Source organism: Scylla paramamosain, chromosome 20 (assembly GCF_035594125.1).
Source record: "Scylla paramamosain isolate STU-SP2022 chromosome 20, ASM3559412v1, whole genome shotgun sequence".
NCBI lineage: Eukaryota > Metazoa > Arthropoda > Malacostraca > Decapoda > Portunidae > Scylla > Scylla paramamosain.
Genome location: NC_087170.1, coordinates 2,630,945 through 2,703,033, shown reverse-complemented (window position 1 = coordinate 2,703,033; position 72,089 = coordinate 2,630,945). Strand labels below are relative to the sequence as shown.

Below are 72,089 nucleotides of genomic sequence, written 5' to 3'. Positions count from 1 at the left end.
TGAAATATAAGCAAATTCTTCTAAATATGAAATTTTTTTTGTTAGATCTGATCATTTCAAGAATGATCTTATTGAAATAAAAAAAATAGAAAATCTATATTCTTTTTCATTGTTTTAACTTATTTTCAACATTGCAAAAAAAAAATAAATAAGCAAGTGAGATTTTGCAAAGGTCTTTACCTGACATGAAATCCAATAGTAACCCATACCCAATAAAATAAGACAAAACTGTTCTAACACAAAAAAAAAAAAAAAAAATAGCATCAAAATTACTTCTTTTTAATTTTGTTGAGATAGAAATAAGTGAAAAATTACGGTTTGGGGCCAAGGACAAGACAAAAGTGAAATTGTGTTACATAGTGCTATATTTCTTAAAAATGAGGTTAGTGTAAATTGTTTCCCAGTTTAATTAATATTATTGGAGTTTGGAAAGTTGAGAGGATGCAGGCTGAATATAAGTGCACAACAAGAACCAATTTACTCTTGTATAGTGTTTTGCACCTTGAGAGATATTCAAGGAACTCACCTCATACATAACTGATTGATAAATTAGCTACTATATTTGAAAACTTAAAAAAAACAGTGTAGGTGTTTGAAGAGTATGTGAACATAGGACATTGAGAGTAAATGATATATACATAGCGTGTGCTAGCATGGTAGATGGCAGAATGATGAATGTGCACTGCTTGAATGTAAAATTACTTTATTAGATAAATTATTTCAAGTGTCCCGGATCCCATGTTTAGTTTATAATGAATGGGGAAAGAAAGGTGTAAACAGGGATGAACAGCTCGAGTTTGTATAAATTAATGTAGAGTTCATAATGAATATTGGTGGATAAGTGTCTTGAAACCTCCCTCTTGAAGGAATTCAAGTCATAGGAAGGTGGAAATACAGAAGCAGGCAAGGAGTTCCAGAGTTTACCAGAGAAAGGGATGAATGATTGAGAATACTGGTTAACTCTTGCGTTAGAGAGGTGGACAGAATAGGAGTGAGAGAAAGAAGAAAGTCTTGTGCAGCGAGGCCGCGGAAGGAGGGGAGGCATGCAGTTAGCAAGATCAGAAGAGCAGTTAGCATGAAAATAGCGGTAGAAGACAGCTAGAGATGCAACATTGCGGCGGTGAGAGAGAGGCTGAAGACAGTCAGTTAGAGGAGAGGAGTTGATGAGACGAAAAGCTTTTGATTCCACCCTGTCTAGAACAGCAGTAAGAGTGGAACCCCCCCAGACATGTGAAGCATACTCCATACATGGACGGATAAGGCCCTTGTACAGAGTTAGCAGCTGCGGGGGTGAGAAAAACTGGCGGAGACGTCTCAGAACACCTAACTTCATGGAAGCTGTTTTAGCTAGAGATGAGATGTGAAGTTTCCAGTTCAGATTATAAGTAAAGGACAGACCGAGGATGTTCAGTGTAGAAGAGGGGGATAGTTGAGTGTCATTGAAGAAGAGGGGATAGTTGTCTGGAAGATTGTGTCGAGTTGATAGATGGAGGAATTGAGTTTTTGAGGCATTGAACAATACCAAGTTTGCTCTGCCCCAATCAGAAATTTTAGAAAGATCAGAAGTCAGGCGTTCTGCGTGATATGTTTACCTCCTGAAGGGTTGGACGTCTATGAAAAGACGTGGAAAAGTGCAGGGTGGTATCATCAGCATAGGAGTGGATAGGACAAGAAGTTTGTTTTAGAAGATCATTAATGAATAATAAGAAGAGAGTGGGTGACAGGACAGAACCCTGAGGAACACCACTGTTAATAGATTTAGGAGAAGAACAGTGACCGTCTACCACAGCAGCAATAGAACGGTCAGAAAGGAAACTTGAGATGAAGTTAGAGAGAGAAGGATAGAAACCGTAGGAGGGTAGTTTGGAAATCAAAGCTTTGTGCCAGACTCTATCAAAGGCTTTTGATATGTCCAAGGCAACAGCAAAAGTTTCACCAAAGTCTCTAAAAGAGGATGACCAAGACTCAGTAAGGAAAGCCAGAAGATCACCAGTCGGCAGATGGCAGAATGATGAATGTGCACTGCTTGAATGTAAAATTACTTTATTAGATAAATTATTTCAAGTGTCCCGGATCCCATGTTTAGTTCATAATGAATGGGGAAAGAAAGGTGTAAACAGGGATGAACAGCTCGAGTTTGTATAAATTAATGTAGAGTTCATAATGAATAAAGCAAGAAATGTGAGGACAGGAATGAACAGAAAGTTGAGTTGTTGGTCACGTGAAGGCAGTACATAGAAGCTGGGTGCGAGTGCAGTGGTGCTGACAACATTGTGAGGGGCTGAAATATGGAGCAAAAGAGCAGACAGAAAAGAAGAAAATGAATGTAATGGAAATGAGCTACCTAGGAGAACACGTGGAGGAACACATATGGGTAGAGTGATGAATGAAGAAGTGTAGAGGAAAACTTGTGGTAAAAGTTGGCTAAGCAGAGCAGCATGTGTTGCAATGGTTTGATTTTGATTAATTTCTTTTATCATATATATGAAAGGGTTTTGACTAGTACAGGGATAAACCAGTTATGTTGTTGGTCTCCGGTGCAGGAAGAACTGGTTATAATTACTTACTTGATGTGCCTGATGGGGTGGTCAGTGAGGATCTGCTGTTTCTGCCTGTATTGTCCCATGGGTTGAGGAGAGTTAAGTAACTATGCGTGTGTGTGTGTGTGTGTGTGTGTGTGTGTGTGTGTGTGTGTGTGTGTGTGTGTGTGTGTGTGTGTGTGTGTGTGTGTGTGTGTGTGTCTTTTACCTGTTCTCCAATATAAGTTATTAACCTAATGCATAGATAATGAGAGAGCTTTTGGTAATTTTTTTTTTTCTAGCAGGAAAAGCAGTAAAGCTTGTGTACAATTAAGTTCATAGGCTGTGGGACAAAATTAACAAAATGAAAAGGGACCTGGTGCAAACGACACAACAATTAATAACCAAAACGTCACAATATTTGTGGAACTGTTAAAGCTTTGTTTGCAGTGCAGATTATGCATGGTGTAAAAAGAAAGACAGGCATAAGGTATTGGGAGGAGGTTTGCAAGAAAGACAGACATAAGGTATTGGGTGGAAGAGGAGAGGTTTGCTTTAGCCATGTACCATTACACTCCTAAAGCTTATAGATTTCTTCCTTCAGTTTTCAATTTTCCTTCTCCTTCAACTTTATATGCATGGCTATGTAAAATTCCTCCGAGTACTGGTTGCAGCAAATTTACTCTAGCAGTCCTGAAGAAGAAAGTGAAGACTTTGCCAAAAGAAGAGACTCTTTGAGGCATTGTATTTGATGCATTGAGTATCAAAGAGTCCCTCCATTTTTACAAGGCCTCCTCTCACTCTGTTATGGAAAGGGAGGATCTTTCAGTACATGACAAGAGTCTCAAATTGGCGAACTATGCACTTATTTTTACACTCAAGATGCTTGTTAAGTTGTTAAATGGTTTTGGGATACTTCTTTTATTGAGCGACTAACACTTCTAAAATTAAGGAATTATATGAAGCTTCTATTAAGAAAGTTCAGGAATCGGGGATGAAAATAATTTTCACCATATGTGTCCAAGAAGGTGCACGCCGTTCTCTGTTTCAGACTCTTGGCATGACACAAGAAAATCCTTCTTTTCTAGTCAATGATGAGAGGGTACTTTTTTTTTTTTATTCTTCCCATTTTTTTTGAAAAAAAAGTGTAAATATATAAAGATTGGAGGGATTATATCAAATAGTTTTTTGGGGGGAAAGATTATACATTAGAAATTAGACTTGCTCCAAAATTTACTAAATTGCACATCTGTAAAGAAGGTTTTTCAAAAATGCAGGTCAGTCTTGCTGCCCAGTTGATGAGTGGAACTGTGGCAGCAGGCATTTACATGCATTCCATTGTTAGCTTACTGCCACAGTAAGCAATTCTTATCATATAGAATTCATCGAGAAAATTACTAAATACATAAAGTCATTTGAAGTTTGTGCATCACCTCATGTACTCGCCCACAATAGATGGCTGAATTATTAACTTGGCATCACTCCAAGCTCTCTGGCAAGATCTCCAGGGTTATGAAGTGAAGTACTTTCTCACACGTAGATTGAAGCAGGACTGTCTGGAAAATCTGTTTGGCAAAATGAGGCTTAAATTTGGGAATTGTGATCATCCAAGTGCATATAATTTCATGAAAGCTCTAAAATCATTCATAAATAATGATCTTCAAACTTCCTTTTCTGGTAATTGTGAAATAGATGAGCCACATTTTCAAGACGTAACCTCAAATTTCAATTCAGATTTCCCTTCATCCTCTTTAGATTTAGACTCTGACATGGAGGATTCCTTTGTGGATAATTTGTCAGAGGTAATTGTAGAGGTGAATGGTCTGGTGTACTCGTATATAGTTAGTTGGACCTGCAAGAAATTTTTGAGAACATATGAGTGTGAAATTTGCAGGGGACATTTGCTAGATAGCAAACAGGATCTGAGTAATGGTAAAATGTTTTGCTATATCAAAGCAGAGAATAACTCGAAGTCCCCATTTGGGGGATTATCAATTTCAGTATAACTTACAGTATATGTAAGGTAAAACAAAAATAAAATAAAATAAATAAATAAAATAAAAAAAAAACAGAGCCAGGGAAAAAAATAGAAAAAAAGTTGAAAACTTCTGAAGATGTTACATTAGTTTTTCATTTGATTATTTATTTATTTATTTTATTTTATTTATTTATTAACTTATTGAATTTTATTGATATTTTCCTTGTGGAGGTGGCAGAAGCAACTAATCTGTTCCATTTAATTTATTCTCTGATTCCATTCCTTTAAGGGGATGAGCACAGCAGAATAACCTCTATCTCTCCATATTTAAATGTTTCCTGTTTCTTGAAATGTTCCATCTCTACAACAATAAAGGTTGGTATATGTTTTAATTTCCCTGCTGTGCTGTAACATAATGGCTATGGTGTTGGGCATGCTTTTGACATATGGGTATGCAGCATAGCTTTTGAAAGCTCAGTTCAAATGTCTTGAATCATAATGTCATAATGTAAACGTATTGCTTCTATCAAGAAAGTATGACCGTATTGTGGGATCTCTATATTGTTTTTTCTTTGTGCCGTTAAATTTACTAAGAAATGTTATTACTTTTATTTTTAACTATCCTACTTTTTATAGTGTATGAAAAATATTTTTCTTTTGGCCATTGCTACATTATTTTCTTTCATAAAAAACAAATAAATAAATCATCAAATTTCAAGGAATGATATAGTTGAAATAATGCATAATCTGTCCTCTGAAATGGAAAACTATGTGTGGAACTTGTGTACCCAAAGCGTGACGATTAGCACTTGCCTTTTTTTTCTGTCTCATATATGGCTTAGTAGCATGTCACATGGATTTTTTTTTTTTATAGGAGGGGCACTGACCAAGGCCAACAAAAATCCAATAAAAAAAAAGGCCCAATGAGATGCCGGTCCTCGAATAGAGTACAAAGCGGTAGCCAAAAACTAAAGGATAAGTGTCTTAAAACCTCCCTTTTCAAGGAGTTCAAGTCACAAGAAGGTGGAAATATAAAAGCAGGCACGGACTTCCTTAATTTACCAGAAAAGGTATGAATGATTGAGAGTACATAAGAGAGGTGGACAGAATTGGGGTGAGAGAAAGAAGAAAGTTGTGTGCAGCGAGCCCGTGGAAGGAGGGAAGGCATGTTGTTAACAACATCAGAAGAGCAGTTAGCATGAAAGTAACGATAGAAGGTAGCAAGAGATGCAACATTGTAACGATGAGAAAGAGGCTGAAGACAGTCAGTTAAAGGAGAGGAGTTGATGGGACGAAAAACTTTTGACACCACACTGTCTAAAATAGTGGTATGAGTGGAATCCCAGACATATGAAACATACTCTATACATGGACGGATAAGCCCCCTGTACAGAGTTAGCAGCTGGAGGGGTGAGAAAAACTGGCGGAGACGTCTCATAACACCTAACTTCATAGAAGCTCTTTTAGTAAGAGATGAAATGTGAGGTTTCTAGTTCAGAATATAAGTAAAGGACAGACCGAGGATGTTCAGTGTAGAAAAGTGGGACAGTTAAGTGTCATTGAAGAAAAGGAGATAGTTGTCTGGAAGGTTGGGTCGAGTTAATATATGGAGTAATTGAGTTTTTGAGGCACTGAACAATACTAAATTTGCTTTGGTCCAATCAGAAAGTTTAGAGAGATTAGAAGTCAGGCATTCTATGGGTTCCCTGCGTGAAATGTTTACTTCCTGAAGGGTTGGACGTCTAAGAAAGGACGTGGAAAACTACAGTGTGGTATCATCAGCGCAGGAGTGGATGGGACAAGAAGTTTGGTTTAGAAGATCATTGATGAATAATTCGAAGAGAGTGGATGACAGGACAGAACCCTGAGGAACACCACTGTTAATAGATTTGGGAGAAGAACAGAGACCGTCTACCACAGCAGCAATAGAACGGTCAGAAAGGAAATTTGAGATGAAGTTAAAGAAAGAAGGGAAGAAGCCATAGGAGGGTAGTTTGGAAATCAAAGCTTTATGCTAGACTCTATTAACAGCTTTTGATATGTCTAAGGCAACAGCAAAACTTTCACCAAAATCTCTAAAAGAGGATGACCAAGACTCAGTAAGGAAAGCCAGAAGATCACCAGTATAGCGGCCTTGACGGAGCCCATACTCGCGATCAGATAAAAGGTTGTGGAGTGCTAGATGTTTAAGAATCTTCCTGTTGAAAATGGATTGAAAAAAAAAAAAATTAGATAGGCAGGAAATTAAAGCAATAGTTTACTATTGTACATAATCCCTTAAACAATGTACTGCCATTTCCATTTATCATTACAGGAAACCTACTTTACAGATATGAATTGAATGTTGTGCTTGTATACTTAGTGACATGGCCTTACAAAGTGCTATACATGTCTGCATAGTATCGGTGTATAAAGATTGTCTTGGGAAATTTCTTTTTCTTTCCTTTTATTTTAAATTTTGCTGCATACATATGTTATTACGTGTTTGACTGGTACTGTCTTATATTAAAAAAAAAAAAAAATATATATATATATATATATATATATATATATATATATATATATATATATATATATATATATATATATATATATATATATATATATATATATATATATATATATATATATATATATATATAAGTTTGTAACAGCGAGAGAGAGAGAGAGAGAGAGAGAGAGAGAGAGAGAGAGAGAGAGAGAGAGAGAGAGAGAGAGAGGAGGGTTGGAAGAAATCTACGTAAATTACCTCTTAAAGCCACCGCCGCTGCTCTCCAAACTTTAACCGCACACCACTACTTCCTTCTTATACGTTTTTTTGGAACAAACAACAAATGGGCTGAGATCAGTTGACTTCTTGGCATCTCTAGTGCACCTTTTCTCCTCATTCACGCCCTTAGCATCAATTACCATAGCACTAATTACCAGTGTCAGCATTCATTGTGCCTTTGGTGACGCTACAGGCGGTGCAGGTGAGTCGACTGCTGTAGCTACTACAGGCAGTCGCCAGCAGGTCTTCCAAGTGAGGCGGCCCTGCGAGGCTTACGGCTTTCGTAGATCTATTAGGGCCCATTTAACAAACAAACACACACACACACACACACACACACACACACACACACACAAGACTTCCTCCCCCATCTCCCCCACACATAAACTGTACAAGGATACACTTTATTTATTTCCTTTACTCAGCACACAGTGCCAGCAGCTTGTGCCAAGCGCAAGCCGTAGAATGATTCTCTCTCTCTCTCTCTCTCTCTCTCTCTCCAATAAGCATAAGGTCTTAGCACTTGTATAAGTGTTTAACATTTATATAAATACCAGCCCAGGCATTTTACGCCAAGTTATTATACAAGAGACATGATGCTTATTGGAGAGAGAGAGAGAGAGAGAGAGAGAGAGAGAGAGAGAGAGAGAGAGAGAGAGAGAGAGAGAGAGAGAGAGAGAGAGAGAGAGAGAGAGCAGGTGTGGCGATAAGGAAGTAGGCTTCTGGGCTGGTATTTCTTAAAGTGATAAGCATGGTCTTAGCTCGAAAAAATGCTAAGGCATCACTAAGCATGTGTTATGAAATGTCTCAAACTCGTCAGATCTGATGAGCGCTACTTGGCCTTGCCTTAGCATACGACAAGATTTAACCCAAAACTCGAGGTAGCTAAGGTAGCACTCAGGCAACAACAACAAATATGGCTGACAGGTTTGGGTCCAAGTACAGTTACTTTGTTATGTATCTCATTCCAGGTACATGTCATTGTACTTAAGTACAAGTACTTTATGTGAAAAATAAAAGAATTGTCACAGATTCGTAAAGCACGGAAGTAAGTAGTTTTATATACACATTAATGAGTACACTGTTAAAAAAAAAGGGGATTCGATATAGAAAAGTAAATGAATATTCTATCTTCATTTTATTTTAGCGTGACAGGAATAAGCGCGTTCGCGCTTGTTGAGTAATATGGTGCTATACTGGCCCTGTCTACTGTAGCATGTTACCGTTGAGAAAAAGAGTACTTAATTATGTTCCGTTATCCTATATTATACTACAGTATCATAACACTCAATGTACGTATTTACCCAATAGTATCAATAGTATCATTACAACTTCGCTAGAATCTGTAAACAGTATATATATATATATATATATATATATATATATATATATATATATATATATATATATATATATATATATATATATATATATATATATATATATATATATATATATATATATATATATATATATATATATATATATATATATATATATATATATATATATATATATATATATATATATATATATATATATATATATATATATATATATATATATATATATATATATATATATATATATATATATATATATATATATATATATATATATATATATATATATATATGAGCACTGTTCACGGGGTGCTGTGAACTTATCATTAAACCCACCTGTGACCTGACTGAACGTTTCCCTTTGTGTCTCACAACACAAGGGGGCAGTCATAGCCTGCCCTCTAAAAACAACTCTCTTCCTCCACACAAAACTACAAGCACCTAATAACACACACACCCTTCACTCAAAAATTTCAAAATCATCATGGCGACTCCTACACCATCCTCGGAGTCCCCATCTGAGGAGGGGACCATAAATGTCCCCAGGTCGGACTGCCTTTCTGTCGACCCTAAGTGTCTTGACACCCCCCTCAACTTTTTCTTCATTAACTTTTCCAACATTCGCGGTCTAAGATCTAATTTTCAATCTATAGAACATCACCTCTCCTCTTCTAAACCTCATCTTCTTTTCCCCACTGAAACTCAGGTGTCTGAGGCAACTGACAATAGCCCCTTTTCTGTTCCCTCCTACTTTCTCTATCCTCATTTTCGATCCAAAGCTGGATGCTGCGTTTATGTGCGCAATGACTTAACCTGCTCTCGTGCCCACGCTCTTGAATCTTCCGAGTTTTCCACCATCTGGCTACGACTACAGAGTCACTCTCAAACTAAATTTATATGTGCTGTATACTGCTCACCTAACTCCTCTGACTATAAGAAATTCTTTGACTACTTAACTTCCAAAGTGGAGCACATTCTGACCATCTGTCATTTTGCAGAGATCTCCATTCTTGAAGACTTCAATGTTCACCACCAGCTTTGTCTTTCCTCTCCCTTCACTGACCTTCTTGGTGAACTAGCCTACAACTTTACTATCCTCCACGACCTAGAGCAATTGGTGCAACACCCTACTCGTATTCCTGACCGTCTTGGAGATACGCCCAACATTCTTGACCTTTTCCTGACCTCTAATCCTTCTGCTTATGCTGTCACCCTTTTTTCTCTGTTGGGCTCCTCTGATCACAATCTCATATCTGTATCTTGTCATATCACTCCAATCCCTCCTCAGGATCCCCCTAAGCGAAGGTGCCTCTGGCGTTTTGCCTCTGCTAGTTGGGGAGACCTGCGGAGGTTTTTTTGCTGATTCTCTTTGGAATGACTACTGCTTCCGTGTCAGGGACCCGCCTTTGTGTGCTGAGCGCATAACAGACGTGATAGTGTCTGGCATGGAGGCGTACATTCCTCACTCTTTTTCTCGTCCTAAACCTTCTAAACCTTGGTTTAACACAGCTTGTTCTCGTGCTATACATGATAGAGAGGTGGCCCACAAAAAGTACTTGAGCCTTCCATCATCAAAATCTTATGCACTTTATATTTCTGCCCGGAACCATGCCAAGTCTGTTCTCCAACTAGCCAAAAACTCCTTCATTAACAGAAAATGTCAAAACCTTTCAAGATCTAACTCCCCTTGTGACTTCTGGCATCTAGCCAAAAATATCTCCAATAACTTTGCTTCTTCTTCTTCCCTTCCTCTATTTCAACCAGATGGCACCACTGCTATCAAATCTATTTCTAAAGCTGAAGTCTTCGCTCAAACTTGGCATTGTTCAATGCCTCAAAAACTCAATTCCTTCATCTATCAACTCGACACAACCTTCCAAATAACTATCCCCTCTTCTTCAGTGACATTCCAACCAACTGTTCCTCTCTTCTACATTGAACATCCTTGGTCGGTCCTTTACTTGTAATCTGAACTGGAAACTTCACATCTCATCTTTAGCTAAAACAGTTTCTATGAGACGTCTCCGCCAGTTTTTCTCACTCTCCCAGCTGCTAACTCTGTACAAGGGCCTTATCCGTTCATGTATGGAGTATGCTTCACATGCCTGGGGGGTTCCACTCATACTGCTCTTCTAGACAGAGTGGAATCAAAAGCTTTTTGTCTCATCAACTCCTCTCCTCTAACTGACTGTCTTCAGCTTCTCTCTCACCGCCGCCATGTTGCATCTCTAGCTGTCTTTTACCGCTATTTTCATGCTAACTGCTCTGATCTTGCTAACTGAATGCCTCCCCTCCTCCCACAGCCTCACTGTACAAGACTTTCTCTAACGCAAGAGTTAACCAGTATTCCCTATCATTCATCCCTTTCTCTGGTAAAATCTGAAACTCCCTGCCTGCTTCTGTATTTCTACCTTCCTATGATTTGAATTCCTTCAAGAGGGAGGTTTCAAGACACTTATTCATCAGTTTTTGACTACTGCTTTGACCCTTTTATGGGACTGGTATTTCAGTGGGCATTTTTTTTTTTATTGGATTTTTGTTTTCCTTCGCCAGTGTCCTTCCTACATAAAAAAAAAATAATAATATGTATATATATATATATATATATATATATATATATATATATATATATATATATATATATATATATATATATATATATATATATATATATATATTATTAAATACTTGTACTTGTACTTGTACTTGTACTTGTACAATGTACTTGTTTGTGCTTGGTATTTCCCAAGTACTTTGGGTCCAAGTACAAGTATCATTGAATTTTTAAGCTCCAAGTACAAGTACACAAAAATCTGTAAGACCAAGTACATATACATGGCGCTGACCCTAATGGATGAATATCAAAAAATACGAAGACTGCGTCCAAGGACTTTCCGTGAACGCAAAAACATTTCCTCAGATGTATGATGACGCTGAGCTTATCAAGAGATAAAAACTGAATCGTGATGTAATAGTTTTTGTTACGGATTTAGTGAGAGGGAAGCTACAAAGTCATACTAAGTGCAACCATGCTGTCACCCCTGAAATGAAAGTAATGATCACTCAGATATTTGGTAACTGGAAAACTGTAGTTATGCAATGGTGATGACTTCGGCCTGTCACAGCCTATAATTAGCAAGGTTGTAAGCCAAACTCTGGATGCCTTAGCTGCTCCAAACATCTTTGCCCAATTACTTGAATTTCCAACAGATCCAGCAGACATTCAAAGAAAGCAAAGATAATTAATGGATATTGCGAATTTCACAGGAGTAGTTGGGGTAATAGATGAAACTCATATGAAAATTGTTATCCCTTATGAGTATGACAATCAGTTTGTGAACAGAAAGAACATCATAGTGTCAATATTCAAACTGTATTCCATACAATAGATTTTTTAAATCTATTTTTTTTGTGTAAGGTCACTGGGCAAGAAAAAAAAAAAGAGGAAGAAATCCCACTGAGGTGAGTTAAAAAAATAATAAATAAAAAAAAAAAGAAATCAAGAGAATCATAAAAAAATGAAGGATAATTATCTTGAAACCTCACTCTTAACTTACAAGTGTTCAGGTCATAGGAAGGAAGAAATATAGAAGCAGGCAGGGAGTTCCAGAGCTTACCAGAGAAAGGCATGGATTATTAAATATACCGGTTAACTCTTGCATTAGATAGGTAGGTAGAGAGGATAGGCATGACAGAAAGAAGAAAGTCTTGTGCAGCGAAGCCAAGGGAGGAGGGGAGGTATGCAGTTAGAAAGATCAGAAGAACTGTTAGCATGGAAATAGCCGAAGATAGCAAGTGATGCAATATTGCAGCGATGAGAAAGAGGCTGAAGACAGTCAGTTAGAGGAGAGGAGTTGATAAGACGAAAATCTTTTGATTTCACCCTGTCTAAAATAGCGGTATGAGTGGAACCCTCCATACATGTGAAGTATATTCCATAACCGGATGATTAAAGCCTCTGTACAGTCTTAGCAGCTGAAGGAAGGGGGGTGGTGGAGAAAAAAAACTGGCGGAGACGACTCAGAACGCTTAACTTCATAGAAACTGTTTTAGCTAGAAATGAGATGTGAAGTTTCAATTTAGATTATAAGTAAATGATAGGCTAAGGATGTTCAACGTAGAAGAGGTGAACAGTTCAGTGTCATTGAAGAAGAGGGGATAGTTGTCTGGAAGATTGTGTCGACTTCATATATGGAGGAAATGAGTTTTTGAGGTACTGAATAATACTAAGTTTGCTCTGCCCTAATCAGAAAGTTTAAAGAGATAAGAAGTCAGGCGTTCTGTTGCTTCCCTGCGTTTACTTTTTGAAGGGCTGAACATCTACGAAAAGACGTGGAAAAGTGCAAGGTGGCGTCATCAGCGTAGTAGTGAATGACAAGAAGTTTGATTTAGAAGATAGCTAATGATCAATAGGAAGAGAATGAGTGATACAACAGAACCCTGAGGAAGACCATTGTTAATAGATGTAGAAGAACAGTGACCGTCTACCACAACAGCAATAGAACGGTCATAAAAGGAAACTTGAGATGAAGTTATAAAGAGAAGGATAAAAGCCATATGAGAGTAGTTTGGAAATGAAAGCTTTGTGACACACTCTACAAAAACTTTTTGATATGGGTAAGGCAAGAGCAAAATTTCACCAAAATCTCTAAAAGAGGATAACCAAGACTCAGAAAAGCCAGAAGATCACCAGTAAAGCGGTCTTGACGGAATTCATACCGGCGATCAGATACAAGGTTGTGAAGTGATAGATATTTAAGAATCTTCCTCTTGAGGATAGATTAAAAAACTTTAGATAGGCAGGAAATTAAAGCAGTAAGACGGTAGATTTGATTAGAACATTTTCCCTTTTCAGGAACAGGCAGAATGTAGGCAAACGTCTAACAAGAAGGAAAGGTGGATATTGACAGACAGAGTTTAAAGAATATGACTAGGGAAGGTGCAAGCACTAAGGCACAGTTTCGGAGAATAATAGGAGGGGCCCCATCAGGTCCATAAGTCTTCCGAGGCTTATGGACCAGCGAGGTCATGGTCATCACTGTAAAGGATTTTAATAGCTAGCATGAAGTAGTTAGAAGGTGGAAGAATGGGAGGAACAAGCCCTGAACCATCCAAAGTAGTGTGTTTAGCAAAGGTTTAAGCGAAGGGTTCAGCTTTAGGAATAGATGAGATGGCAATGGTGTCATCAGTTTGAAATAAAGGAGAGAAAGATGAAGAAGCAAAGTTATTGGGGATACTTTTGGCAAAGTGCCAGAAATTACGAGGGGAGTTAGATCTTAAAAGTTTTGATTGCAATAATAATAATAATATTATTATTATTATTATATAATAATAATAATAATTATATTAATAATAATAATAATAATAATATTTTATTATTATTATTATTATTATTATTATTATTATCATTATGATTATTAAACCAAAGATTTCTATTTAAAGAGAAAGCAAACAACATCGCTCATTGCTGAGAGCAGGAGAGCCTTCCCAAGAAGACGAGCAAAATCAGAATGCGGGTCGCTACTCTCGGGAATAGCAGGAAGAAGGGTGTTGAGTAAAGTTGGTGCCGGGGCGGAAATGACGCGCTGCGCAGGAATGTCATATACGCTCCGCCTCACTGGCAGATCCATTTGAGAGACCTTGGACCACTCAGGCTGCCTCGCTACTCCGCCCATCAGTAGGTGAATATAGACACAACCGTCAGCTTTACTATCGTCCCAGAGAAAGGTTTCGCTCTTACAACACCACGGATTACATAGTTGATCACGTTACACGCGTATTGTGTACAAGCCTTTGTGTTTCACCTTACACCCTGTTGAAATGATCGTGTGAAAGTTGCCAGACTCCCCATGCTGCACCCCAGATCACGGTGAGCTGCTGTCTCTCTCTGTGTGTGTGTGTGTGTGTGTGTGTGTGTGTGTGTGTAATAAAATTTAGAACACACACACACACACACACACACACACACAAAGAGAGAGAGAGAGAGAGAGAGAGAGAGAGAAAGAGAGAGAGAGAGAGAGTGAGTGTGTTATTTTCTCCCCACCTCTCTCTCTCTCTCTCTCTCTCTCTCTCTCTCTGTTAGTAATAACAACAACAGAAAAGAAATACTTCCTTGGTGCCTCAGTTTCCAATATGTACAAGAGCCAGGTCATCGTGCACTTGGCAGCAGTGAGTGGCTGTTGTTTCTCAAAGCGTCTGACTATATTTAGACCTTAGTCACACCAATCATGTTATCATCCTTGGCTTCACACACTCGCACAGCAACGTGAATTCGTAGAGAGAGGATGGATTGTGGATTACATCAGAGAGAGAGAGAGAGAGAGAGTGCGTATGTGAGTGTGTCCATTGATCACTTGTAGGTACAACAATTAATCCCGTCATTGCCCTTTCTAGCCTTTTGAAGGCCTTGAGCGAAGTGTTGTTTGGTGCCCCTGTGTTTTGAAACTATGATGGGTGGATTCCCAGCCTTCCAAGGCAGGGAACATATGATCCCTATAAGATCATCGCAGCCCAACGACATCAAACCTTCGAAAGTGGTATGCATCACTCCTTTCACACTTAAATATATCAATCTGGTGAACTTTAAGAGGAAAAACCTAAATTCGTAAATATGTTGCTTGTTAGCCTAGCCTACGTTCTTTAACATGATTACGCACATGATACAGTAGGGGTATCACTTGGAGACATTCACCCCATTTTCGAAATAAAAAAAAAAAGTAAACAAACATAACGGATAAAAATTAAAATGTGTACATTTTGCGAGACCAACCGACCCAAGGCGAGATACCATAGTCTGCCCAAGAGAGAGAACGACAGGAAGACATAGCTAGCTGACATCGTGAGAGAGAATGAAAGGTAAAGGGCACAAACTTAAAAATTATCCTCAAAATTAGCAAGTGAAATATACTTTCCATATTACATTTCACAGGAGGAGGCAGTAGGCACCTGCAGAAACAATAATTACTCCCAGTGAGGTCTAAACCACTGGATCAAGGGGTGCTGTGATCTTTTCATTAAACCCAGCTGTGACCTCACTGAACGTTTCCTTTTCTTTCTTACAATACAAAGGGGGCAGTCACAACCTGCCCTCTAAAGAAAACTCTTTTCCTTCACACAAAACTAAATGCACTTAACTAAACACACACCTTTCACTCAAAATTCAAAATTATCATAGCGACTCCTATACCAGCCTCGGAGTCCCCATATGGGGAGAGGACCACAAATATCCCTAGGCCGGACTGCCCTTCTGGTATCTACCTTGAGTGTCCTGACACCCCCTCAACTTTTCTTCATTAACTTCTGCTTCACATGTCTGGGAAGGTTTCACTCATATTGCTCTTCTAGACAGGGTGGAATCAAAAGCTTTTCGTTTCATCAAATCCTCTCCTCTAACTTACTATCTTCAGCCTCTCTCTCACCGCCGCAATGTTGTATATCTAGATGTCTTCTACCGCTACTTTCATGCTAACTGCTCTTCTGATCTTGCTAATTGCATGCCTCCCCTCCTTCCGCGGCCTCGCTGCACAAGACTTTCTTCTTTCTCTCACATCTATTCTGTCAACCTCTCTAACGCAAGAATTAACCAGTATTCTCAATCATTCATCCCTTTCTCTGGTAAACTCTGGAACTCCCTGCCTGCTTCTGTATTTCCACCTTCCTATGACTTAAATTCCTTCAAGAGGGAGGTTTCAAGACACTTATTCATCAATTTTTGACCACTGCTTTGACCCTTTTGTGGGACTGGCATTTCAGTGGGCATTTTTTTTTTATTGCATTTTTGTTGCCCTTGGCCAGTGTCCTTCCTACATAAAAAAAAAAAAAAAACATTCGCGGTCTTAGATATAATTTTCAATCTAGAACACCACCTCTCCTCTACTAAACCTCATCTTCTTTTCGTCACTGAAACACAGGTGTCTGAAGCAGCTGACAGTAGTTCCTTTTTTTCTGTTACTTAACTTCCAAAGTTTTTTTTTTTTTCATGTAGGAAGGATACTGGTCAAGGGCAACAAAAATCTAATAAAAAAAAAATGCCCACTGAAATGCCAGTCCCATAAAAGAGTCAAAGCAGTGGTCAAAAATTGGTGGATAAGTGTCTTGAAACCTCCCTCTTGAAGGAATTCAAGTCGTAGGAAGGTGGAAATACAGAAGCAGGCAGGGAGTTCCAGAGTTTACCAGAGAAAGGGATGAATGATTGAGAATACTGGTTAACTCTTGCGTTAAAGAGGTGGACAGAATAGGGGTGAGAGAAAGAAGAAAGTCTTGTGCAGCGAGGCCGCGGAAGGAGGGGAGGCATGCAGTTAGCAGGATCAGAAGAGCAGTTAGCATGAAAATAGCGGTAGAAGACAGCTAGATATGCAACATTACGGCGGTGAGAGAGAGGCCGAAGACAGTCAGTTAGAGAAGAGGAGTTGATGAGACGAAAAGCTTTTGATTTCACCCTGTCTAGAAGAGCAGTATGAGTGGAACCCCCCCGGACATGTGAAGCATACTCCATACAAGGACGGATAAGGCCATTGTACAGAGTTAGCAGCTGGTGGGGTGAGAAAAACTGGCGGAGACGTCTCAGAACACCTAACTTCATAGAAACTGTTTTAGCTAGAGATGAGATGTGAAGTTTCCAGTTCAGATTATAAGTAAAGGACAGACCGAGGATGTTCAGTGTAGAAGAGGGGGACAGTTGAGTGTCATTGAAGAAGAGGGGATAGTTGTCTGGAAGGTTGTGTTGAGTTGATAGATGGAGGAATTGAGTTTTTGATCACTAATGATCACTAATGAATAATAAGAAGAGAGTGGGTGACAGGACAGAACCCTGAGGAACACCACTGTTTATAGATTTAGGAGAAGAACAGTGACCGTCTACCACAGCAGCAATAGAACGGTCAGAAAGGAAACTTGAGATTAAGTTACAGAGAGAAGTATAGAAACCGTAGGAGGGTAGTTTGGAAATCAAAGCTTTGTGCCAGACTCTATCAAAGGTTTTTGATATGTCCAAGGCAACAGCATAAGTTTCACCAAAATCTCTAAAAGAGGATGACCAAGACTCAGTAAGGAAAGCCAGAAGATCACCAGTAGAGCGGACTTGACGGAACCCATACTGGCGATCAGATAGAAGGTTGTGAAGTGATAGATGTTTAAGAATCTTCCTGTTGAGGATATATTCAAAAACTTTAGATAAGCAGGAAATTAGAGCAATAGGACGGTAGTTTGAGGGATTAGAGCGGTCACCCTTTTTAAGAACAGGTTGAATGTAGGCAAACTTCCAGCAAGAAGGAAAGGTAGATGTTGACAGACAGAGCTGAAAAAGTTTCACTTGGCAAGGTGCAAGCACGGAGGCACAGTTTCGGAGAACAATAGGAGGGACCCCATCAGCTCCATAAGCCTTCCGAGGGTTTAGGCCAGCGAGGGCATGGAAAACATCATTGCGAAGAATTTTAATAGGTGGCATGAAGTAGTCAGGGGGTGGAGGAGAGGGAGGAACAAGCCCAGAATCGTGGAGCACATTCTCTCTCTTCCCTTTTGTGGAGATCTCCATTCTTGGAGACTTCAATGTTCATCATCAGCTTTGGCTTTCCTCTCCCTTCACTGACCATCCTGGTAAACTAGTCTTCAACTTTGCTATCCTCCAGGACCTAAAGCAATTGGTGGAACACCTTACTCATATTCCTGAGTCTTGAAGATACGTCTAACATTCTTGATCTTTTCCTAACCTCTAATTCTTCTGCTTATGCTGTTACCATCTCTTCTCCGTTGGGCCCCTCCAATCACAATCTCATATCTTTATTTTGTCCTATTGCCCCAATCCCTCTTCAAGATCCCCCTAAGCGGAGGTACCTCTGTCGTTTTGCCTCTGCTAGTTGGGGAGACCTGAGGAGGTATTTTACTGATTTTCTTTGGAATGAATACTGATTCCGTGTCAGAGACCCGTCTCTGTGTGCAGAGTGCATAACAGAGGTGTTAGTGTCTGGCATGGAGGCATACAATCCTGACTCTTTTTCTCGACCTAAACCTTCAATACCTTGCTTTAACACAGCCTATTCTCGTGCTATACACGATAGAGAGGTGGCCCACAAAAGGTACTTGAGCCTTCCATCACCAGAATCTCATGTGCCTTATATTTCTTCCCGGAACCATGCCAAGTTTGGTGTTCTCCAACTAGCACAAAACTCCTTCATTAGTAGAAAGTGTCAAAATGTTTCAAGATCTAACTCCTCTCGTGACTTCTGGCTTTAGTCTAGCAAAAAATATATCCAATAACTTTGCTTCTTCTTCTTTCCCTCTTTTATTTCAATCAGATGGCACCACTGCTACAACATCTATCTCTAAAGCTGAAATCTTCGCTTAAACCTTTGCTAAAAACACTACCTTGGACGATTCAGGGCTTGTTTCTCCCTCTCTTCCATCCCTCTGACTACTTTACGCTACTTATTAAAAGTCTTCGCAGTGCTGTTTTCCATGCCCTCGCTGGCCTATATCCTCAGAAAGCTTATTGACTTGGTGGGGTCCCTCCTATTGTTGTCAGAAACTGTGCCTCTTTGCTTGCACCTTGACTAGTCAAACTTTTTTCAGCTCTGTCTGTCAACATCTACCTTTCCTTCTTCCTGGAAATTTGCCTACATTCAGCCTGCTCCTAAAAGCGGTGACTGTTCTAATCCCTCAAGCTACCGTCCTATTGCTTTAATTTTCTGCCTATCTATCCTCAACGGGAAGATTCTTAAACATCTATCACTTCACAATCTTCTATTTGATCGCCATTATGGGATTCATGAAGACCGCTCTACTAGTGATCTTCTGGCTTTCCTGACTGAGTCTTGGTCATCCTCTTTTAGAGATTTTGGTGAAACTTTTGTTGTTGCCTTAGACATATCAAAAGGTATTCCTAGAGTGTGGCACAAAGCTTTGATTTCCAAACTTCCCTCCGACAGCTTCTATCCTTCTTTCTGTAACTTCATCTCAAGTTTCCTTTCTCACCGTTCTATTGCTGCTGTGGTAGACGTTCACTGTTCTCCTAAATCTATTAACAGTGGTGTTCCTCAGGGTTCTGTCTATTACTCACTCTCTTTCTATTATTCATCAATGATCTTGTCCAAACTTCTTGTCCTATCGACTCCTACGCCTTTGATACATACCACCCTGCACTTTTCCATGTCTTTTCATAGACGTCCAACCCTTCAGGAAGTAAACAGTTTACGCAGGGAAGCCACAGAACGCCTTACTTCTGATTTCTCTAAAATTTCTGATTGGGGCAGAACAAACTTGTCTCAAAAGTTCAAGTCCTCCATCTGTCAAGTCAACACAACCTTCCAAACAACTATCCCCTCTTCTTCAATGACTCTCAACTGTCCCCTTCTTCTACACTGAACATCCTCAGTCTGTCTTTTTCTCATAAACTAAACTGGAAGCTTCATACCTCATCTCTAGCCAAAACAACTTCTTTGAAATTAGGCGTTCTGAGTCTCACCCCCGCCCCCTCCAGTAGCTAACTCTGTGCAAGGGCTTTTATCCGTCCATGTATGTAGTATGCTTCACATGTCTGGGGGGGTTCCACTCATAGCGCTCTTTTAGACAGGGTGGAAAAAAAAAAAAATTTTCCTTTTGTCAACTCCTCTCCTCTAACTGAATGTCTTCAGCCTCTTTCTCATCACCGCAATGTTGCATGTCTAGCTATCTTCTACCTTTGTTTTCATGTTGACTGCTCTTCTGATCTTGTTAACTTCATGTCTCCCCTCCTCCCACGGCTCCGCTACACAAGATTTTCTTCTTTCTCTCATCCCTATTCTGCTTACCTCTCTAATGCAGGAGTATTCTCAATCATTCATCCCTTTCTCAGGTAAACTGCGGAACTCCCTGCCTGCTTCTGTATTTCCACCTTCCTGTGACTTGAACTCCTTTAAGAGGGAGGTTTCAAGACACTTATCCTTCATTTTTTTTTACTACCGCTTCGGATCCTGTTTAGGACCTGCATCTCATTTTTTTTTTTTTTACTGTTTTTTTTTTTTTGCGCTTTTGGTCGGTGTCCCTCCTACGTAAAAAAAGAAAAAAAACATGCTATATGTGAAGGTTTTATTTCCAAAAACATTGAAATATATGTAGAAAGTAAAAAAATAATAATATAAGGGTGTCTAAAAAAAAAAAAAAATACCACTAGAAATCAACACCATGAGTGTTTATCTTCTTCAGCTCTTTTTTTTTTTTTTCTTCTTCTTTTTTTCTCGGCATCAGAAATGTATATCCTTTTTTTAACGCCACGTCGCCGTCACTCCTCAGTCGCCACCAAAGATTCTGCATCCTTGGTCGCCACTGACAGATGGCTGAGCGGCCTGATCCTGACACGGTGACTCCGAGTATGGGTGGCCAAAGTACCACATATCTGTAGGTAAAGGAAGCGTTCTGCAATCCTGTCCAAATTTCAGGACAATATAGCAAAATCTATAGAAATATCTGAATTTCTGGAGATTAAGAATTTCTGTGGCTTTCGTTACTCAACACATATTTTAATAATAAAATAATAATAATAATAATAATAATAATAATAATAATAATAATAATAATAATAATGATAATAATAATAATAATAATGGCAACTTGAAAGCCCCTGGTAGCCTCGGGGTTCTATGCAACCGCGTAGTTTGCATATATCAAGAGACTGCTTTAATTCCCCCGCAGTAATAAAGCATTGGGTTGCACCCCAGGCCACATACCATACGGGATGTAATAATAAAATAGCCTTTTTGCATTAAAGATCTACATGTTCAAGCATATTGGTTTTCTTTCGTAGTTGATATAAATCGATTACATTGACAGAGACAACCTAGTGGTGTCTTATTAACGGCCGAAAGGGACACCTAAATCGAACCCAATCTTTGGGCGTACTGCGTGTTTTGATGCCTGTAAACAGGAGAACCAAATAACCGACCATACTACAGCTCAGACTGTTATGTTGCTGCATCTCTTAGTGTACGACCCATAAGGAATGCCGTGTCTCCCAGTGATACGATACGGTGTTACAGTAACAGCGCCACGTGTCCACTTGTTGCGTACCCGCTCCGCAGGCTTGTATACTTATTCCACAGGAGTAGAGTGTGAGGACTTGGTGTTCACAGGGCGAGGATGAATTGAGGAAAATGGCGGTAGTGTGTGTGTGTGTGTGTGTGTGTATGTGTGTGTGTGATGAAGCAAAACACCTAATAACCTACCACAATCATTCTTTACTTCCAAAATCATTGCCGTCTCTCAGTGTGAAACAAACGCCCTCCCTCTCCTCCTCTTCCTCCTCCACATCCTATTATTCCTATTCTTCCTCCTCCTGGCAGCCAGACGCAGTAATCAGATTGCTAGTCCGAAGTCACTTGGCAGCTTTCGTTAAAGGAAGATTGGGTAGCTATTAATGAGGATTACATGGGAACAGGTAGGCATGTTTCACGGAGGGACTGCCACGTGTAGGCCTGATGGCTTAATTCATGCAGCTTCCTTATTTTCTCATGTTCTTATGTGTTAGTTTATTAACAACACACACACACACACACACACACACACACACACATATATACTCGTATATATATATATATATATATATATATATATATATATATATATATATATATATATATATATATATATATATATATATATATATATATATATATATATATATATATATATATATATATATATATATATATATATATATATATATATATATATATATATATATATATATATATATATATATATATATATATATATATATATATATATATATATATATATATATATATATATATATATATATATATATATATATATATATATATATATATATATATAAAACCCAGGAGATATCAAAATTATATAGATTTTAAAAGCAACAGAGCTATCTGTTGTTTAAAATAATTCTAAAACACCACTTAAAGAACTAGTAAATGATTAACTAAAGTACATTCGTCCTCAGCAAATTTTGTTTATTTATTTATTTATTTTTATTTTATTTTTTTTTTGTTTTAATCAATCTAACCCATGCATCGGGTGGGTTTGGTTAGGTTAGGCTAGGTTAACCCCTAAAGGAGATGCAATCGCTGGTATGGAAACCTTAGGTCTCACCACCCATTGTATCTGGAGGTCTTGCAGGTCCTCCCGGCCCGAGTCTTCTCCTTTTCTCTCCTTGTAAATTACCACCTATTTTTCCCTTTGTCCCTTTAATTTTTATTTCCTTCTCCCTTGACTTACTTTTCGGGCGTCATGTGACCGAGATGTTAGACGCCTGTTCTCCTGCTAAATTCCTCCTCCTAGATAAGGTTAAGTTAATTAGGAAAAATAAAATAAAATAAAATAAATAAATTTGCTGGGGATCGTGATCTAGGAAATTCGATAAGGCGTCCCTCACTTTTGAAGGCAGACAGACTTACGAGGAACGTGTTGAAACAATGGCTGCAGAGTGACTAACAAGAAAAAGGTACAGCTTATTCAGGATGTTTACCACCGACTAGAAATAGAGGTTAAGTCTAAAACTACAAATTGTGCATATATACTCCAGTATTGTAAAAAGAAAAAAAAATCTTATTTATTGTAATTATTATGTAAAGAATTTTGGCGTAGTGAAGTTACGACCCCATCGCCCATCCTGTGAGGTGCAGTTTCATGAGTGAGGGCTAAGGATCCACTCTCACATACAAATCCCCCAAAGTGAGAGTTGGTGGGACTGAGGCTGTTGGGTGTGATGGTAGGTGGAGTTGCCTTTGGTGTGCCAGACGCTGGTACTTGGGCTGAGTGAGAGAGTCTGGGATAAAACTATTTGTGGTTGCAACACCTTCTTTAGGACTGTTGGCCACTTAACAGGATACAAGTGGGGCAGATAAAGAAGGAAGATGGGTGGCTTGGTGAACATCCTTGGCTCTGGGTGATGAGGTTGAGAGACTTCATTCTCGTCCAAGCATCAAGCAACGTCGCTTCAGTGGTATCTCTTGCCATAGGATCCTGTACTCAGCTGGGTTCTGCTTTGGTCCTTGCCATTCTGGACTTCAGCTATGAGTGCCTGGTGTATGTCACCTGGGTTCGACGTTGACCCTTAACTCTCTGGTTGTATAGTACATGCCCAAGGCTTGTGTTTTCAATTCATTCCATAACTCCGCCTTGTTTCAGTTCTTAGTTTTCCACTCCCCTCCCGGATCTGTGCCATGCGCTACCTCGCTTGTGCAGGTTTTACCTCTGGTTTTAATATTTGTATGCGAGTACAGAGTATGTATCCTCAATTAATTAAATTTAACGTCAGTTTTGTTATTGTCATCACATTATTAATGGAAATAATAGTTCTGCCTATTGTCCACTTATTGTTTCAGCTATGTAATTCATTTCAAATGTTTAGTGTTTAAAATTTACCTTTTTTTTTTTTTCTAGGTTGAGAAGTGAATTCCAAGAAACATGGCCAAATTCTTACCTATTATTGGCGAAGCATACACAACAGTTGAAAGTGGCATTTTAATCATGTCTGCTGGCTTGGCCAAAGTTTGTGGGGATGACAAAGCTGCCAGTCAACTTGCTGATAGTGCAGGCAAATCTTGGAAGGAATACAGTGAAACAAATGCTTTGGCAGCTCCGATCAATATGATCGTACATAAAAGCAAGGGAGATCATGAAAAGGTAAAAGAGCTTGAAGATTCTTATCTCAGTGCAGCATCATCTTGCGCAGATGGCATTCCTGTAGTCGGACACGTTAAAGGAGTTGTTCACTATGCGATGGGCGACGTAGATAAAGGGAATAGGTCTATGGAGATCTCTACAAGAAATGTGGCCGTTTTAGGTGCTGGAATTGTTACAGGTGGACTTGGTGCTGGAGTGGCCGTAGGAGCTGCTGCTGGTATTGGTGCTGGGGTTGCATATGACGCCACGGCGACTATTGTTGATAATACAGTAAACGGGGAAGACGCAACACTCCACGGATCTATTGCTTTAGCTCGTGCAGACAAGATGAACCCAAATGAATTTGTTGGTGGTATCCTTGGTATTGCTGGTGATGGGCTGACAGGCGCAGGTGGAGCGCAAGTGGGAAAAAATATTCGAACCCGCATAAATGGACAAAGGGCTTTACAAAATACTTACAAGAATTCAGAAGGTCTCAGAGGGACAGGAACTAACTACAGAACTGCCACTAAACTTACTATGGAGGCTGCTGAAGCGAGCAAAAAAGCACAAGGAGCACTGAATAAACAAATTTCTTATGCAACCTGTGAAGCTGTAGACTCAGCTACTGGTCAGAAAGGTGTTGGTCATAGTGGATTATATAGAAAGGAAATGAGGGTACAGAATTTTGAAAATTTGGGATACCCATCCAGGAATGCTGCTGCAAGAGCCAATGGTTATGGTGAGCCATCTCATCTCCAAACCAGATATGAAAACGTTAGGCAAGTTCACCCAACAAGACCTCAAGCTGCATGTGCTGAACACCCAGCATTTGATAATTTAGTGAGGAAAAATCCAAATTACAACCCAGAGAACGTCAACGCAGCAACTGTCTATAAGAAACAAGATATTATTAACACCGCACGACGGTGTGAGAACTGTCTAGCCTACGGTACCGGGATGGGAAGCGTGGTTACAGATTGTATTCCTGACAGAACTCCTGTTCCCACTTCTGGTTATGTGAGGGATGGATTTGTGGCACATGCGGTTGGTGCTGCCTTTGTCGGCTATGCCGTAAATAATGACGATGAGGATGAAACAGACAGTGAGTAAAGGGTCGGTTTCACGAGAAGTTTGGAGAAAAATACTCATTCTTCTTGATTCTTAAAACTGAAGTTTCTTATTCAATAATTTTAATTGATTTTTCCTAGACTAAATATATATATATATATATATATATATATATATATATATATATATATATATATATATATATATATATATATATATATATATATATATATATATATATATATATATATATATATATATATATATATATATATATATAACCTCCTCTTCTTTACCTTACTGAAACACAGGTATCTGCGGTAACTGGCAGACACTTCTCTCTCCCCTCATATTTTCTATATCCTCATTTTCAATCCAAAGGTGGATGCTGCGTTTATGTGCACAAGTACTAAACTTTCTCTCATGCCTATGATCTTGAATCTTCTAAATTTTCTACCATCTTGTCCCATATTAATAAAGATCCCTAGGAACGCTCCTAGAAATGCTTTTATCCTCAACTTTGATCATACAAGTTGCTCTTAAAAGCAACTTTTACTTTCAAAGTAAAATATACTCCTAGGAACACTGTAGAAATGCCGCTAAAATAGAGGATTTTCTAAATGTAGGAACATTGTTTTGAATCAAATATACCAAGATGTCACTCATTTTGAACTAATTTATATTCCTGAGTTAATTTTGAATATACTTAAGTAATTCTAGAGCATTATGTAATTTCCGGACATGTCGATAATTTGGCTGATGTAAACAAAGCGCCGCTCTCCCAGCCAGAGGATGGCAGCCAGTTCAAGAGTGAAAGAAATTAGTGCACCTTCTGGTCACTTTAAACACTTCAAACACTTTATTATATTTGTCTTATATAAATGTATTTTTGAAATGATAAACAAAAGAGACAAATATCCTTTTGCAAGCTATAGAAAGCTTTATGGGCAATGGTATAGAAAAATATTTAACATATGTGGAAAAAAAGAAAATGTAGCATCCATTCACATTATAAGTGCATACATAGGTATGTGCATGTATATAAATGCACATGCTTATATCTATATAGTTGAATTGAAACTTCCTCATATCCAAGCAGTAAATTACAATAAATAATTATAATGATAGATATCAGTAATAAAAATAAAAATAATAATAATAATAATAATAATAATAATAATAATAATAACAATAGTAATAATAATAATAATAATAATAATAATAATAATAATAATAATAATAATAATAATAACAATAATAATAATAACAATAACAATAGTAATAATGATAATTAATTAATTAATAATAATAATAATAATAATAATAATAATAATAATAATAATAATAATAATAATAATAATAATAATAATAATGATAGTAATGATGATAATGCGAAATAATGGTAACAGTAAATATAAGACTTTCATAATCCTAGCTTTACAACATCAGCTTGCTGGAATATAGCATTCAGTCGGAGTGTATCATATGTCTTTTTAAATTTTTCTTAAATGAAGGTAGGCTGGTGGAATGTCTGATTTTAAGTGGCACATCAATCCATATTTTTGGTTCTAAGTACAGCAGTGAATGTTTGAACAGGGTTAGTTTGTGTAGTTTGTGTTAGTTTGTGTTAGTTTGGTAATAGTGTATAGGTAGTGTGTTGTAGTTATTAGAATTTATCGATTTGTACATATAAGATGCAATATTCACCTTAGATAAATCGGCAAGGTTCAAGATATTTAATGCTTTAAATAATGGGTATGTGTGTGCTCACTAAAATTATTGTTGGTTATTATCCTGACAACTTTTTTTTTTATGTAGTATTTTAAGTTGATACAGATGATTGGGGTAAGTATAGGACCAGATAGGGTTACAATAATTAAGTTGTTGATAAATATGAGCATAATATAAACATTTAAGAACATTAATTGGAGCAAAATGTCTTACTTTGAGAAGGAGTGGGATGGTTCTTGATATCTTTGAACATAGATTAGACAAGTGGTGCTTGAAGTTTAAATTTTTGTAAAAACTTATTCCAAATAATTTTATTTGATTTACGTGTAGAATATCACTTTAGTATACTTAGGAAAATAGCATGTAGTAGGTTTTATTAGTATTAACTGTGGTTCGGTTTGCTAAGCACCAGGTGAACATTTTTGAAGTTCTGTATTGGCCATGAAATCTGTTGTTTTTTCCTCCAATCAGGTAAAATGTAGAATCATCTGCAAATAGTATAGTGTGGAGTGTATCTGATTCATTGAAAATATCATTGATATATAAAAGGAAGAGTATAGGGCCCAATATACCCTTCAGCACGTTGTTCTAAATTTTTTATCCTAAAAGTTACTTTTTGGGTCTCATTCATCTTCTCTAGGATTGGAAGGTTCAGGAACACTGGAAGATGTCACTTAAGGGAGACAGAAGGATACCAGGAGAGGAGGGAACTGTAAAATTTGTCCATATGTGGTCCAGTAGGGAAAGGGAAGCAGTGAAGTTGTCGCCAGGAAATCTTGTGGACCGGGATATGCGAGGAAACTAGTTAAGAGATTGCATTGTGCTTAAGAAATTGTTAGTTGGTGGGTGTGAACTGTGTTCAAGCAGGCTAATGTTAAAATCCCCAGAAATTATGGTTTTATTATTAGTAAATATGTTCTGTGAGAGTATGTTATCCATTTGTACTGTGAACTCATTTACTTGGTAGTGCTTACTATTGGGGCGATAATGGTTAGATATGATGTAGCTAGAACTACCAATTGTGATTTTAACTGTACACAATTCTATATTATCAATGCACAAACAATAATCACTAATCAGAACGCTGGAGATATTGTTATTAGCGTAGATCGCAACACCACCGAAGCCATCGGGTCTGAGTGTATGGTAAGATTTGAAACCTTGAATTTCGTTTAACGGTACAGTGTTAGATTTGAGCCAGGTTTCACTAATACATAATATGTCAGGAAGCTTTGGCAGTTATGTAAGAAGGGAAATTAGTTTATCATAATTCTTGCTTAGGGAGCGAATATTCACGTGAAGTATGTTTAAATAACCAGGACATTTAACAGGGAATGTTGACTTATATGAGTTAATGTCACGATATTTACAAATATTTTCAGTTTTTATGGAGTTATACACGGAGTTAACAATTTCCAGACCTATACCATTTTCATCAATTTTTTCTTCAGGATTATCCAAAAGTATCATAAAGATTTATATCAGGAAGATTCATAACTAATGTTGGAAACAATGGATAGAGGATAAGGTTAAAGGGCAGGAGAATAAAAGGGAATGAGGTTAAAGGACAGGAGAGTAAAAGAGGATGAGGAGTGTTGTATGTAATGAAATGAGGTGTAGATAGGGAAATGAGAGGAAGCAAAACGTGGTCGTTAAGTAAAGAGAAGGGGATGTAGCGGGAGATTCAGTGGTAGGGGAGTGATAATAAAACATTACTCCTTGTAAACCTCACAAATGAAAATATATATATATATATATATATATATATATATATATATATATATATATATATATATATATATATATATATATATATATATATATATATATATATATATATATATATATATATATATATATATATATATATATATATATATATATATATATATATATATATATATATATATATATATAAAGGATAAAAAATTATGTGGGAGTGACATCCAAGGAGAAGAAGACTGTATGGGCAGACATTCTTGCCCATGTAAATTAAGGATGCATACATACATATCATATGCATTGTACATTCTCTCTCTCTCTCTCTCTCTCTCTCTCTCTCTCTCTCTCTTACATGAGTTAAGAGGGCAAATTGTTTTGTCAACAAAGGCGAAATATACATACATATGTATACACATGTGTGTGTGCGTTTGTGTATTATATATATATATATATGTATATATATATATATATATATATATATATATATATATATATATATATATATATATATATATATATATATATATATATATATATATATATATATATATATATATATATATATATATATATATATCATCACAGCATTTCATCTGTTTCTAAAGCTGAACTCTTCACTCAAACTTTTGCTAAACACTACACCTTGGATAATTTAGGAATTGTTCCTCCCTCTTCTCCACCCTCTAACTACTTCATGCTACCCATTAAGATCCTTCTCAGTGATGTTTTCAATGCCCTCGCTGGTCTTAACCCTTAAAAAGCTTATGAGCCTGATGGGGTCCCTCCTATTGTTCTCTGAAACTGTGCTTCCATGCTTGCACCTTGCCTAGTCAAACGCTTCCAACTTTGTCTATCAACATCTATCTATCTTTCCTTCCTGTTGGAAGTTTGCCTACATTCAGCCTGTTCCTAAAAAAAGGTTACCGCTCTAATCCCTCAAACTACCGTCCTATTTATTTAATTTCCTGTCACTCTAAAGTTTTTCAATCAATCCTTAACAGGAAGATTCTCAAACATCTATAACCTCACAACCTTCTATCTGATCGCCAGTATGGGTTCTGTTGTGGTAGCTTTACTGTTGATCTTCTGGCTTTCCTATCTGAATCTTGGTCATCCTCTTTTAGGGATTTTGGTGAAACTTTCGCTGTTGCCTTGGACATATCAAAAAGCTTTTGACAGAGTCTGACACAAAGCTTTGATTTCCAAACTACCCTCCTATGGCTTCTATCCTTCTCTCTGTAACTTCATCTCAAGTTTCCTCTTTGACCGCGCCTATTACTGCTGTGGTAGACGGTCACTGTTCTTCTCCTTAACAGTTATGTTCTTCACGATTTTGTCCTGTAACCCACTCGCTTCCTATTATTTATCATGACCTTGTGAACCTAAATTTGTGTCCTCTTCACTCTTATGATGATGATACCACCCTGCACTTTTCACGTCTTTTCGTAGACATTCAACCTTTCAGGAAGTAAACACTTCATGCTGGGAAGCCACATAACGCCTGACTTCTAATCTCTCTAAAATTTCTGACTGGGGATAGAACAAATTTAGCAATGTTCAATGCCTCAAAAATTCTTCTACCTATCAACTCAGCACAACTTTCAGATAACAATCCCCTCTTCTTCAATGGCACCCAACTCTCTTCTACACTTAGCATTCTCGGTCTGTCCTTTACTTATAATATAAACTGGAAACTTCATATCTCATCTCTATCTTCTATGAAGTTAGGTATTCTAAGTCATCTCCGCTAGTTTTTCTCACCCCTCCCACACCCCACCTGCTAGCTTTGTATGAAGTATGCCTCACATGTATTTTCCACTCATACCGCTATTTTAGACAGGGTAAAATCGAAAGCTTTTCGTCTTATCAACTTCTCTCCTCTAACTGTCTTCAGCCTCTTTTTCATCGCTGCAATGTTGCATCTTTTGCTTTCTTCTAGCTCACCACAATGTTTGTGGTGAGGCACATCCTTACCCTCATCGCTCTATTTCTTCACCTATATATATATATATATATATATATATATATATATATATATATATATATATATATATATATATATATATATATATATATATATATATATATATATATATATATATATATATATATATATATATATATATATATATATATATATATATATATATATATATATATATATATACAAGGCCACTGACCATGGGCAACTTATTGCCAGTTTCCACACAGATGACACGTAGAATGGTGAAAAAAAAAAAAAAAATCCAATCCAAGTCATAAGAAGGGAATACAGAAGCAGGAAGGTAGTTCCAGACTTCATCATAGAAAGGGATGAATGAATGAGAATACTGATTAACATTAAAAATAAAACACTCGTACTATGTAATAAGTGCCTGGATATTTTCCAGGCATTACACATCACCTCAGTAAAACAATTTGTTTATTAACATTAGAGCGGTGGACAGAATAGGAATGAGAGAAAGAAAAAAAGTCTTGTGCAGTGAGGCCTTGGGAGAAGGGGAGGCACGCAGTTAGCAAGATGAGAAGATCAGTTAGCGTGAAAATGGTGGTAGAAGAAAGCAAGAGATGCAACATTGCAGCGATGAAAAAGAGCCTGAAGACAGTTAGAGGAGAGAAGTTGATAAGACGAAAAGCTTTCGATTTTACCCTGTCTAAAATAGCGGTATGAGTGGAAAATACATGTGAGGCATACTTCATACATGGACGGATAAGGCCCCTATACAAAGCTAGCAGGTGGGGTGTGGGAGGGGTGAGAAAAACTAGCGGAGATGACTCAGAATACCTAACTTCATAGAAGATAGAGATGATATATGAAGTTTCCAGTTTACATTATAAGTAAAGGACAGACCGAGAATGCTAAGTGTAGAAGAGAGTTGGGTGCCATTGAAGAAGAGGGGATTGTTATCTGAAAGGTTGTGCTGATCTCCACGATATGAGTAGGGTGTTGCACCAATTCCTCTAGGTCGTGGAGAATAGCAAAGTTGAAGGCTAGTTCACCAGGATGGTCAGTGAAAGGAGAGGAAAGCCAAAGCTGGTGGTAAGCATTGAAGTCTCCAAGAATTGAGATCTCCACAAAAGGGAAGAGAGTCAGAATGTGCTTTAGTTTGGAAGTTAAGTAGTCAAAAAATTTCTGAGGAGTTGGGTGAGAAGTATACAGCACAGATAATTTGGTTTAAGAGTGACTCTGTAGTCGTAGCCAGATGGCGGAAAACTAGCTGTGACCTCACTGAACAGCACAGATAATTTAGTTTTGAGAGGGAATATGTAGTCGTAGCTAGATGGCGGAAAACTCAGAATATTCAAGAGCGTGGTCACGAGAGCAGGTTAAGTCCTTGTGCACATAAACGCAACATCCACTAGCTTTGGATTGAAAATGAGGATAGAGAAAGTAGGAAGGGACAGAAAGGGTCTACTGTCAGTTGCCTCAGGCACCTGTGTTATAGTGAGGAATAGAAGATGAGGTTCAATAGATGAGAGATTGTGTTCTGTGGATTGAAAATTTGATCGAAGACCACGAATGTTGCATAAGTTATTGAAGGAAAATTGAGGGAGTTGTCAAGACACTTAGAGTTGATATCAGAAGAGTAGTCCGACCTAAGGACATTTGTGGTCTCCTCTCCAGATTGGGATTCCGCGGCTGGTGTAGGAGTTTCCTTGATAATTTTGAATTTTGAGTGAAGGGTGTGTGTATGATTAGGTGCTTGTAGTTTTGTATGAAGGAAGAGTTGTCTTAGGGGGTAGGCTGTGAGACACAAAGGGAAACGTTCAGTGAGGTCACAGCTAGGTTTAATGATCCAGTTCTTTAGACCTCACTTTGAGTAATTATCGTTTCGGCAGGCGCCTACTGCCTTTTCCTTAGAAGTATAGAATATATATATATATATATATATATATATATATATATATATATATATATATATATATATATATATATATATATATATATATATATATATATATATATATATATATATATATATATATATATATATATATATATATATATATATATATATATATATATATATATATATATATATATATATATATATATATATATATATATATATATATATATATATATATATATATATATTCATTAATGATGTTTTTGTTTAAAATACTTTGATTAGGTTACAATTACTTTCGTTACTTGACTTTATTTCGGTTTAGGTTAATATTTGATTGATACATTTTCATAGCCATTACTTTTCGAGATTCCATTTTTTATTTATTTATTTATTTATTACTATTGTTTTTATTTATTTTTTTGTGGGGGTTATATACTCGTATACGAGTATATATATATATATATATATATATATATATATATATATATATATATATATATATATATATATATATATATATATATATATATATATATATATATATATATATATATATATATATATATATATATATATATATATATATATATATATATATATATATATATATATATATATATATATATATTTTTTTTTTTTTTTCATTAATGATTTTTTTTGTTTAAAATACTTTGATTAGGTTACAATTACTTTCGTTACTTGACTTTATTTCGTTTTAGTTTAAAATTTGATTGATACGTTTTCATAGCCATTACTTTTCGAGATTCCATTTTTTTTATTTATTTATTTATTTATTATTATTATTATTATTTGTATTTATTTATTTATTTATTATTATTTTTTATTTATTTATTTTTTTGTCAGGGGGACTATTGAGTATTGTCTGGAAAGCTCGAGATTTCTAGGACAATAAAAAATGTGTGCGATTGCAGTCCTGTCTTTGTACCTTAAACTCAAACTCCGCCCATCAAGTAACTCCATACTTGAATATATATATATATATATATATATATATATATATATATATATATATATATATATATATATATATATATATATATATATATATATATATATATATATATATATATATATATATATATATATATATATATATATATATATATATATATATATATATATATATATATATATTATTCTACCATATAAACAAATATCACAGGAAAATTGATAAGAAAAATATACACATTTCCTCAACCATACTGTAGACGTTCACTCAGATTTTTTTTTTTTTTTTTGTGTGACATTGCCGGGATGGAAATCTTAATACCCGACTTACGAGTATATGAAACTATCTTATAGAACATTCATCAAATGGGGCTGCATGTTGCAATATTTCAATTATCTATTATATTTTCCATGATCTATTTATGTTTGTCTGTAACATATGTTATGGTGTCTATATCTACCGGACTGCATACGAGCCTAATGAAAGATTTTAAATCCTAGGACTGCATTCACTCACGGGAATTTTTACATTTTTGTATTTCATAACTGGGATTTTAATTCGGCTCAACTTCATTAGTAATCAGAACATATTTATTGCGAATCTTAGAACACTTGTTTTAACATCAACCTGTTTAAAGGTTTGCTGCGCGGTTTTGATTTCCATGAGGTATGTACTGAAAAGGCAACGAGGTAGAATAATTGTAGCAATTATTTAAGTCACATTATTAATAGAAAAATTAATGTCAAATTTAAAGGTTAGTTAACAATGCTAAATAATATGCCACTATCGTCAAAATGTTTTCTTAGCTCAAATCCTGGAAAAATATCGTCATGGAGGTCTCACAAGTTTATAGGGGTTTTGGCTGATAACAGGTTACTTCTCCTGTTTTTTTTTTTTTTATATATATATCTTGAACATGTTAATATGAAACTGTGTGTCATCTAAATAAAATTGGTTGGCTCTCCTTTGCTATTTATTTATTTTTTTTTATAATTTTATTTATTTATTTTATTTATTTATTTATTTTTATTTTTTTTTTTGAGGTTGCTGACCAAATGTTTTTTGATCAATATAACCCACTTTGCAGAGCTTGTATCAACGTTCGCTGTTTCAAAAGTGTTAAATGACATTAGCCTGGTTTGAGTGTTGATTATTCTTGGAACTATTATTATTCGTGGAATTCATAGAAGTGGTCTAAATGAACGAACATGACATCAGCAAATAATAAGACAAGATTTTACACATTTATGAAATTACTCACTATGAATGCGTTGTATCTTTGCAGTAAGGCTCGCCTGAATAGTTAAGTTGCATGTATGCTCATCATTCCGTCAGAAAGAGGTAAAAACTCGGGGCGAAGGGCTTTCTGGAAGCAAATTTTTTTTTTTTCGATTTTTTTTTTTTTATGACAATGATTAGGGTGTAAGCAATCCTCATTTAGATTAGCCAACATTGGTTGTATATGCTATGTAGGTACTTTTAACTCAATTTTAAGTTGAAAAATTTTTCAGTCCGTGCATTTTTATATTGTGTAAGTTACCAGTTTGCTACTCACCATACAAATTAATGTAATTTCTTTCTCCACAGATATTTAAATCATATTGTTATTTAAATTTTCATTTATTTATTTATTTATTTATTTTCGACTGAAAATTATTTCTCCATAAAGAAAAAGATGATGAGGTCAGCCTTGATGAAATCAACCTGGATTGGACCTTTTGGGAAAGCTGAGGATTTGGTTCGACAAATACAACAAAAGTGGACAATGGAAGGAACAATCAGAAAAATTACTATAAAAACTAGGCAATGGAGAGGTAAAACCATTATACAAGGGTTTCAAGTCTGCGTTAGAGACGGGGATGGTAGAGCTTTTGGAATGAATTATAATGATCTCTACGATACAGTAACATTCACTATCCCAGATGATAGACAAATCAGCAAAATATGTATTGAGTCTGATGCTTACATACACTCTCTTGGTTTCATGCTTGATAATGGCGATGTCTTAGGGCCTGTCGGAACTAGAAATGAAGCCAAAGAGAAAACCGTACCTGAAGATTGCAATGATCTCAAGAGTGTACTGTGCGGAATATCAGGTATTACAGTTCGCAGTGAAAAAGTTCCTGTTATTTCCAATGTCAAGTTCAATTTTCGTCATTAACTATTCTAAAATTAATACTGATGAGTAACAAATAAATACATTTTTTGACTGGTATCTATTGTGTTTCTTGTATTTAACTGTAAATTGTATACTAAAGTTGCAATGTTCATACCAATGCAACATTCATTGTTGCCGCAATATATCCGATTATCGTGTTTCTGCATCATACATAAAATTTTTGTTTGTCTCTTGATCTCACAAAACTGCATTATTTACTTAATATTCTCTTTTTGTGGGAACAATAATATCTTATTTTATAATCAATATTAATGTGTTCACATGTAATGTTTTATTTGTGTCAATAATTTAGTTGATTATGGTTATGATATATAAAATGTGAGGAACTTTAGCCGGTAGCAGAGTTATGAAGGTCAAGCCTTCCCTTCGACAACGTAAGCACGGCCTCAGACCATGCCTTCAGTCTTACCACAAGTCGCTCGGGAAGGTAAAGTAAGAGGCACTACAACACACGTGGGTGTTGGTAACAGTGCTGTATGAATTGAATCCGGATCTGAGCACCAACTTGTGAAGGACGGCGTAAACACAGCCGCCCCTTGACCACCACGAGGCTCGCTCCCTGATAGCTACAGTGAGAGGACCTGTCAGGCGTGCTCTTATACCTATTCATATCACAGCAATCGGCGACTTTTGTGGTGTTGTCTCCCTCTCACAACATCGCCGAGATCCTTCGCCATCCACCACAGGAAGGCAAAGGTTGTTTTGGAGGCTTTGGCCACCAAAATAGTGACATCCAGGGTGGCCGCCGGCATGGACACCATGATTGATGACCGCATGGACACGGCCTTCGTCCCGACCTTCCCCATCACCGCCAGCAAACGACAGCTTGCCTCACCACCAGAGGTAGGACACAAAACGCCACGCACCACCCAGAACGAACACCAGCACGCCGAAGAAGTGCAGGCCTCTTTCCTGCTGCGAGCTGCCGACGGAGCGAGGGTGTTTGCCAACCCCTCCCATGTCTCCAAGGCACTCTAAGCCTCTGACCTGGGTAAGTACCTCCTTGAGGGGAAAACCTGCTCGCTGTGGAACGGTTCAGCGCTCGTTGTGACACTGTGGGAGCACAACACCCCCCCCAGTGTGCCACTCCTCCAAAAAACCCACTTTTGTCTGGCCGAGAAGGACGCTGACACTTACAATGATGTCAAGGTGGGGCCACTTGCAAATGACACCAATCTCCAGGACGTGTTGTGAGGCCTCAGACCCCTCGATGGCAACGAGGTGATCAAGTCATCCTGGATCGTCCCACACTGCCTTCTCAGGTATGCTAAAGGCAAATGTCCCGCCTCAAGGTGAGGGGCCATACTCACCAAGGTATGTGTCCTACAGCTGGTGTACTGGGCCAAACCGTACCTCCTGCCGCTATCCCGCTGCCCTGGGTGCTAGAAGATCAAGCATTCGATGAACACCTGCAGGTTGGCCACACGGTGCTCCTAATATAGTAGCCCACGTCCTTACTTCCAAAAGGATGTTATCTGCAACAGGAAACACCACAGCTTTCAAACGGGCCGCGTTTGAAATACTGTCCCTTCAACCAGCAAGCCCAAAAGTTATACACTACCCTTACGCAGGAGGGCAAATCCCTCCAAAAAAAAAAAAAAAAAAAAAATGCTAAGGAAACTGCAGTGGTTCAAGTCCCAGGCACCCCGCAGGATACCACCACCACCGCCCACCGCTGCACGCATGGCCCCTCCTTCCACTGTCACGCCAGTCCATCCTGCCACCTCCTACTCTGCCATCAGCAGCAGGAACAGGTCATCGCCACTGGTGGAACTCCAGGAGTGCTCTGAGCTGCGAGAGATGTCGTCGCATGGCTTGGGACTCCATTACATGGAGGGAACCGCCGCCCCATGGCTTCTCCTTTCCCTTCGCTGACACTGGTAGCTTGTCAAGAATTATCACCTCATTTTTTTAAAACCAGGTAAGCCTATTTTTGTAGTTTACAGTTAGTTTTCATGAGTTTGATAACGGAATCAACTTGTGTGTGTTGTGAAAAGGCCGCTTTGATGGCCAATTACCTTATAGATGACTGTGGCAATATACCTGCTAGTACATTCCCTTACCATGACAATTTAATTCAATATGTTGATAAGACGAACACATTTCCTTAGCTTTTCGTAGTTTGCTTGTAGTTTCATAACAAAGGTCATCTGTATGCGTGATATAAAGAACTGTTACATTTGTATTCTTTAAACAGACGATAGCAAAGTACCTATGCGAGGAATGTCATACCATGCTTCTTTGCGTCAACTTATTGCTAAAATTATCACATATTCTTAGTTTATTAGCACTTAAAAAAGCTATATAATGACAAACTTCAACTTGGTAGAAGATATGGACTGTAATTAGGATAACTGTCTAGAGTCGTTTCCTGCCCTTATTACTAGTCAGTTATCTTCCATTTTTATCATATATATATATATATATATATATATATATATATATATATATATATATATATATATATATATATATATATATATATATATATATATATATATATATATATATATATATATTTTTTTTTTTTTTTTTTTTTTTTTTTTTTTTTTTTTATGTAGGAGGGACACTGACTGAGGGCAACAAAAATCTGATAAAAAAAAATGCCCACTGTAATGCCAGTCCCATAGAGAGGGTCCAAAGCGGTAGTCAAAATTTTGAAAGATTAGTGTCTTGAAACCTCCCTCTTCAAGGAATTCAAGTCATAGGAAGGTGGAAATACAGAAGCAGGCAGGGAGTTCCAGAATTTACCAGAGAAAGGGATGAATAATTGAGAATACTGGTTAACTCTTGCGTAAGATAGGTGGACAGAATAGGGCGATAAGAGAGAGGCTGAAGACCATCAGTTAGAGGGGAGGAGTTGACGAGACGAAAAGCTGTTGATTCCACCGTCTAGAAGAGCAGTATGAGTGGAACCCCCCAGACATGTGAAGCATACTCCATACATAGACGGATAAGGCCCTTGTACAGAGTTAGCAGCTGGGAGGGTGAGAAAAACTGGCGGAGACGTCTCAGAATACCTAACTTCATAGAAGCTGATTTAGCTAGAGACGAGATGTGAAGTTTCCAGTTCAAATTATAAGTAAAGGACAGATTGAGGATGTTCAGTGTAGAAGAGGGGGACAGTTGAGTGTCATTGAAGAAGAGGGATAGTTGTCTGGAAGGTTCTGTCGAGTTGATAGATGAAGGAATTGAGTTTTTGAGGCATTGAACAATACCAAGTTTGCTCTGCCCGAATCAGAAATTTTAGAAATATCAGAAGTCAAGCGTTCTGTGGCTTCCCTGCGTGAAATGTTTACCTCCTGAAGGGTTGGAAGTCTATGAAAAGACGTGGAAAAGTGCAGGGTGGTATCATCAGCGTAAGAGTGCATAGGACAAGAAGTTTGGTTTAGATCATTAATGAATAATAAGAGAGCGGGTGACAGGACAAAATCCCGAGGAACACCACTGTTAATAGATTTAGGAGAAGAATAGTGACTGTCTACCACAGCAGCAATTGAATGGTCAGAAAAGAAACTTAAGATGAAGTTACAGAGAGAAGGATAGAAGCCGTAGGAGGGTAGTTTGGAAACCAAAGCTTTGTGCCAGACTCTATCAAAAGCTTTTCATATGTTCAAGGCAACAGCAAAAGTTTCACCAAAATCTCTAAAAGAGGATGACCAAGACTCAGTAAGGAAAGCCAGAAGATCACCAGTAGAGCGGCCTTGACGGAACCCATACTGGCGATCAGATAGAAGGTTGTGAAGTGATAGATGTTTAAGAATCTTCCTGTTGAGGATAGATTCAAAAACTTTAGATATGCAGGAAATTAAAGCAATAGGACGGTAGTTTGAGGGATTACAACGGTCACCCTTTTTAGGAATAGGCTCAATGTAGGCAATCTTCTAGCAAGAAGGAAAGGTAGATGTTGACAGACAGAGCTGAGCTGAAAGAGTTTGACTAGGTAAGGTGCAAGCACGGAGGCAGATTTTCGGAGAACAATAGGAGAGACCCCATCAGGTCCATAAGCCTTCCGAGGGTTTAGGCCAGCAAGGGCATGGAAAACATCATTGCGAAAAAATTTAATAGGTAGCATGAAGTAGTCAGAGGGTGGAGGAGAGGGAGGAACAAGCCCAAAATCTTCCAAGGTAGAGTTTTTAGCAAAGGTTTGAGCTAAGACTTCAGCTTTAGAAATAGATGTGATAGCAGTGATACCATCTGGATGAAATAAAGGAAGGAAAGAAATATAAAAGTTATTGGAGATATTTTTGGCTAGATGCCAGAAGTCACGAGGGGAGTTCGATCTTGAAAGGTTTTGACATTTTCTGTTAATGAAGGAGTTTTTGGATAGTTGGAGCTTGGCATGGTTCCGGGCAGAAATATAAAGTGGATGAGATTCTGGTGATGGAAGGCTTAAGTACCTTTTGTGGGCCACCTCTCTATCATGTATAGCACGAGAACAAGCTGTGTTAAACCAAGGTTTGGAATGTTTTAGGTCGAGAAAAAGAGTGAGGAATGTACGCCTCCATGCCAGACAATATTACCTCTATTATGCACTCAGCACACAAAGACGGGACTCTGACACAGAAGCAGTAGTCATTCCATGGAAAATCAGCAAAATACCACCTCAGGTCCCCCCAACTAGCAGAGGCAAAACGCCAGAGGCACCTTCGCTAAGGGGGATCCTGAGGAGGGATTGGAGCGATAGGACAAGATACAGAGATGAGATTGTGATCGGAGGAGCCCAACGGAGAAGAAAGGGTGACAGCATAACCAGAAGAATTAGAGGTCAGGAAAAGGTCAAGAATGTTGGGCGTATCTCCAAGACGGTCAGGAATACGAGTAGGGTGTTACACCAATTGCTCTAGGTCCTGGAGGAGAGCAAAGTTGAAGGCTAGTTCACCAGGATGGTCAGTGAAGGGAGAGGAAAGCCAAAGCTGGTGGTGAACATTGAAGTCTCCAAGAATGGAGATCTCTTCAAAAGGGAAAAGAGTCAGAATGTGCTCCACTTTGGAAGTTAAGAATTTTTTATAGTCAGAGGAGTTGAGAGGTATACAGCACAGATCAATTTAGTCTGAGAGTGACTATATATATATATATATATATATATATATATATATATATATATATATATATATATATATATATATATATATATATATATATATATATATATATATATATATATATATATATATATATATATATATATATATATATATATATATATATATATATATATATATATACCTTTAAATACACTTACAAGGTAAATATTAGGTGGGGAAGAAGTGCTCCCATACCTAAGGAAGTTAAGTTAGGTAATGCTGGGTTTGATTAGTGCCCTTAACCCGTACAGTGTTGTGCTTTGTCAGAGATGGAGGTCTTGTCAGGTTGTAATTTTTTTTTTTTTGTCCTATAAAATGAGAAAATAAAATAACAAATTGTTTTATATATATATATATATATATATATATATATATATATATATATATATATATATATATATATATATATATATATATATATATATATATATATATATATATATATATATATATATTGTCACGATCCCGGTTATCTTTCCAAGAAAGTGGACGGTACAATGATCCCAGAAAGTTTTAAAGGCCTGGATTTTTCAAGGCCTCGAATACCTACCCGACCTATCCGAAATCGCCAGCAATTTAACCTTCTCACATAACCCTTACCTTGGCACAGTACACCAGAAATCACCTCAAAACCAGATCGATGTTGAGGTAGAAAACATAATTGTCTTATATAATAACAGAATATATTAATAATAATGATAACTTCAAAATAAATTGAGGTAAAACCCATTACAGGAAATTAGGGAACAAATTTTTACCTTAGACTAACACAGCATAGCTCCCACACTCAATTACAATAGATTCAGGCTCTTGTTTCGCCTCCCTTATTGCTCAAAGATCATACACATCAATATATGACATTCCTATTACTTCACAAAGCACCAAAACCCTTTTACTCCTTCACAGACCGCTGAAATATTTTCCCTACCTGCAGGAATTTCCCCAGACACCGTCACCGCGTTATTAAATAGTAATTCCCGTATTTTAACTCCTCAAATCTCACAAGACATCACCACCATCAACATAGATCACCTATAACACCATAGCACCACCCCGAAAGACACCAATAATGCCATAACAACACCACAACCCCAACCACAAAATGGCAGCCTCTCACCCCGACACATCCCCTAAGCGTTACATAAAAACACAACTGACCAACCAAATTTCAGCGGACAAGAGCTCTTGGTACCACAAAAGACTTACCAACCTGATCCTGGATATCAAGGTTATACCACCACATCACTAATACCTCCACACACCCACTCAATCATCCACGTTTATCCCGAGATAACGCCTCCCCTCTGACACTTCAGGGTCTCTATCGTTTTCTGAAGAATTTGCTAACTTTTTACAAAAGCTGGACGCCTATTGTCCCTCGCCTCCACACATTCCACCTCAAATACACATTTTCCATTACATATACATACATATAATGAACTTAAATTATGAAGAGAACAATACTACAAGATATAAAATGAGTAAATAAGCCTTATACTAACTTATAACTAATTATAGACATATTCAGAAGGAAAACGGAACAGGGGGGGACCATTAAGAAGACTTGTTCCTTTTCAGGGTGAACTTAGCCAATAACATGACAATATAACAAAAAAAATTATATATATATATATATATATATATATATATATATATATATATATATATATATATATATATATATATATATATATATATATATATATATATATATATATATATATATAATTATTACTATTATTATTCCCAAGTTATGATTGGAAGTGTGGCTACCATACGATGAAAATTGTATGGTAGCCACACTTCCAATCATGACTTGGGAATAATAATAATAATAGTAATAATTATATATACATATATATATATATATATATATATATATATATATATATATATATATATATATATATATATATATATATATATATATATATATATATATATATATATATATATATATATATATATATATAATTATTACTATTATTATTATTATTCCCAAGTCATGATTGGAAGTGTGGCTACCATACGATTTTCATTCTTGAATATTTTATTTTTTATTTTTTATTTATTTTTTTTCCTCCTTCTCAGAGCTCACGATGTCAAACTTGGGATGCGGAATTTTATTCTTACATTTTTTTTTTAAGTTTTTATCCTCACCTTTACATAAATTTCCACAATCCTATAGTGTGTGTTATAAATAATTATCTATGTACATTAGAAATACCTATAAAAAAAAAAAAAACAAGAATTGTGCGTTCAGGAAAATGGTTGGATGTGCATCTGGCAATACCACGTCTCAAGGCCGTGGCTACTACACCTGCAGTTCCGTTTTCCTTCTAAACATATCTTTATTCTTAGTTATAAGTTAGTCTAAGGCTTACTTACTCATTTTATATCGTGTAGTATTATTCTCTTCATAATCTAATTTTTTTTATATGTATGTATATGTAAGGGAAAAGGTGTATTTGAAGGTGGAATGTGTTAAGGCAAGAGGCGATACATGTCTGATCACGAAAGCCTGGACAATGCAACAGCTGACTCGGATAAGATAGACAAGGTGTTGAGAGTGGCAGGCATCGAGGGCAACGTTCTGTCTAGCCGTCGGCTTGGGAGGACTAGCGAGACCGGCGGCGGACAGCGCGGCACTCGTCGGCGGCCCATTCTCGTTAGTGTGGAAACCAAGGACGTAGGGGACAAGGCACTTGAAAAAGGCCAAAACACTCAAGACAATGGGTGAAATGTATAACAAAGTATACATAAAGAGGGACGTTCACCCAAGTGTCCGACAGGAGTGGAGACGTCTGTGGGAAGCAAAGAAGAGAGAAGAGGAGCGGCCAGAAAATGTCGGTTGCCAAGTGCACTTCAATGTGAGAGAAATTTATATGACGATGGTGTTGTTGTTGGTCAATGAAACTTGCACTGTTTTTAGAGAGATCACATCAAATAAAGAAACTGCCGAAAATACTCTCTTGGAACATAAATGGAGTTAAAACAAAAATAGAAAAGAATAATATAATATCTTTCCTTCTCCAGTTTGACATCTTTTTTTTTTCTTTTTATGAAGTGAAAACTCCATTACACACATGCCTTCCAGGGTACATTGCATTTAAGAGTTATGGTAAAGGAAATGCCCATCGGGGTGGCACAGTTGTGATGGTTAGAGATTCCTTGTCGAGGGAAGTGATCAGTGTGGATACAAGCATAGAGGATCAAGTGTGGATGCAAGTGAGATGTGCCCCGGGAATAATGCTTGGGTTCTGCTATATCATACCTAGTGACTCTTTATTTCTCATTTCACTCGTTCTCTGCAATACAGGAAAAGGTGGCTAACTGTGCTACTAGTAATATATTTTGTGTTGTTGGTGATGTTAACGCACGATTTGGCAGAGGTGTTCGAAATCTACTATTGTCAAAGCATTGTATAAATATCCACAAATACCTGATGATGTAGCGACACCTAACGATAATGCCCACATATTGATATCATTGTGCTCTGGAAATGGTTTACTGGTTGTTCATAATTTACAAGCAAACGACAAATATTTCCCAAGTAAGTAAACTTTTAAGAAAGCAAACCAGTGGATATCTCATCTGGATGTTGTAATCGCATCTTACCAACTAACTGAGAACATTGAAAGCTTGGATGTTCATCAAACGGAGTGCTTACCATCGGATCACGCCCACATATCTCTAAATATGACAAAACCGAATGCTGACCTTGACTCACTTGTGACTCGCGCTCGTTGGTTGGGCGGCCACGCCGTGCTGGAGGGGCAACGAGCTGGAGTAACCTTAGCCAACATGCCTGTTAGTTTTTTTTTTTTTTTTATGTAGGAAGGACACTGGCCAGGGGCAACAAAAATCTAGTAAAAAAAATGCCCACTGAAATGCCAGTCCCATAAAAGGGTCAAAGCAGTGGTCAAAAATTGGTGGATAAGTGTCTTGAAACCTCCCTCTTGAAGGAATTCAAGTCATAGGAAGGTGGAAATACAGAAGCAGGCAGGGAGTTCCAGAGTTTACCAGAGAAAGGGGTGAATGATTGAGAATACTGGTCAATTCTTGCGTTAGAGAGGTGGACAGAATAGGGGTGAAAGAAAGAAGAAAGTCTTGTGCAGCGAGGCCGCGGAAGGAGGGGAGGCATGCAGTTAGCAAGATCAGAAGAGCAGTTAGCATGAAAATAGCGGTAGAAGACAGCTAGATATGGACCATTGCGGCGGTGAGAGAGAGGCTGAAGACAGTCAGTTAGAGGAGAGGAGTTGATGAGACGAAAAGCTTTTGATTCCACCCTGTCTAGAAGAGCAGTATGAGTGGATCCCCCCCAGACATGTGAAGCATACTCCATACATGGACGGATAAGGCCCTTGTACAGAGTTAGCAGCTGGGAGGGTGAGAAAAACTGGCGGAGACGTCTCAGAACACCTAACTTCATAGAAGCTGTTTTAGCTAGAGATGAGATGTGAAATTTCCAGTTCAGATTATAAGTAAAGGACAGACCGAGGATGTTCAGTGTAGAAGAGGGGGACAGTTGAGTGTCATTGAAGAAGAGGGGATAGTTGTCTGGAAGGTTGTGTCGAGTTGATAGATGGAGGAATTGAGTTTTTGAGGCATTGAACTATACCAAGTTTACTCTGCCCCAATCAGAAATTTTAGAAAGATCAGAAGTCAGGCGTTCTGTGGCTTCCCTGCGTGATATGTTTACCTCCTGAAGGGTTGGACGTCTATGAAAAGACGTGGAAAAGTGGAAAAGTGCGGATATAGATATGCATACATTTTCTCAAAAAAAAAAAAAGATCTCATAACGCCCTACCGGATGCTGATGTTGATGTTGATACTTTTCTTCATAATGTGTCAGATACTTTTTACTCATGTGCGCGTTCATGTAGAGGTAATAGAAGAAATGGAGACTGTAGAGGCTGCTAATGTACATAATAGATGGGAAATGACCCTTCAGGATAAGGATGACTCATGGGTGTGTAGAGCAATTAATTGGAAGGGACGGTGTTCAGGATAGTGGTCGGGACAATACCTCTCCATCTGACCAGGAATTCAAGGAATTTTATGAAAGTAGTTTATGTAGTGATGATTCCGTGTACCAACCGTTTGATCCTTCCATCGATGTCAATATACCTATTTTAGACGATCCCATATCTTACGAGGAAGTAAGTATTCAAATCAAGAACATGAAGCCTGTGCTCCTGATTGAGTTCCACCTGGCGTGTTTCAAAAGCCTTCCAACACACTGGATAGTCTTGATTATGGGTTTGTTTAACATAATATTTCGCTCTGTTTCCTATCCAGTGTCTTGGATAAATGCTAAGATGCTCACAATTTTAAAGAAAAGAAATCGTAAAGAACCTAAAAACTACAGGGGAATAACTATTATAAATTCGATGGTAAAGCTCTATGATTTGATACTGTGTGCAAGACTGAACCAGTGGTTTAAGCCTTTTAGGGAACAGGCGGGAGCACAGAAGGGTCGCGGCTGCATATAACATATTGACACATCAAGATTACTAACAGATCTAGCTAGGAAAAAGAAGAAAAATGGAACAGGAGGGGACGCGGCCATCTGGTAGTCGATGAGAGGCTGTGTGCTTGTGGCAAGATACAGACAGAACATGTTGTGGAGTGTCCCTTAACACTTGAAGTTCGTGACACCTACAGAATTAATAGTATTCATGATCTGTTGTTTGGTCGAATGGGAGATGATGATGTATGTAAAATTATTTACAGAATACTAATGATTTATTCCTGAATAGTTATTGGTTATATAGGATTAAAATTATGTCATTAAAAATATACACTTTTTGATGGACAATGTTTTGTAATATGTAAATATGTTATATTACATAATTGGTGTGGTCAATAAAATATCTATCTATCTATCTATTTATCTGTCTCTCATACCTGAGTCAGCAAATTCTTCAGAGCTCATAGAGGCGCTGGGGGAAAAGGTGGGTGGCGTTCTCATGGGATAAATTTAGGTGATGTTATGGTTATTGAGTGGATGTGTGGAGGTACTGGCGATATTGTGGCGTAACCCTGATATCCAGGATCAGGTTGGTGAGTGTTTTGTTGTACCAATAGCTCTTGTTCGCTGAAATTTGGTTGGTGAGTTGTGTTGATGATGTAACGCTCAGGGGTAGCGTCAGGGCTGAGAGGCAGCCATTTTGTGGATGGGGTTGTGGTGGTGTTGTGGCGTTATTGGTGTCTTTGGGGATGGTGTTATGGTGCTATAAGTGAACTATGATGATGGTGGTAATGTTTTGTGAGGTTTAAAGAGGTGAAATACGGGAAAAGTTGTTTGGTGAATTGGTGACGGCGTCTGGGAAAATTCCTGCAGATGAGAAAAATATTCCAGCGGTCTGTGAAGGAGTAAAAGGGTTTTAATGTTTTGTAAAGTGACGGGAATGCCATATATTGATGTGTATAACCTTTACTCAATAAGGGACACAATATTAGAGCCTGAGTAAAGAGAAACATGGCAATTGAGTGTATGAATTATCCTGTGTTGGTCCAGGGTACAAAATTTGTTCCCTAATTTCCTTTAATGTGTATTACCTCAATTTATTTGTAAATTAACATTATTATTAATATATCCTGTTATTATATAAAATACTTGTGGTATCTGCCCCAACACTGATTTGGTATTCAGGTGATTTCTGGCATGCTGTGCCAAGATAAAGGTTTTGTGAAAGGGTTTAATAGCTGGCGATTTCGGATAGGTCGAGTAGGTATTCGAGGCCTTTAAAAATCCAGACCTTTAAAATTTTCTGAGATCAGTGTATCGTCCACTTTCTTGGAAAGATAACCGGGATCGTGACAATACAAACAAAACTGAAGGCCATGATATGGCTAAAAAACGAAATCGTATATATACATAGTAAACACTTCCCTAATTTGGTACATGAGTATACGTACCAAATACTGTATGAGGGAGTGTCAGTTATTTCAGATTATGTTAAGTTAGGTTGAGTTAGATTAGGTTATATTGTATGTAACTCATTAAACGTATGAAACCTAACCTATTACAATATGAAGAAGTGAAGGGCACAACAAATCAATGTTCACCATTTTCCACTTTTTTTTTTTTTCCACAGCTTTCAAAGGTGGAGCCGGGAAAACTTGTGGGAGCAAACCCCAGCTCTGCTCCTGAGCGATATCTCTTAATCCACCCCAATAGAGATGAAAAAAAAAAAATAAATAAATAAAATAAAATTAATAGAAAATAAAAAAAAAAAACATTAAGAACCAGTGGACTGACGGAAGGACTGTTTTACAGAAGAGGGAGGCCTAACACAGTGTGTCGAAGCAGTTTAATTCTCATAACCTTGAGCCTGTACGGTCCAAGCGACACCTCAAGAAAGCCTGGGACCCTTTGAAAGAAAAGGTAAGTTTATGATGTGATGAACACACTGTATAAATATATAGTATTGGTAACATACAGTATTATTCCACACGATGTAGGATTGTATTGCTAGCAATAACTTATTAATACATTTTATCCAATTTTTTTCCTTTTTTTTTCTTTTTTTTTCTTTTTTCTTTTTTTTCAGGATTAAACATGAGCAAGCTCTCTAGATGAGGGAGCAGAAGAGGAGTAGTGGTGGGATCCCTCCATCTGCTGTGTCCTTGACAGAGACATTGACGACATTGGGAATCCTCATAATTTAGATGCCATGCCAGCTTGTGGTAAGTTACCAACATAATAAATTTCCCTTAAAATTTTGTTCTGTCAGCAAGGGAATTTTCAGTCATTGAAAGCATATATGAGAAGACATTAATGCAAAGTAATATCACAGAATTAATGACTGTAATTTTATTCAATTCTTAACCCACAATTTCATTTAAGTACGGTGAAAAGAGTAAAACATATTGTTATGTTTATTGTTAAGGTCTACTGTACTGTACAGTGAAAACAGTGAAATGTAATTATGTTTACTGTTCAGCTGTACTGTACACTACTAGAATATTATACATTAAAACATGTTTCCTCTCAGCCAAGTCGCATCATCATGGTCGACTCATCCGATACACTAAGTTTCTCTTCGGGATTGGTAAGAAGACTGATTTCATAGCTGTAAGCTAGTGAACTCATCATGCACCATTATGAAACTGATTTCTGAGATGCTATTATATTCTACTGCATGTTCAATAATATCAATATAAATAAGAACAATAATCAATAAAACTTATAATATAACATTTATATATCATAATAATAAGGTTAATAATAATAATACCAACAATATTGATAATATTAATTGAATAAATAATAATAATAATAATAATAATAATAATAATAATAATAATAATAATAATAATATTGATGGTAATAATATGAATATCAAAATTAAGAAAAAAAAAAAAGCAGACTGATTACAATATGCAATATTAATTTTTGAAGTATGATGTAAAGAAATAGGTTGGATCATGTGAATAAAATGCTGATCTTTCAAATGATATATTGTTGATTTATACATGAATGCATGCATCTGCAGACTCTAGTGGCATGCACCATTTTTTTATTTATTTATTTATCTATTTATTAATTAATTTATTTTTACATCTATTAATTCAGTTATTAACAGACAGAAAACTCCTACTTGACAGTGTGTGAGGTGGTCTCAATAGAGCCCATTCCTGAAGAGGTGGAAGAGGTAGAGGTGGAGGTTCCAACAGCAGGGCGGCCAAGTACCAGCCAACCATCAGTCCCACAAAGGCCCAGCAAGCGTCATAGACTTCATGATGACATGTATGTAGATAAACGTAGTAATTTTTTGAAGGAGAAGCAGAAGGTGGAAAAAGGAATGATGAAAAGAAAAGAACACTTAAGATCATCAAAGAATAATAGGTGGCTGCCACAATATATCACAGACAACAGTCAGTGAATGCCTTCAGTCTACTTCAAGAACAATTGCCAGTAGGAGCAGGCATCACATCTTTCTTCCCTCTGGCAATGATTTGCAGCAATGTGTTCAGGGCCATTGGTTATACCCACATTGCTATTTATAAACCATCAGTGGATAATTTTGAAGTGTTTTGTTGTCTGAAAGTTTTTTTTTTTTCTTTTCACCCTATCACTGTGCAAGGTGTATGTGGGGCTGAGTCGATGTTTTATAATGTTTTTTGCTCATTGGCCTGGGAGTGTCATTGACAGTAGATTTTTTTTTTTTTTTAATAGTTAACTTTGGAATACAATCTTGATCCTAGATGCCATGTACTTGGAGATGCTGCTTATGAACTGAAATCATTTGTAATGACTCCAGTGTCAGCTCCAAGGGATGCCCATGGGAGAGCATATAACAATAGCCATTCTCACATAAAAGTAACAGAATGAGCATTTGGTGTTCTTAAAAGATTTGATTATTTTGGTATGAAATTTAGAACAGATTTAGACACCACTAAAGCCATCATTGCTGCATGTGTGATGATGCATAATATAGGTGTTAAAAGTAGATTGATTTTGCCTCATGATGGGGAATATGTCATTCATAATGATGTTCCCTATAGAATGGATATACAAGTATTTGAAAATGAACAAGGGAGACAGAAACAGGAACAAATAATCAAGAATAATTTCTAAATGTGCATACATTGTAGTTTGAAGTGTGCTTAGCTAGGAAATAATTTGTAAGATATAAGTGCCTTTATGACTGGAAAGAAATAGTATTAATACTTTGGATTGTTTCATTTCCTTTTATTGATTGTGACATATTGATGTGCATTAAAAAGTGCCTTGCTAGGAAATAATTTGTACGAGATAATTGCCTTTATGATTGGAAAAAAAAAAAACAGTATTAATTTTTTGCATTGTTTTATTTACTCTTATTGATTGTGACGTACATTTATAATACATTTTTGTATTGTCAAGGCTGATGCAGGTCTGAACAGGCTAAGGTGGCCATAGAGAATACAAGTAAGGATTGAATGGAAAGATTGAAAGTCATATGAGAGGTGCAATGAAAGCCAAATAGAAGCAAAAAAGAGTTGTGTGTGATGCTACAGGGATGGGTGATGAAAGGTGGTGGAGAAAGTTAACAATGTTCAAAAGAATTAAAAAAAAAAAAATGTTTTGGAAAGAAGTTGAGAAAATAAGAAAAATACCATGTGGTAATGAGGAACATGTCAAAACAAAGGATGATATGATAGAGTATTTTAAGAAACTGGTGAGTATGGTTATCATTAGTATTGTTCACTGCTTCAAAAACTCAATTCCTCCATCTATAAACTAGACACAACCTTCCAGACAACTATCCCCTCTTCTTCAATGACACTCAACTGGCCCCCTCTTCTACATTAAACATCCTTGGACTGCCCTTTATTTATAATCTAAACTGGAAACTTCACATCTTGTCTATCTAAAACGGCTTCTACGAAGTTAGGCATTATGAGTCGTATCTGCCAGTTTTTTTCTCATCCCTTTCCCCAGTAGCTAACTCTGTACAGGGGTCTTATCTGTCCATGTATAAAGTATGTTTCACATGGGATGTGGGGTTCCACTCATACCATTCTCTTAGACAGGGTGGAATCAAAAGCTTTTCGTCTCATCAACTCCCCTCCTCTAACTGACTGTCTTCAGCCTCTTTCTCATCGCTGCAATGTTGCATCTCTTGCTATCTTCTGCTGCTATTTTCATGTCAACTGTACTTCTGATCCGGCTAACTACATGCCTCCCCTTCTCCTGTGGCCTCACTGCACAAGACTTTCTTCTTTCTTTCATCCCTACTCTGTCCACCTCTCTAATGCAAGAGTTAACCAGTATTCGTAGCCATTCATTCCTTTCTCTGGTAAACTCTGGAGCTACCTGCCTGCTTCTGTATGTTCACCTTCCTATGACTTGAACTCTTTAAAGAGGAAGGCTTTAGGACACTTTTCCTGTAATTTTTGGCTATTGCTTTTGACCCTGTTCGGGAACCGACACCTCAGTGGGCCACTTTTTTTTTTTTTTATGCAGTTTTGTTGTCCTTGGCTGGTGTCCCTCCTACATAAAAAAGGAAAAAAAATACACTAGCTAAATTTCAAACAAATAATGAAAAAAAAAAAAAAAAAAATATATATATATATATATATATATATATATATATATATATATATATATATATATATATATATATATATATATATATATATATATATATATATATATATATATATATATATATATATATATATATATATATATATATATATATTAAATCAAATTATCATGCAGGAAGCTATGTTTGTGACATTTTCTATGATGGAGTAAATGAAATCATTACCAAGTTAGAGGTCACCCAGGAAACACCAAAAGGGTAAAATTAAGGAAACCCCTTTTAAACTGCCCAAGCTTAATTTACCTTCTTTTAATGGCGATGTGACAAGGTGGGTCGAGTTTTGGGATATATATGAATGCTCAAATCATCAAAACAACGATTTCACTTTTTTTTTTTTTTATGTAGAAGGGTCGTTGCCCAAGGGCAACAAATATCCAATTAAAAAAAGAAAAAGGCGAACATAGATACTGGTCCCCGAATAGGGTCCAAAGCGATAGTCAAAAATTGAAGTATAAGCATCTTGAAATCTCCCTCATGAAGGAGTTCAAGTCACAGAAAGATGGAAATACAGAAGCAGACAGGAAGTTCCAGAGTTTACCAGAGAAAGGGATGAATGACTGAGAATACTGGTTAACTCTTGCATTAGAGAGGTGGACAGAACAGGGGTGAGAGATATTATAGTCAGATATAATGTTACTCACCTACACTGTTAGAAAAAATGGGTAAAGGCAAGAAAATGTTAAATCTAGTGCCCCAAATAGCACACCCTTTAAAGGGTAAATCACACACAGTTTACCTTTTAGCAAAAATGGGTGAACGAAAAGTAATTTACCTTTTTCAAAAAGGGTAAATCAAGTATTTTTTCCCCCCTTTTGTAAGGTAAACTGAAATGCTGATGTACCCCTATGGTACATATTTTACACTTTGTGGGGTAAAATTCGATGCTGATTTGCCCCATAGTCACCTTATTTACCCTTTTATAGGGTAAAACTTTATTCTGATTTATCACATGCTAACCCTTCCATTGGGGTAAATTCAACATAACTCACCCTTTTCAATATAAATATATCCTTCTATTCTGTGGAACGAAATACTTATTGGTCCTTATTTTCTTTCAACTGTTAAGCTTGCACACAAATAAAAATCTTATAGTTTCAGTACTTATAACATTACTAAGGGAAATGGAATGCCATTGTTTACTGTATACATTTTAAAATCCTAAAACAAAGGGATTACAAAACATAAGTACAGTATATCTATTTATTACACAGAATAAACATCTTCTACTGAATAAAAATAAATAGGAATGTGTTGTGTAACACACACACAGAATATATAAATATATATAAGAATGGAGAGAATAAAGCTTGCCAAAATATTTAGAGACAAGAAAAGAGAATCATGGATCAGGGAGCAGAGTAGAGCAAAGTAAAAAAAATCTTGACATGTTACAACAAAAAAGTGGACATGGGCAGCATATATATGCTGAACAAATAATAATAGATGGACAGTCAGGGTAACATAGTGGCAACCTAGGGATGGAAAAAGAATGCAGAGGAAACAGAGGCTTAGGTGGAGAGATGAGATACAAAGTTACGCTGGAAAGGCCAGGAATAGACAAGCAGATGACAGAGTTACTTGTAAGTGAAAGCTGTTGGGTAAAGCCTGCTGTCCTGCAGTGAATGATGATGATGATGATAATGATGATGATGATGATGATGATGATGATGATGATGATGATGATGATGATGAGGAGGAGGAGGAGGAGGAGGAGGAGGAGGAACAAGCAGTGTCATATTGTCACTTTGATTTATGTGTTTAGAAAAACAATGCCTGTTGGGTATGTGGTCTAAAAACAATGTGGCTTTACTGTGTGAGGTTTCATGCAATTCCTATTTTTTTTAGCCCATGGCATAACTTTTGCTAGAACTTTTGGGCTGCCTTTGAAAATTATTTTTTTCAAAGAACAGCATTGTGATTTTTACTTCTTTTGGGTACTGAAGGCCAAACACCCAAAAGCAATGAAACAGGGCTTCAAAACCTTCACTGAATTTTGCTGTCTTTGTGATCAAGATGGACTCCTCCATTAATGAAAACTTGGAAGTCCTTTTGTGCCACCAACATAGGAGATGGAGACTTGATCATCTGGTGAATGTAGAAAACTGTTATTAGTATGCATATTCTGCAAAACAATAATCTGCTCTTAAAGCCTTAGGTATATACATCTTTTCAGTCTTAGAGGCAGTGATGGATAGGACGCCATGAGCATTCAAGATACTAGTTTGTCCCCCTCAGAATGCAAATATCAGTCACACCAAGAACACAAAAAACTTAAATACTGCCCTCTCTTCTTCCTGGGCTTCTAAAGGCCCCCTCACTCTCTCCCATAGTCATCATTTTTGAGATGGAAAGAATATTTTGTCATTATTTCCCCAACCTTATATCAAGGTAAAAGAAATAAAATATATTTTAATGCTGTCCACTATCATGATTTTCTTGTCCTCTCTAAAGAGTGATGGAATCATCTGGCCAGCAAACAGCAATCCATATTCTAAAATATATATAAAACCATAAATGTAATGCAAAAAGTAATTATATGAATGATGAGTGATATGTGAGACATGTTTGCCATATATATATATATATATATATATATATATATATATATATATATATATATATATATATATATATATATATATATATATATATATATATATATATATATATATTCTACTGCTCTTCCATCCTGTACCTTTCTTCCCTTCTTCATTCAGAGTGCTGTCCAGGTTTTCCATGTACTGGCTGTACAATTTTTGAAAATTTTTACACCATTGCTTGGCAAATTTCATAAGATGAATGAGGGATATATGCAATTTATCCTGCATTTCATAAGGAATGCCAACATTCTCATTCTTGGACTGAATTGAAAGCTGAAAAGACCAAACACTTCTTAATAACACATGTAATTAATCTGATTAAAATTAATATTAATTTTTACCACTGCACAACTTATTTACAGATTTAACTTGTATGGTTCAGAATTCTTGTAAAATGTATCAATGGTCACTGGTCAGTCTCACAACAAAATTGAAGTAAATATGGTGTAAATAAAGCAAATTAAAAACAAAAGGAACTTATAAAGTTCCTGTACCATAGTGTTGGAAATTCCTTAAGAATTTCTGACACCTAAACCTCCGGATTGTACCTCCTTCGTTGCCGGTAGGAGGATGTTCTTTCCATTTTTCGCTGACACAGCTGGAAGTCCAGACTATTTTTTCTCATCTCCTCCTGCAGAACATTTAAATGAAGCTTGATGATAACTTCATCATCACCTGGAGGCAGCTCTTGAAATATACAAGCCACGAATGATTAAATTGCACCCATAAGCTAGGATTGAGCCAGTACAACTCTGCTTGCATAATAAGACAGCTGTACCTGTCAGACCAGGAAACTGCCAAGGAAAACCAATTATATTCAAACTATGTAGACTGTGAGTTGAGCACACTTGACACTAAGCTATTCAGCTAAAAAGAAAAAAAAAAAAAAAAAGAAATCTCATGAGCATTTACCGAACTTAGAATTGCTCCACTCTCCCATATTTTGTTCTTTCAATTTTTCATAATCATAACTAGCAAAAGAATGACAAAGTCTATGTGGATATAAACAATTACTTGTACACCAAGTAAATATCATATGTAAGCATACCAGAAGTTTCTGACGCTTCACCAAGCCATCACCTGTCTCTGACAGTCTCTTCATCAAGAGGCCATTTCTGACCTTGCACTCTACCGCAAGAACCAAATTTTTCCTTTTGCTCAATAAAAGAGCTTGATGTTTATGGCAGCCTTAAAATCTTCATCTTGTTCCCCAGTGAATGCCTCCAGCTTTGCTGAAATTTATAAGGTCTTGAGAATAAGCAATTAAAAACAATATTGTACTCTCCATTACAATACTGATGTTACATTTAACAGAATACAAAATGACTTACTGGATCTCCTAGATATGGAAAATCCTTGAACAGGGTATTCAAGACACTGGAAAGTCCTTTTCTGGACACCAAACTGAAACAAGGCATATGACTTTATGACAGTAACTTCTCACCTGATTCAAAAGAGTTATAATACCAGAAAATGGTTTCACACCCCTCTTTTGAAATACTCATTGAGAACATTTGACGAATCTTTCAATTATTGTGTGTGGTTACTTATAGGAGGTCTCATTTTTCAAGATCTCCAGTTATGACATCTATGACCCTCCTCCTACTAGCTGTCCTTGGCATATAATTCAGGTGGTTCTGCTGCATTTGTAACAATGTCCTCACATATGGAGGAAAAACAGGAAGTCTGGAAAATGTAATAATAATTGGTGCACATGTCAAAAAGGATCGTCTGTTTATTTACAAACCCTGAGTTCTGAGCAAGCGCAAGACCAAATATAACAGAAGAACAAATATGATGTTACATCGGAAATCATCTTACATACTTGTTGTCATGGAGATCATGCCATTTAATGGAGGTGGAGAAAGATGGACCTGGCTCAGCAGCAGCTTCAATGTCTTCTGGTCTGTTTTCATCATTAACACCAGTATTCTCTCCATCAACTGGTGTTGCATGTTGATCATCTTCAGAAGAGTTTTCTTTTTCTCCTAAGCTTCTCCAACTCTTCTAACAGTAATATTCTATGCCCAATGATAGGTACTAGTAACTCTCCCATACATTCTGTCAGCTTTAATAGTCAAGAGCCATTTAAAAGGTTATCTTGAAACAAAAAAAAAAAAAAAGTATGGTAATTACCTGTTTTAGAAGGAAACATGGAGCAATTTAGAACATTCTAAAAAAAAATCTTGGAAGAAAGAGCCAATCCATGTAGTTAATACTAAGCAAGAAATAACATAACTTGTTTAAGGGAGCACAATAATTATAAAAGATAGTGAACCATAAAGACAACAATGACAGTGCAATTAACAAATTCATATGAATATATGGGCATGAAGGCATGCCTACATAACGGTTAATCATTAAGAAGCAAGTAGGTACATTAAATGCATTTAAGGATCATGCATGAAGAAGCTAATCAGTACTTGCAGACATCATATGTAAGAGGAAAACAAGTACAGAAGCAAAGTTATGTACAACTTAACAATTAATAGAATACAGATAAGGATAACAACAAAGGAAAACATTACTATGAAGTGTTACTGTATTCTGTTACATTAAATACAGTGTAGGCATAAGTTTTGTTGTTTTTTTCTATACATTCTGTGCTGGTGACTGTCAATAAGATCATGGGGGCAGCACAGCTAACCATGATGGTTGGCACTCTACTTCATAAGCATATGCTGTCTTGTTATATTTGATAAGGAGATAGATTTTGACACACATATGCTAATTTCCTTCCAATTGCAGGATATACTTTGTACAAAAACAGGCAATTCTTTAATGAAATCTAATATCAAACAAGAACTAGAGTTGACACTGTATGTGATTCCATCAATAAGCAATGACTTGACAGCTGGCATGATGTAATCATCATTTAATGGGGCACTGATTTTATCCTGAATTGTCACTCTGAGAGTTTGAGGTAGACTACCAAAACTTATGCTTTTCATAGATGAGAGAGGCTCACTTTCTACTGGAAAAATTTTGTCAGCTGATAATTCATATGCAAGTTTCATCTGATGTCTTTCAGTCAGTGTATGAGTGACATTATTGAAGTTTTGGTGTTTGCTACTAATTTCTTGAAATACTGATGCTTCTTTTCAAAGTTCATACACCAAACATTCCTCAAAGGGCCAAACTTCTCCACCTTTGATGGAATATGGAACATATAATGGTGCTTTGGGATTAATTTTTCTCACCAAAATTTTCTTTAAATTTCTGAATGTAAGACACAATGTTATCAGCCAAAAAAAGGCAGTGGTTCTTTTTTTACTACAGGGCTTAAAATGTAATCCATACACTGCCTTAACATTAAATACACATCCCATGGTGCTAAATTTTTCACTCTGTCAAGATTTACTAGTTGAAATAACAATAGGAACAGCTCCAGCTTTTGTGAAGCACTTCCAATAATTTTGCTAGATGTAAAGAAAGCATCAGTGAACATATTAGGTTTATTATTGCTTGGTGTACTGATCTGACTGAGGGAAGCATACTGTGATAAGTATTTTTTGTGAGTGAAGGGCTTTCCATACTAAATAAACTGTTACTGGTATCAATTCTTCTAAGAAGTCATGCATTATATCTGTTGGGAAAGCATTTACCATAGAGAAATACTCAAGCTTAGAAAAAAAAACACCTATGTGCTTGATGCCATAAATAGCTGCATCTTGTTGGTCATCATCAATATACTTGATGTGGTTTGCATAGCTTGCATCTGTTATTTCCACCACCTCAGATACTGATTTTATTTTTCTGAAATTATTGTAGTTTATTGTGCAATATCTACAAATGGAACCAGAATTAAAGTTAGTCTGAAATCCTGCAATAGCATGAGAAGATAAATTGTCCCCAAGTATAAGCTCAAGTACTGCTTTAACTCGTACTTCCTTCCCATTGACTTTCATGTCAATTCCATTGTGAAGAATTTGCAGATCTGCCAGCATGGGTTCAAACAATGTTTGATATGTTGGATCAAGAATCTTAAGAAATTTGTGCCTTATTAACAAACACAAAAATATTGTGTTGCTTAAAAAAAAAAAAAAATCCATACCTAACTGGCATGTTCCCAATGGCACAATACACTGCTGCTAACTTGTATTTCCCACGTTTGGCTCCAATGGGGTTGCAAAATTCAAATTCATCAACATACAAGTGCAGCTTCAAATTTACACATGAATCATCCACCAAAGATGCAGCAAGTTTACCATCACAAGTATCATACATTATGTATGTTGATGCATGCAGTGTCTGTTTTTACACACTAGTTCAAAGACATCTTGCTTTTTAAGTGCAGTCTTAAGTAATTCATGAAGTGACACATAATGATATTTAGATTGGGCAACATGGCATGACAAGTAGTATTCTTGTGAACCAACAAATGGGAACACCTTCTTTACATATTCATTATAATTATAGCTTGAGTCTAAATTTATTTTCTCATCAAAACTTGTTTCCTTATTAAGAAGGTAAGAAAAAGTTTCAGAATCTGCAGGAGTAGAGCTAAGTTCTAAAAGTCCTTTTCTTATTGAGACTTTATAAAAATCTTCTGTTTGAGTTATAAGATGCACTGACTCAGAAATTATGGTCTCTTGAATATTATCTGGTAAGAGATGTTTCTCTTTAATACTTAATATAAAAGTTGCAAACTGCTTAGTGAAATCATCTAAATATTTCTTGCAATAAATGGCATCAAAGTCACAACTTTCCTCTTCAGTGTTTCCTTCTCTTCATACATCTCCACCATCTGCAGGATTAAGTTCTGAATCCATACTACTTGTTCTAACCTAACCACCGTCTGTACTATGAAACATCTTTGTTCCATGATTACTTGAATTATGTTTTCTTTTTTTTTTAAGCTGAGAACATTTCTGAAGTTTTTGTTACATCCTGGGATATGACAGAAAACTGAAATGTTACTCTCATATTCATGGTATAATTGCAAGTGTTTACAATACTGTGAAAAGCTATACTGTGGCCTTTCACAATATGGACATTTCATTGTGTACTGGCTGCTCAATACTATTACAGAGAGAAAGAGAGAGAAAAAAAAAAAAACCTAAACAAGTATACAAGAAAATGTTGAAAACAAAAAATTCTAAACACTTACCAATAAATTTTGGGCCTTATTCCTCTACCCTTTAGAGGTCAGCCAGTTGGCTACCTTGATCAATTTCCATTCACTACACATGTCCAAAATCTGTAATGGAATTGAAAAGAACACACACACACACACACACACACACACACACACACACACACACAATAAAAAAAAAAAAAAAAAAAAAAAAAAATATATATATATATATATATATATATATATATATATATATATATATATATATATATATATATATATATATATATATATATATATATATATATATATATATATATATATATATATATATATATATATATATATATATATATATATATATATATATATATATATATATATATATATATATATATATATATATATATATATATATATATATATATATTGTCACGAGAGGGCAAGATCATGAAGATACCCAGACTGAGTCCCAGCTGAAGTGGAGGATGACGTCACACTACGTCACCTCGCCGGCCGCCTACCCTGGGGCTCGGGAGTATCACGTGACGTGTAGCAGCCCTGGGATTGGTGGCGGAACAGTTTGGGAGACAGAGTGGCGGGAGAGCACTGGTGAGGGAAAAAAGCCCGCGCGTCGCCGACACTGCCTCCTGTACTTGTATGTGCCTTTGTGAGCTGGAGCGAGGCGTCAAGAAGCCTTCCGAGGGTCGACAAGAGGCCCGGGGTGCCGAGCTACAGCATAGGACTACTGTGTAGTGTGAGCAACGGAGAATAGAGGGCCAGAAGCCGACAAGTGTGTTTTACTACTCGCCTTCTGAGGGGAGCCAGGGGAGAACACGGAGCGCCGCAGGGTAAGTTCACCGTCACGTATGCAGGAAGCACCGGACCCTAAAAGTGTAAGTGTGACGGCCCACGGGGTGGTGAAGTTACAGTGGTGTCAGGATCGTGGGATGAGTTAAGTGCTAACTGTGTGCGTCGCGGTGTGTTGCCGAGTGTGCGTGTGTATTGCACAGGGGAGGCGAGCAGCGGTGGTACGGGTAACGTACTTGTGGATTGCAGCGGGCGGGCGGACGGTGCAGTGTGTTTTGCCATGGTAAGCTGCGTGTTGTGTTAAGTTCCGGTGCCTTACAGTAATTAAGTCAGCATGGCGGCGAAAGAAATCACACTAGCGGATGTTATGAGTGCCCTGAGGGCGCAGGGAGAGGTACAGCATGCTGAGTTGCAAGCGGTGACGAGCAGTGTAGACCGTGTATTTAAGGAGGTTATGGGGCTCGTGAAGGAGGAGTGTTCACGGGTTAAAGACGAGGTGTTAAGTGAAGTGTTCACCAAGGATCAGGTGAAGGGAGAGGTGGAAAAAGCGGCCAGTGAACTGAGGAGATATGTGGATGAGGTTGTGGCAGCACAGGCGCCTCCTGTACTCTCTCAGCATAAAGGCACGCTGTTCCGGTCAAGTGGGCGTGCTAGTGAGACTGAGGGGGGGAGTGACGAAGGGGAGGAGGATAATAGTTGTCACGGAAGCCTAAACAGCCTTTCTCCATTGGTCAAGGTGATACCGTCTCCCCTACGCTCTCCTGTAAACGTCTTATCACCTCCACCATCCCCGACAGCCTCAGTAAAGTCGTACCCCTCTGCTGCCAGCTCCACGTCACGGAGGCTGAAGGACGGGACGAGGCGCCGGCCACAGGAGTTCGATGGAACAGTGTCTTGGGAAGCGTATAAGACACAGTTCGAGCTCTTGGCCAGCGCCCGCCAGTGGAGTCGCCCTGAGATGGCCATGCAGCTGGTGTGGGCACTCAAAGGACCGGCATTAGAAGTCCTGAACCAGCTGCCAGCTGCCCAGCGGTGCTCGTATAGTAAAGTGACGGCGACACTGGAGAGGAGGTACGGGTACCAGCACCAAACCGAGGTGTTCAGGACAAGGTTCCGGGCCAGGTTACGAGGCCCGGGAGAGACCCTGACACGCCTGGCGCAGGATTTGGAGGTGCTGGTGCGGCGTGCGTACCCGGAGGCCAGTGAGGAGATGATCACCATTCTCCTGCGGGATCAGTTCGTTGATGCCATCGATAACCAACAACTGAGGATATACATCCAGCAGGCACACCCCAAGGACCTTCAGGAGGCCCTGGCGAGGGGCCTGGAGATGGAGTCATTTCTCCGGACGACGCGGGAGCGACCCAGCGGGAATTATGTCCCGCAGAGAGTGAAGGCAAAGAAAGGGGCCGTGCGGAAGGCCTACTCTAGCCCTTCACCGCCCCTAGGTGAGTTCAGGGGTAAGTGCTACTCTTGCGGGCAGCAGGGGCACACCAAGAGGTACTGCCCGCAGGGATCAAGTAGCGGAAAGGCTGTCAACGGCAGAGCAGGGCAGTACCAGTACAAACCCTGTTGTTGGAACTGCGGTCAGGGGCACAAGACGGCAGAGTGTGCCCTCGTCTCTCCCAGGGATAGCAAGGAGGCTGGGGGAAACGGAAAGAGGCTGGTGGAAGGGGTCGAGCGCCAGCCAGAGAGCCAGAGACCCCAGTCCGCCTAAGTTGCCGTGCCGAGGGTGCCCGGACAGTGCAGGTGGGCGGGCAAGTGGATGGCAAATCTTGCTGCCTCACTGTGGACTCGGGCGCGGAACGTACCTTCGTGCAGGACGGGGTGGTGGCAACTGGACAGCCCCCGGTGGCCCAGCAACAACTGTGTGGTATTACAGGGCACTGCACACAGCTGAGGGGACCAGTGCATGCCAGGATTGCGGTTGGCAGCACGGAGGAGCATCTTCCCGTCTTTGTAGCGGACGTCGGGGAGAACTTGCTCGGCCTAGACTACCTGAAGCAGAGCAGGGCGGTGCTGGACTTCGGGGAAATGACTATGTCGGTCAGAGGTAGTGTGGTGCCGCTACAGGAGGGCGGTGTTGACGCAGAGGAGTGTGAAGCTTCAATTGAAACTCACCGAGCCCATACTGCGTCCCTACCCGAAGCCAGCCACCGCTGCCGTCTCAGTAAGGAACAGAAGGAGGAAAGTCAAGGGTCGGAAGAGTGTGAAGGTGTACAGACGACTATGGACCCGGAAGGTCATTGTGAGGACATGCAGGGGAGTAGCACTGGGGTTCCACCTCATCTGCAGGATCTATTGCAGAGGAGTTCGGCATGCCTGTCTGGGGAACAGGTGGACGAGGTGAAGGAAGTGCTGACTCTGTATGCAGATGTCTTCTCGCAGGGAGATAATGACCTGGGCCGGACCAGTCCGGTTAAACACCGCATTCACACAGGGGATAGTCGGCCGGTTAAGTTGCCGCCCCGCCGGATTGCGCCTGCTCGTCGGCTGGAAGTGGAAAAAGCCGTAGAGGAGTTGCGCGCGCAAGGGATAATCGAAAAGTCGGCTAGTCCCTGGAGTGCTGCTGTTGTCCTCGTTAAGAAGAAGGATGGGTCTACCAGGTGTTGTGTGGACTATCGGGGCCTTAACGCGTTGACGACAAAGGACTCTTACCCTCTACCGAGGGTGGATGACACGCTTGACGCGCTCACGGGGGCCCAGTGGTTCTCCACCTTAGACTTGAAATCAGGTTACCATCAAGTTGAGGTTGCGGAGGAGGACAGAGAGAAAACGGCCTTCTCGTATGGGCAGGGACTGTATCAGTTTAAAGTGATGAGTTTTGGTCTGGTGAATGCCCCGGCCACCTTTGAGCGTCTAATGGAGCGTGTGTTGGATGGGTTGCTGTGGAAAAGCGCCCTGGTGTACTTGGACGATGTGCTAGTGTACGGGAATTCGTTCAAGGGGGCTCTGGAGAGGCTTAAGACAGTGTTGGACAGGTTCAGGGGGGCAAATGTGAAACTCAGTCCAAAGAAGTGTAGCCTGTTCCAGAAGGAAGTGCCGTTTCTGGGTCACATTGTGAGTAGTGAGGGAGTGAAAACAGACCCTGGTAAGGTAGAGTCAGTTAAGGAGTGGCCAGTGCCGCGCAGTGTGACGGAAGTGCGCGGGTTCCTTGGGTTGTGTACGTACTACCGGAGGTTTGTGAAGGGTTTTGCGCAAATTGCGGTGCCACTCCATCACTTGACTCGTAAAGGGGCATGCTTTCACTGGAGCGAGGACTGTCAACGTGCCTTTGAAACTCTGAAAGAGGCTCTCGCTAACGCCCCTGTGTTACCGTACCCGGATCCAATGAAACCATATGTGTTGGATTGTGATGCGAGTGCTGAGGGAGTAGGAGCCGTCTTGTCCCAGGAGAAAGACGGACAAGAGTGGGTCGTCTCCTACTTCAGCAGGAAGTTCTCAGCCCCTGAAAGGAACTATTGCGTCACTCGTAAGGAGTTGTTGGCAGTGATCCTGGCCATTGATCACTTCCATCCTTACTTGTACGGGGCCAGATTCAAGATTAGGACAGACCATGCTGCTCTGAGGTGGCTGAAAACCCTCAGAAACCCAGAGGGGCAGCTGGCCAGGTGGATTGGCAAGCTGGAGCAGCATGACTACAACATCGAATACCGGCCTGGAAAAATGCATAGCAATGCTGACAGTTTGAGTCGCCGTCCTTGCGACAGTGACTGCAGGCATTGTAGACGCCATGAGACTGAGCCTGTGTGCGTGAAGGCTGCCGGTCTTGTCAGTGACACTGAGTGGGGAGAGGACCTCAAACAGGCCCAGCGACAGGACGCTGATATCGGGCCCATAGTGACACTGCGGGAAGAAGGCGAAGAAAAACCGCCATGGGAAAGCGTGGCCCCGCTAAGCCCTGCCGCCAAGGCGTTGTGGCAGCAATGGGCAGTGTTGCGAGTGAGTGACGGTGTGCTGCAACGGCGGTGGGAGTCATGTGACGGCGGTGTGGCATTCTGGCAAACAATTGTCCCTGTGAATATGAGGGAGGCCTTAGTGCGCGAGGCTCACGGTGGAAATGCAAGTGGTCACTTCGGTGTGAGGAAAACGCTAGGGCGGTTAAAGCAGCGGGTTTATTGGGTAGGCATGCGGAAGGACGTTAGTGAATGGTGCAAAGTGTGTGACGTGTGCTGTGGGAAGATGGGCCCCGGGAGAAAGACAGTTGCTCCCTTACAGGTGTATCAGGTTGGGGCACCTATGGAGAGGGTGGCAGTGGACATCCTGGGTCCGTTCCCTCAGACACTGAGAGGTAACCGCTTTGTGTGTGTGACCATGGACTACTTCACTAAATGGCCGGAAGCGTATCCGCTGCCAAACCATGAGGCTGCCACCGTGGCAGGTGTGTTAGTGGACGAGTTCTTCGCCCGGTTTGGCGTGCCGCACGAGCTGCACTCTGACCAGGGCAGGGAGTTTGAGTCGGCAGTATTCCGGGAGTGCTGCCAGTTGCTGGGCGTCAAGAAAACTCGTACTACACCCCTGCGGCCGCAGTCGGATGGCATGGTGGAACGCTACAACCGCACGTTGGGGCAGGAGTTGGCCAAATATTGCCAGGAAGGGCAGGAGGACTGGGACTTAAAAATCCCCCTGCTTCTCTTGGCCTACCGGTCCGCCGTGCATGAGGTGACCGGTTACACGCCAGCCCGGCTGATGTGTGGGCGGGAGCTCCGGCTACCAGTGGACCTCGTGACTGGCAGGCCGCCGGACGAAGACCTGCCCACTACCATCACCCAGTACGCTACAGCCCTACAGGACCGTCTCCGGGAGGTGCACCATCAGGTGAGGGGTAACCTGAAGGTGTCCGGTGAGGCGATGAAGGACCGGTACGACCGCCGGGCAACGGCACCACCCTTTAGCGAGGGGGATCAGGTGTGGCTGCACAACCCTCGGCGTAAGAAAGGATTGTCCCCTAAGCTCCAGAGCCCCTGGGAGGGGCCATACGTGGTGGAGAAGGTCATCTCGGACGTCACCTTCAGGATACGCCAAGGGCCAAGGAAGCGGGCACTGGTGGTGCACGCTGACAGGCTCTGGGGTTACCATGGCCCTGGAAGCTTCTCCTGGGGAGAGCGAGCTGCTCTCCTGACCAGTGACGAAGAGGAGGACAAGGACGAGGGCCTTGGGGACGACGAGCCCCTGGTGATGGAGGATGACGGAGACCTGGACCTGAGAGAGCCTGAGCCGCTGGTGATGGAGGAAGGTGGAGCGGATGAGTTGTGTCCCTTGGAGGGGGCACTGGCGGATGTCGACGCTGGACCTGTAGTAGGGAGACCCAGACGGGAGCGGCATCCACCCAAATGGAGTGAGGATTATGTTCTTTGTTGATTTTTGATATACCTAAAGTTGAAGTATTATTTTCTTGTTTTTGGGGGTGTATCTGTAACCTAAAGGGAATAGAGAGAGTTGGGGAGCGAGGGCGCTCAGTCTCTTTACAGGAGGGGGTAGTGTCACGAGAGGGCAAGATCATGAAGATACCCAGACTGAGTCCCAGCTGAAGTGGAGGATGACGTCACACTACGTCACCTCGCCGGCCGCCTACCCTGGGGCTCGGGAGTATCACGTGACGTGTAGCAGCCCTGGGATTGGTGGCGGAACAGTTTGGGAGACAGAGTGGCGGGAGAGCACTGGTGAGGGAAAAAAGCCCGCGCGTCGCCGACACTGCCTCCTGTACTTGTATGTGCCTTTGTGAGCTGGAGCGAGGCGTCAAGAAGCCTTCCGAGGGTCGACAAGAGGCCCGGGGTGCCGAGCTACAGCATAGGACTACTGTGTAGTGTGAGCAACGGAGAATAGAGGGCCAGAAGCCGACAAGTGTGTTTTACTACTCGCCTTCTGAGGGGAGCCAGGGGAGAACACGGAGCGCCGCAGGGTAAGTTCACCGTCACGTATGCAGGAAGCACCGGACCCTAAAAGTGTAAGTGTGACGGCCCACGGGGTGGTGAAGTTACAATATATATATATATATATATATATATATATATATATATATATATATATATATATATATATATATATATATATATATATAGATAGATAGATAGATAGATAGATAGATAGATAGATAGATAGATAGATATAGATAGACAGATAAATACACACACACACACGCACACCAGGGAGTTGTATTTCTAAAAAGTCAAACTCCATCCTGTATCCCATTCATTAATCTATCTTCTTTTGAAGCTTCCTATAAAGTCTGCAGATAAGAATGTTGCAGTCATCAACTACCCTACTTGTAAACCACTTTGCTCCTTTTTTCTATATTAATATCCGTTTCTCCAATGTCACGGGTTCAGCAATTTGCATGCTGCTACTACGCAAGCTATTTGTTGTTGGCAAATCTACTTTCAACCAATACCTGTTATGTTTGTGTGTTTTGTTGCAGATACACTCACCTGAAAGGTATAAGGCTGTCACGAGGTGATTATATGCTTCCGCCTGTGCCTGTCCCATTCTTGTCCGATGACAATTTATTCATGAGTTGTGGAGGAGAATAAAAGTGCATGAACTTTTACATCTATTGTTGAAACGGCGCGGCCAGGGACAATAAACATTTGAATACCTAAAACTATCAGCGCTGGAAATGCATGTACAAACAAAAGAGAAAACGCTTTTGTGACATTACTGGGATTTGATTTTATTACATACAAAATTGATGCTACATAATGAATATTACAAAATAACTAATGGTAAATAATAATACCTTTAAAATTTAGCTTAACCTAACCTGACCTGATCTAACATAATCTAACCTGACTTACCACCGATAGTGCATTGACTGAAACTGCAGTAATACCATTGTGTTTTACTGTTACCTACATTTCATATTAAATGTCCAGTGTTGCAATATTTCCACATTTTACTCAAGATCAGAATCTTAACTGATATATAGCAGTGTTGGCACTCTAAGATTTCATAATTCCCCAGACTGACCCTCGAAAAATCTCAAGATCGGCCAAAATATCCCAAGGTTTACAAAAAAACATCAATCAATATTAAAAAAATTGAATTGAAGTGTAAAACTCTCCTCGGATTTGATTAATTATTGTAGAAAGACACAAAGAGGATTTTGCTCACCAATAGGCGCCTCTGGATCATCAGGGTACAGAGTTGCCACTTGTTCCTACTGCCTAGCTGCTTCTCTGTCGCTGTAGCACCGGTGGCACTGCCCACTTTTAAGATCTATCAGTGATGTTGACGGCTCCCACTTATTGCATGTTCCATCTTTTCGTGGAATTGCTTGTTTGACTAGAAGACGATCTGCAACAGTTGAGACATGCAGTCTGTTTGTTTTCTTTGTTTTGATTATGTTCAGTTGAGAGAAAATTCTCTTAACACATGGGGAGAGGGCCAGGAGGCAGCACATGAACTTTGAAAGCAGGCTAAATTTTGGGTGGTTGTTGCCGTCTTTAACTGATCGCAATTCAAGCCAAAAAAGTAGCTGCAGAGTCACTCATGTTTTTCAGTGATTCCTTGAAATATAGTAAATCTTTCCACTCATCCTGTAATCTAAGTCTTCCTCTTTGATTACTGTTGGAAAATTAACTGCCAATTTTGAAATAGAGCGTAAGCTTTTTTGAGGGGAGAGAGAGCCTCTTTGGGTTCAAGCACTCGTAACATGGCAAGAATACCGTCTTCATCAAAAATAAATCTCATGCGCATTTGATCACAGAGTTCCACAAGGAACTTCTGACAATCACGACGAAACCTTTCTTCGTTTTCTCTCAGTGGTTCTTTAATGAGCATAGACTCACACCTGCCACCAAGGTCAATATCATGAACTCTTTTGCGTACTGCAGTATTATGGACATCAATGTTCCTGAGCCTTTGTTTCTCAAGTACTTCTTATTTCACAAACAATGCTAAGATGCTTCGATATTCATCAGATATTGTAGAGCCGAAAGTACTATGACTGAAATTCAGTATTCGTTTTGTCTACTTTGCTCAGAATATAAATGAGAAAGAGCAAAATGTGTTTTGTACCTGGAGCCATCATCATTTTGTGTATATGAGAAGCTCCATCAACTTTATCAGTTCTGGATTCCCTCTGAAAAAAACAAACGTAAGGGCTCCCACTGCTCTAATATTCTCCGCACAAGGGCACCCTCTCGACAGCCAACGTGTTTCTGCCAACTTGAGCATTTTATGTTTTGGAGTCTAAGCAACATCTTGGATCATCTGGAATATGTGCTGACGTTTGCTGCTGCGAGCAAAGTAACCGCAAACGTCCTTGAAGAAAGATTCCAACCATGAAGGCAAAGTGTTGCTGCCATGACTAGCGCACAGGGAAAAAGAATGACACACACACATCCTAAAATGAAGACAGATGATATTTCCTGTTTCAGATAAACCTGAATTCCTCTATGTGCTCCTAGCATTGTAGAGCAATTGTCACTGCCAAATCCTATTATGTTTTGTAGAGGTATATTCTTACACTTGAGCAACTCCTTTACTGATTTGCACAATCATTCTGCACTCCCATCGTCAACTTCAACAACATCTAGAACGGCATCAGTAACTTTGCATTTTTGTTCATCATAAAACCTTACCATCACTGCCAGGATTTGTGAAACTGATACATCAGTACATTCACCAATAAAAAGAGAAAACTTGTTTTCCCTGCAAATATTGGAAATTAACTCTCTCTTCTCATGCAATCCCATCCTGCAATATGTAAAAAAAACTTTTTTTTTCATATTCATGCCTTGAGCAACCTCACAATCAGGAAACATTTTCTTTATTACATCAATCAAGTGATCTAATTGTACAAAAGGAACACTATGCTCTGCAACATACCCATCTAGAAGCAGCTCTGCCTTTGCTATTTCATCTTGAAACTTTTTTTTATTTTTTAGGCTTCTTAAAAAAAAAAAAAAAACTTTTGAATATTGACGGTGCGTTTCTTATCTTCAAAATATTTCACATGCTTTGCAGAGGCCTTGTGCTTCAGCAGGGCAGACTTATTGTATTTTTTTTTAGCTTTCATTCACATACACTGCACTTGTCCACAGAGTCTGGTTTTACCCAGTCCTTCAGTTCCGGGTCTTCTAGCCACTCATTGTTAAATAATTGTTGATACCAGCCTTTGATTATTTATTTATTTATTTTTATTTTTTATTTTTTTCGAGGTGGATTATTACCACCACTTCCACCAGGTTCCCCTTGCCCACTCTGGCCGCTCATCGTTAACTTTGATTAAACAACGACTCACACGACATACGCTTGCACACCTGTGGCAGGAATGAGATTGGCTCTGCCCCTGTCCGCTGGTGTTGCCACGATTTCCTGTCTTGTAGACGTCCTGTACAGTATATGTTCAGTTTACACCTTACCGCCTCCCCCCACCACCCTCTTCTCTCAAACTTGTTGGCGCTGCCACGATTTCGAAAAATTCCTGTCTTGTAAACGTCCCGTCCAGTACATGTTCAGTCTATACCCTCACCCCACCACCCTCTCCTTTCAAACCTGAGTGTTAATGGTACACCCAAATCACAGTACCACTTATTTTCCACTTCGATTGTGATATTTAAAAAGCAGTAAAATATTTCGTCAAACTGAATAAAAAGTAACTAAAAAAAATAGTAGGGATTCCGAAAATTCCACGATGTATAGCCTTTCGAAGTAAAATTCCCAAGATCCGAAGATGACATCCAAAATCCCAAGATCTTGGGAAAAATCCCAAAGAGTGGCAACACTGATATATAGTCAATCAGCTATTGAAGGTGACAGGATAATGTTCTGGTCTGGGTCATCCTTGGGGTCACTTTATCGTTCCAAACAGAATTTTAATGTATGACGCTTGCTAATAAAATGATGTAGTGACATGAGGATAATGCAGAGGCTCATTATTCTCTGACTGTATAAAAAAAAAATGGTGTATAACAAAGAAAAATATTGCAAAACTACGAAAACATATCTTAGATAGTGAAGTTTTGGAAATGGAATATATAAATTAACATGTATGGTAATGTAATGGAACGTAAGTAGCTAACAGTAAAACGTAACATACAGGGAGCTACAAGCCCGGACCAGAACATTGTACCCTATATAATGAAACACTGCTCCTTCGCTCAATAGCTGTTTGATAATGTATTAAGATTCTTATGTCGTGTAAAACGTTGTGGCAACATTACAAAATTGGTAATTTAATATGAAATTTAGATGTCAAGAAGATACAACAAATATCGTGCGTAGTGGTGGCATGCTAATCACTGGGCCCGTGCCACACGTGACACTAAACACCTAAACTCCTGTACCAGAACCTTTGGATAACCACAGTTACAGTTGAAAGAGTTTTGACTAGGCAAGGTGCAAGCACGGATAGTATGAAAATCAAAGAGCTTTTGGTATGTCCAAGGCAATAGCAAAAGTTTCACCAGAATCTCTAAAAGAGGATGACCAAGACTCAGTAAAGAAAACTAGATCACCAGTAGAGGGACCTTGATGGAACCCATACTGGCGATCAGATAGAAGGTTGTGAAGTGATAGATTTACAGCATAGAAGCTATCACGTATTGTCTTGCTGGGTCCCTGCACATGTTGGAGTTCAAGGGAATGAGAAGACCGATAGGCTAGATAAAGAACATAAGAACATAAGAAATAAGGGAAGCTGCAAGAAGCGACCAGGCTTACACGTGGCAGTCCCTGTATGAAATATACCTACCTATTTCCATCTATTATCCCCATCCATAAACTTGTCTAATCTTCTCTTAAAGCTTTCTAGTGTCCTAGCACTAACAATATGATTACTGAGTCCGTTCCACTCATCTACCACTCTATTTGAGAATCAATTTTTTCCTATCTCCTTCCTAAACCTAATTTTTTCAAGCTTGAAACCGTTATTTTTTGTTCTACCCTGGTTGCTGATCCTAAGAATTTTGCCTACATTCCCCTTGTTATGACCCTTATACCACTTAAAGACTTCTATCAAGTCCCCTCTTAACCTACGTCTCTCTAAAGAATGTAAATTTAACAGCTTCAACCTCGTCTCGTAAGGAATACTCCTCATCCCCTGTATCTTTTTAGTCATTCTCCTCTGTGCTGATTCTAATAGACCTATATCTTTCCTGTAATGTGGGGACCAGAACTGCACAGCGTAATCTAGATGAGGTCTGACCAGCGCCAAGTATAACTTTAATATTACTTCCGGCCTTCTACTTTTAACACTCCTAAAAATTAATCCTAGTACCCTATTTGCCCTGTTTCTGGCTTCTATGCATTGTTTCCCTAGACGGAATTCAGAGTTAACTATAACTCCTAAATCTTTCTCGTACCTGTACCTACCAGAGTTTGGTTGTTTAATATGTACCTATTGTGTGGGTTTCCTCTACCTACGCTAAGCACTTTGCATTTATTGATATTAAATTGCATTTTCCATCTATCAGTTCATTCATTCATTCTATCTAAATCTGCCTGCAAGGCGATGGCATCCGATTCTGACCTAATTAATCTACCTATCTTTGTGTCATCCGCAAATTTACTAACATCACTACTAATTCCACCATCCAAGTCATTGATATCTATTAGAAATAACAATGGCCCTAATACTGATCCCTGTGGCACCCCACTAATTACATGACCCCACTCGGATTTCGAGCTGTTTATTACCACTCTCTGTCGCCGGTCACTAAG

General features: G+C 38.6%; 1 protein-coding gene across 9 annotated transcripts; it reads left to right on the top strand.

Moving 5' to 3' along the window:
• The first annotated feature begins 14,164 nt into the window (after positions 1-14,164).
• LOC135110173 (uncharacterized) lies at positions 14,165-50,648 on the top strand. 9 transcript variants are annotated; one of them, XM_064022168.1, is made up of 7 exons: positions 14,165-14,287; positions 24,001-25,327; positions 35,240-37,670; positions 47,940-48,229; positions 48,396-48,531; positions 48,840-48,896; positions 49,453-50,648. In XM_064022168.1, exons 2-3 carry the CDS (start codon positions 24,025-24,027, stop codon positions 35,299-35,301), a joined length of 1,365 nt encoding a protein of 454 aa, XP_063878238.1. In that variant the 5' UTR covers positions 14,165-14,287; positions 24,001-24,024; the 3' UTR covers positions 35,302-37,670; positions 47,940-48,229; positions 48,396-48,531; positions 48,840-48,896; positions 49,453-50,648. The 9 variants fall into 9 exon arrangements, 4 of the variants coding, with proteins under 4 accessions (XP_063878238.1, XP_063878239.1, XP_063878237.1 ...); XM_064022169.1 differs by having other exon boundaries at positions 14,240-14,291; XM_064022167.1 differs by lacking the exon at positions 14,165-14,287 and adding an exon at positions 14,298-14,479 and having other exon boundaries at positions 48,122-48,229.
• The last annotated feature ends 21,441 nt before the right edge of the window (positions 50,649-72,089 follow it).

Coding starts and splice junctions, on each gene's coding strand:
- LOC135110173 (XM_064022168.1), top strand. CDS start 24,025: ATGGCCAAATTCTTACCTATTATTGGCGAAGCATACACAACAGTTGAA. Junction 25,328..35,239: donor CGATGAGGATGAAACAGACA/GTGAGTAAAGGG, acceptor TTCTCCATAAAG/AAAAAGATGATGAGGTCAGC.